This window comes from Salmo trutta, chromosome 14, assembly GCF_901001165.1.
Source record: "Salmo trutta chromosome 14, fSalTru1.1, whole genome shotgun sequence".
NCBI classification, from domain to species: Eukaryota; Metazoa; Chordata; class Actinopteri; order Salmoniformes; family Salmonidae; genus Salmo; species Salmo trutta.
Genome location: NC_042970.1, coordinates 73,325,497 through 73,396,222, shown reverse-complemented (window position 1 = coordinate 73,396,222; position 70,726 = coordinate 73,325,497). Strand labels below are relative to the sequence as shown.

Below are 70,726 nucleotides of genomic sequence, written 5' to 3'. Positions count from 1 at the left end.
GTGTACTCTCCACGTTACCTGTATAGGGCTAACTGTGTACTCACCACGTTACCTGTATAGGGCTAACTGTGTACTCACCACGTTACCTGTATAGGGCTACCTGTGTACTCACCACGTTACCTGTATAGGGCTAACTGTGTACTCACCACGTTACCTGTATAGGGCTAACTGTGTACTCACCACGTTACCTGTATAGGGCTACCTGTGTACTCACCACGTTACCTGTATAGGGCTACCTGTATACTCACCACGTTACCTGTATAGGGCTACCTGTATACTCACCACGTTACCTGTATAGGGCTAACTGTATACTCGCCACATTACCTGTATAGGGTTTCCTGTGTACTCGCCACGTTACCTGTATAGGGCTACCTGTGTACTCTCCACGTTACCTGTATAGGGCTAACTGTGTACTCACTACATTACTTGTATAGGGCTACCTGTGTACTCACCACATTACCTGTATAGGGCTACCTGTGTACTCACCACGTTACCTGTATAGGGCTACCTGTGTACTCACCACATTACCTGTATAGGGCTAACTGTATTACCTGTATAGGGCTAGATACTTACTAGATACTCTCGATGCTTGGTTCACACTATAGATACCATACTCACCACACTTTCTTTCTAGAGCTGTCTATACTCTCAACTCCTATCTGTGTTGTGTAGTACATGCAGTGTGTTTGTAGGAGGCCAGCCTCACCTCATAGTCTACAGAGTAGCTGTAAGAAGACTCTTATTCTGTAAGATGTTCTATACTCTCCATGTTGTCTGTCTAGGGTTGTGGCTGTTTGTTAGATCCTAGATTCAGATTATACACACACCTCTGACCTTAGTGGTTATAGTCTCTGCACCTCGTAGTGGTTATAGTCTCTGCACCTCGTAGTGGTTATAGTCTCTGCACCTCGTAGGGGTTATAGTCTCTGCACCTCGTAGGGGTTATAGTCTCTGCACCTCGTAGTGGTTATAGGCTCTACACCTCGTAGTGGTTATAGGCTCTACACCTCGTAGTGGTTATAGTCTCTACACCTCGTAGTGGTTATAGTCTCTGCACCTCGTAGGGGTTATAGTCTCTGCACCTCGTAGTGGTTATAGTCTCTGCACCTCGTAGTGGTTATAGTCTCTGCACCTCGTAGTGGTTATAGTCTCTGCACCTCGTAGGGGTTATAGTCTCTACACCTCGTAGTGGTTATAGTCTCTGCACCTCGTAGTGGTTATAGTCTGCACCTCGTAGTGGTTATAGTCTCTACACCTCGTAGTGGTTATAGTCTCTGCACCTCGTAGTGGTTATAGTCTCTGCACCTCGTAGTGGTTATAGTCTCTGCACCTCGTAGTGGTTATAGTCTCTACACCTCGTAGTGGTTATAGTCTCTGCACCTCGTAGTGGTTATAGTCTCTACACCTCGTAGTGGTTATAGTCTCTGCACCTCGTAGTGGTTATAGTCTCTACACCTCGTAGTGGTTATAGTCTCTGCACCTCGTAGTGGTTATAGTCTCTGCACCTCGTAGTGGTTATAGTCTCTACACCTCGTAGTGCTTATAGTCTCTGCACCTCGTAGTGGTTATAGTCTCTACACCTCGTAGTGGTTACAGTCTCTACACCTCGTAGTGCTTAAAGTCTCTGCACCTCGTAGTGGTTATAGTCTCTGCACCTCGTAGGGGTTATAGTCTCTGCACCTCGTAGTGCTTATAGTCTCTGCACCTCGTAGTGGTTATAGTCTCTACACCTCGTAGTGGTTACAGTCTCTACACCTCGTAGTGCTTATAGTCTCTGCACCTCGTAGTGCTTATAGTCTCTGCACCTCGTAGTGCTTATAGTCTCTACACCTCGTAGTGGTTATAGTCTCTGCACCTCGTAGGGGTTATAGTCTCTACACCTCGTAGTGCTTATAGTCTCTGCACCTCGTAGGGGTTATAGTCTCTGCACCTCGTAGGGGTTATAGTCTCTGCACCTCGTAGGGGTTATAGTCTCTGCACCTCGTAGTGGTTATAGTCTCTGCACCTCGTAGTGGTTATAGTCTCTACACCTCGTAGTGCTTATAGTCTCTGCACCTCGTAGGGGTTATAGTCTCTGCACCTCGTAGTGCTTATAGTCTCTGCACCTCGTAGGGGTTATAGTCTCTGCACCTCGTAGTGGTTATAGTCTCTGCACCTCGTAGTGCTTATAGTCTCTGCACCTCGTAGTGGTTATAGTCTCTGCACCTCGTAGTGGTTATAGTCTCTGCACCTCGTAGTGTATGTTCATGTATTGTAAGTGTCTGATAGCACTACCTTTTTATCAATGCGAGGTTAAAAGTGAACGGTTTGTTCTGGCTGAGATTGGAACCCAACACTAAGAACCTGTGTGTGTGTGTGTGTGTGTGTGTGTGTGTCAGGTTGCAGACAGAGAGTCAACGTTTAGCGGAGGAGGAGGAGAAACTGGAGCAGCCGATGGAAGATGGCCGAGCTGTGAGTGACACACACACTGTCTTATTATACTTGTGAGACCTTTTGGGGACCAACAATTGATTCACACTTTTCCCCTAAACTGTAAATCTAACCCCTAAACCTAAAAAATAATTTTTACAAGTGAGGACTAGCAAAATGTCCTCACTTGGTTTACTATTCTTGTGAGGACTTCTGGCACTAAAATGTGTACACCGACACAGAGAGAGAGAATTAGGATGGCTATGCTGTGAGTAACGCACACAAACACTCACTGATACACAAGCACACAGACCAATTGAATGGGCTAGTAGAATACATGCTGAACAAGTAGCCCCAATCATTACATACGATCTTCCCACCAGTCCTGACCGACGAGGCTCCTTTCAGAGAAATAATACACTTTTCCATAATAATACGTTAATGCAGCTTTGATGTAGCACCTCTCGTTCAGGAGCTTTAGAAAGACCAAGCCCTCCTTGCATCAACAATGTACCACTTAGACGTGTGTAATTGCTCCACCTCAAATGACCTTTTATTTTAGAACAAAGAACTCTCCTCTTCAAGTCTTTTGTTCTTTTGTTTGTATTTCTTCTCCTAACCTTGATTTTTCGAGGTTGTAGAGACAGGAATCACAAACCCAGCGTGTTATTTAGTCTCGTAGCCAAGGAGCAGACCGGAGAAGGTTGACTTGTATGATAGTGGGGCTTTCTGTGGCGTGGCAGAGAGACTACCCTCAACACTGGGCTCTTGTTATAAAGGGGGGGGTGCTCCCACCCTCTTTAAAGGTCGACCGAGTGATCTGACGTGGAAGCAGAAAGTAAACGGCATAGTGGGTCAATTTCCGTAACGACTAAGAGCGTTGAAGCGCGAGGCTCAACTTCTCTGCTGTTTCGGTGCCCTGGCTACCAGGCTGTAACTAAGCCAACGCCGTACACACGCGCAGATACTGTGTGAGAGGGAAGTCTTTGCATCTCACTCATCTCAATATCTGCGGTGCTGCTTGTGGCAATGTCATTTGACTGAGTCTACCTTTTTTAAAGTAGGCATATTTAGTATTGAGTAGTCACTGGTGGATGGTGGGCCCTGAAGTCTAATTAGCTCTCTCTTGTGGGTTGAAAATGCATGAATGACATTGCTCGTCTACCCTTTTATAATGGCGTTCCTCATCTAGGGTCACGGTTACAACTTGACACTGAAACTAATAAAAGAATGGTATGTGGTTGGAGTGTCTAACCCCGCCCCTGTCTGTCTCCTCCAATAGAATGCAGCGGCGGTGGTGGAGGCTACAGCAGGTAGGTGTCACCTGTCTCTGAATGAACGAACGTCTGTCTAGCTGTCACCACCTGTTACCGTTAGCAACCGATGGTGGCAGTCGTCCTTCCACTAGCTTGATATTACTGGATCCAATCAGTTGAATTGTTGAAAGATAAAATAGTAAGTCTTTGTTTCTGTTTGAGTTGATAATGAATGTGATGTGTGGTAAAAAAGACGTTGTAAATAACCCAGTAGATTTAAACAGAATCGAGACTGTTGAATGGTGGCTTAATATACACTGATTTAAAAAAAAAGTCTTATTTCCATCTATTCCCACAGAAGCAGTCCATGCAGTTATCTTGGAGAATGGACAGGAAGAAGTAGAGGCTGAATCCGGTAAGGGGTTAACAATGTTACCATCATCTCTCCTTCACTCTGAATCAACTGAAATGGCTTCTAGTCCCAGAAGACACTACAGACTGTACTGGCCTTTGATGGTATTTGTATTACAAAGGCAATATGTTGTATTCATACGTCAGTGGAAGTTCGTACATGCATACAGCATCTATGCATTTGAATGAGATGGAATACATATAAATTGATGCTGATGAAGAATCTCATGTGTTAAGTGAAGTTATCAGGGGAAAAGCATAGAAATAGAATTTCTAGAATGTGAAAATTCCTTTAGACCACTGCTGTTTGGCTGCACCATGATGGGTCTAGTAATTATATTTCTATGGGGCAAAGAGCACACAACACAAGCCAAGTCAGTGGAAATGTTCTGGTTGGTTGGATTCAGGGTCAAAGGGACTGGCAACATGCCTCTGGCTTGGTGCTGAAATGTCACTCCTATCAATTTGACCTTCTGTCATGAGTCCAGAACAGAACGGCGTTGATTCTGGAAGCTGCTCTCCCTTCTTCTTTTTGATTTCTAATATCACTCGTCCCATTGGCCGGCCTCTTTTCTTGTCTTTCTCCTTCACTCTTCATAACTTTCTACAAGTTTCTACAAATGTTCCACTCTCCTGCTTCTTCTGTGCTCACTATTCTAGCTGGACTTTCCAGAGCTTGGTAAGATTAATGTGCATCCTTGCCAAGGGTTTTGCTGATAGAAGACTGGGAAGATGATTGAAACATTTCCTAACTATGATCTGTCTGTCTTGTCACAGTTCTAGGAACAGTTGAGGCAGCACTATTGGAAAGAGCTGAGATCCTCACCAATGGGAGAGGAGAGGGGGAGGGGCAAGCTGCTACCCACGATGCATCCGAGGAGGGCGGACTGCCCAATGGCACCAACGGTCCAGTGACGGTCGTCCCTGAAGATGGGGCCATTACCATGACGTTCCTGGGGTTCGCGCAGGCGGAGCCAGGCGAGGCTCCGGTAATCGAGGAAGGAGGAGTGATCATGATGCGAGCGGAGCGAGTGATTATCACGGACGAGGGAGACGAGCTTGCAAATGACCTTTCCTCTCCGGGTCAGGAACAGGAAGTAGACTCGGCCGCGTCCGAATCTCCTGAGGAAGGAGGAATTGAGGAGGCGAAACCAGAGACAACTCCTGAAGAGTCCTCAGAAGTAGCAAAAGAGACTGAGGCAGACACAGTAACCGGAGGTTTAGGAGAAGGACAGATGGACACAGTAACCGGAGGTTTAGGAGAAGGACAGATGGACACAGTAACCGGAGGTTTAGGAGAAGGACAGATGGACACAGTAACCGGAGGTTTAGGAGAAGGACAGATGGACACAGTAACCGGAGGTTTAGGAGAAGGACAGATGGACACAGTAACCGGAGGTTTAGGAGAAGGACAGATGGACACAGTAACAGGAGAATTAGGAGAAGAACAGATGGAGGGTGTGGCAAACGGTGGTGGAGAGGAAGAGGCACAGCCAGTAGAGGAAGCTCCTGTGTCTGATCTGCAGGCCCCAGATGATGGCGTGGTGGCTGCCGTTCCCGTCTACTCTGAGACCTTACTCACCCCCAGGCCCGACGCAGAGGGAGAGGCTGCAGGCGAGTCGGCAGAGGGCGATGTGGAAGTGAAGACTGAAGTGGAAGTCAAGGGGGAAGAGGAGGCCTCGGTGGCCCCAGAATCAGCCATCCTCCCTGGGGGCCAATTCCTGGAGGTGTCCCTAGTGGAGCCCCAGACTGAGCCAGAGCAGGAGCCCCTGTTGTTCCCATCCAAGGCCCAGCCCCTGGCCCTGGGGGAGCAGGCTCCAGCCGCCCCAGAGACACTGACCGCTACCAGGGGAGAGGCGGAGGGAGGGGTCGGTGTGGCTCCCAAACGCAAGACCTGCCAGTGCTGCTCTGTCATGTGATCAATCATTTCGTTCGCTCTCTATCTCCCTACCAAATTCTCCAATGCTTTCTCTGTGTAATACTACAAGAGGGACTTGACTCTGCCTCTAACACTGTGAATGATGGGGGGTGGTAAGATGCTGTGTTATTACTGAAGTGCCTTGTGGATCTCCTTCCCTAAGAGTATAGTTACCCATCCAGAGGAACCTGGGTCTTGTTCAGTAGGGCGAAGTGCTTTGAAATGAAAAATAAAACCCAGTATTTTTCTTGTTGGACCAGGTCCAGGTAGGCCCTCCCTGTTCGAGTCAGTTTTTTTCCTTTTGATTCTAATGAACACAACCCTGTCAGCCTTGGCTGTGTTACTGTTGGCTGGTACTGAGAATGAAAGACCAGTCTTGATCCATTATGCTGTATCTGTGTATCCACCCTACTATTCACACAGAACCTGCTTTCAACTGAACTGGACTACATGTGCAGGGTGTGATGAGAGTTATTTTTTTTGGGGGGGGGGGGGTTTATGTGTGTTTTAGTGAATTATTTTACAAGGGAAATGCTTATCGAAGGTCCTTATCTTATTTTGTCCAAAGCAAGGCCTGATGATTGAATCATGACCAGTACAGTAGGGATGTATTAGAAAGGCCTGATGATTGAATCATGACCAGTACAGTAGGGATGTGTCAGAAAGGCCTGATGATTGAATCATGACCAGTACAGTAGGGATGTGTCAGAAAGGCCTGATGATTGAATCATGACCAGTACAGTTGGGATGTGTCAGAAAGGCCTGATGATTGAATCATGACCAGTACAGTAGGGATGTATCAGAAAGGCCTGATGATTGAATCATGACCAGTACAGTAGGGATGTGTCAGAAAGGCCTGGGGATTGAATCATGACCAGTACAGTAGGGATGTGTCAGAAAGGCCTGATGATTGAATCATGACCAGTACAGTAGGGATGTGTCAGAAAGGCCTGGGGATTGAATCATGACCAGTACAGTAGGGATGTGTCAGAAAGGCCTGGGGATTGAATCATGACCAGTACAGTAGGGATGTATTAGAAAGGCCTGATGATTGAATCATGACCAGTACAGTAGGGATGTATCAGAAAGGCCTGATGATTGAATCATGACCAGTACAGTAGGGATGTGTCAGAAAGGCCTGGGGATTGAATCATGACCAGTACAGTAGGGATGTGTCAGAAAGGCCTGATGATTGAATCATGACCAGTACAGTAGGGATGTGTCAGAAAGGCCTGATGATTGAATCATGACCAGTACAGTAGGGATGTGTCAGAAAGGCCTGATGATTGAATCATGACCAGTACAGTAGGGATGTGTCAGAAAGGCCTGGGGATTGAATCATGACCAGTACAGTAGGGATGTGTCAGAAAGGCCTGATGATTGAATCATGACCAGTACAGTAGGGATGTGACAGAAAGGCCTGATGATTGAATCATGACCAGTACAGTAGGGATGTGTCACAAATGAAACCCTAGTCCTTATAAAGTGCTCTACTGTTGACCAGGGTCTATGGTCTCTGGTTGAAAGTAGGTCACTGAGTGTACAAAACATTAGGAACACCTGCTCTTTCCATGACAGACTGACCAGGTGAAAGCTATGATCCCTTATTGATGTCACTTGTTAAATCCACTTGCACAATCCATGTGCATGTGTGCCATTGAGGGTCAATGGGCAATCAAAATATGGAAATGCCTTTGAACAGGGTTTGGTGCCAGGCGCACTGGTTTCAGTGTCAAGAACTGCAACGCTGCTGTGTTTTTCACACGCAACAGCTTTCTGTGTGGATTAAGAAAGGACCACCACTCAAAGGACATCCAACCAACTTGACACAACTGTGGGAAGCATTGGAGTCAACATGGGCCAGTATCCATGTGGAACGCTTTCAACACCTTGTAGTCCATGCCTGGAAGGAACTGGGGCTGTTCTGAGGGCAGAAAGGGGGTGTAAATTCAATATTAGGAAGGTGTTCCTCATGTTTTTTACACTGTGTATGTAAAGGGAATAGTGGGCCTTTTTGGGTGCACTTATGTCTCAACTTGATAGTCTACATACAGTTTGAGATCTTTATTCCATTGTCTTTCTATTTGTTGTATGTGTTAGCCTTCTTGCCTGCTTGAGTGTTATCAAGGTTTGTAACAGGTTTTCCAGAAATCAAAATTCCCAGGTTTTCCTGGTTGGAGGATTGTGGATCTCCTGCCTATTCCTTCCTGATTCAGGGAATCTTCCAACCAGGATTTCTGGAAAACCTCTGAATTTTTCGGGAAAGTGGCCAGGATTTTGCAACCTTACCGTCTTGAATCTTATTTTGGTCCATTATCAATTGTTAAAGGGAAAGTATGTTTTTATATCTAAATTCTATGCATTTTATTTTATCAGTGTATTTTCCATAGAATACGCACAGCGCTCTGGCATGTATAAAGGTATTTAGCCACCATGAAACCAAGCGGGAGTGGGGTTTATCTATAGAATGTATCTTTTTTTCAACAGGATACTTTTCAACCAATCAGTAATGGTTTAATGATTAAACTGACATTTGTGAAATATTATTTGATGTCCTGTCTAACCATTTGTCAACACTGGACAATGAAAAACTACCATGTTGCTCCATTCTAAAATAAAACGCACAGATTATTGAGTAACCTTTGACGTGAAGAGTCAAAACACACAACCGTGCGTCCCAAATGGCACCCCATTCCCTTCATAGTGCACTACCCTTGACCAGGGCCCTTGGGCACTACCATTTGACCAAGGCTCTTGGGCACTAGGGTGCCTTTTGGGACGCTGGCACTAACTTTTTCACACACGGGCTTTTGCCACACCAGTGCTCTGAACATAGCAAAGGTCAATTGTATTTTATAAACTGGGTGGTTCGTGCCCTGGATGCTGATTGTCTGATAGCTGTGGTATATCAGACCGTATACAACGGTATGACAAAACATTTATTTTTTCCCTTGGTAACCAGTTTATAATAACAATAAGACACGTCCGGGGTTTGTGGCATATGGCCAATATAACATGGCTAAGGCCTGTATCCAGGCACTCTGTGTTGACTCGTGCCTAAGAACAGACTTTAGCAGTGGTATATTGGCCAAATACCACACCCCTCTCGTGCCTACTTAAGTATACTATACCAAAGCTATTAATATACTGTTTGTCTGTAGAAAAAACTCTTACTAAGAAATGTAGTATTAATTGGGAGAATATAAAAATGGGGCAGCAGGTAGCCTAGTGGTTAAGAGCATTGGGGCAGTAACCAAAAGGTCACTGGTTAGAATGAGCACAACTATACGTGAGATGAGCATTAAAAAAAGCTTTTTTTATTTTGCAATCCTGGAATTTGCCATAGAAAAGGGTCATTTTCCTGGCACTCTACAACTACAACTTTCTGACATTTGAAGAACACTTTACCATAGCAGGACAGCAGAGCTATGACTGGACCCCTCTACCCCAGCACCAGTGTTCTATACACACAGACACATCAATGAAGTATAGACATACTGTTGATATAGATATATAACATAAATATAGTGATACATATTGTAGATATGATAGATATACTGTAGATAGACCCACAGTAGATAGATATGGGGAAACCTAGATACTGAAGCCATGTTCGCTCTATATGCCACAGCTCTCCTCTGCTTCTTGTCTTCGAGCCAATCAGCTCCTGCTGCTGCTCTAACCTATGAGGACCGCCTTAAGCCCATGGATCCACCACGACTAGACCAGCAGCTCTTGGGAAGATGGGATTTCGTCGCAGACGGTGTGAGCCACCTCTGGTATTACTCAACCATGTTTGCTCTCCAGGTAGCACCCTATTCCCTACATGGCACCCTCTTCCCTGTATCTAGAGGACTGCTTTTGACCGTGGTCTAAATTAAAGCTTTATATAGGGAATAGGCAGCCATTTTGGATTAAATTGCATGTGTACTTGGCAACATTTGACTTGTCATTCCCCATTTATTCATTGTAATTGTTTTTTTATTGTTTTTTTATATTGTGATTGTTTTTGTGGCTGCTGTATGAAAACTAATAATAACCACATCTCTTCTCTCACAGAGAAAACAGTCACCATGGAGTTTACATCTGCTACCAAAACCAGAACACCAACACCACCACAACCATCCACTACACTCAGGCTGACCGGCATGGCGGCTGGTGCAAGTACTGTATATACCCGACAGCATCTCCATCGTCAACGGCAACAGCACCTTCCAGTTAGACATGAGGGGCTTTTGGAGCATCACTGGGGTCTCCCTGGAGACCTGCCCAGAATGCCTGGTGATGAGGTGGGTAGCATGATTAACTACAGAACCCATAATGCTCTGTGTGATATAAACCTGTTTGGTCTTATTAAAGGTGTTCTTCAAGCTAACATAATGGTATTTCATCTCCTTTTCAATACAAGGTGAGCTCCGTAATAAGGGAGTCCACAAACCTGTACCTGCTGAGGAAGGTGGAGGGCGGGATGGGAGAGAGGTGGAGGAAGAGGAGATGGAGGAGTCCACGAACCTGTACCTGCTGAGGAAGGTGGAGGGCAGGACGGGAGAGAGGTGGAGGAAGAGGAGATGGAGGAGTTCAGGAACCTGTACCTGCTGAGGAAGGTGGAGGGCGGGATGGGAGAGAGGTGGAGGAAGAGGAGATGGAGTTCAGGAACCTGTACCTGCTGAGGAAGGTGGAGGGCGGGATGGGAGAGAGGTGGAGGAAGAGGAGATGGAGGAGTTCAGGAACCTGTACCTGCTGAGGAAGGTGGAGGGTGGGACGAGAGAGAGGTGGAGGAAGAGCAGATGGAGGAGTTCAGGAAACGTGGAGTGCCTGGGGCTTCCCGCCGCCAGTGCTGATGTAGCTTGGGAAATCCCTCTGTGATACCTATCGTCCCTGATTCCCTACCCTCTTAAGACCGGTAGAAGAAGAAGAAGATCCATCAATGTGATAAAAGTATAGATTCTGAGAGAGTGGGGGCAGTGAAAGAGAGATGTAGAGACACTTTTGCTGGTTTGTAATATAGCAGTTCTGTATGTACTGTTTGTCAATGTACTGTATGATTGTACTGAATTATTATCGTATCATTCTGTCTTCTTGGCTTCTTTAACAGATTTAATGACATTCATTGAGTTAATTAAAGTACACAAGCTTCAGTTAATTCACAGAGACAGTGGAATCCAGCAGGAATGTTCACAGCAAATTCTCCAGCATTGAATCAACTCTGAGTGTTCAATTTAACACTTTTCCAGAGTCTATAGGGTCCACACTATTCAGAGCTAAATTAAGACTTTGTTAAGAGCTGATGCCATTACACTTTCTCAGTGTTAAGGAATTAGCACCTGCAGTTTTACAGTAACTCGTTTTGGGTGTTGATTGTTTGAATCAGGTGTGCCAGTTTAGGGATAAAACATAAATGTGAGACGTCTGGGGGGCGAGGAGAGGGTTGGGAAACCACGTAGTAGAGAACGCTGTCGGCCATCACTTTTAGCCTATGCATCAGATTCATCTGCTGTGGTGTTATAAACCTAAATAATACCCCCCAAAATATTGTCACGTTTTAAGAATATTTAGGTTTTTAAAAATATTTGTATATTGTATATTTTGAAGTACAGTACCAGTCAAAAGTTTGGACACACCTACTCATTCAAGGGTTTTTCTTTATTTTTTACTGTTTTCTACATCGTAGAATAAAAGTGAAGACATCAACACTATGAAATAACATATATGGAATCATGTAGTAACCAAAAGTTGTTAAACAAATCAAAATATATTTTAGATTCTTTAAATGTAGCCACCCTTAGCCTTGATGACAGCTTTGCACACTCTTCTCTTGGAATTCTCTAAACCAGCTTCATGAAGTAGTCACCTGGAATGCATTTCAATTAACAGGTGTGCCTTGTTAATTAGTGAAATGTATTTTCTTCTTAATATGTTTGAGCCAATCAGTTGTGTTGTGACAAGGTAGGGGTGGTATACAGAAGATAGCCCTATTTGGTAAAATACCAAGTCCATATTATGGCAAGAACAGATCAAATAAGCAAAGAGAAACGACAGTCCATCATTTCTTTAAGACATGAAGGTCAGTCAATCCGGAAAATCGACCAACCCTAAACTATAGGGTTTTACAAGCCAAACTTTTCTTGTCAACAAAGGCATAATCTCTACGAACAATACAAAACCTGTTTTTATCCAGGGTGTTCCAATTTCCGGAATGGTTCTTTCCACAACTAAGTATTTGTATACATAAAAGTAAAAGTTAGAATTGTTAAATAAATGCCTAGTTGCAGGACGACGCTAAGCCACACCAGTGCTCTGAACATACAAAAGGTAAATTGCACTGTGTACTGTACCAGAGCAATTTTATTTTTCACCTTTATTTAACCAGGTAGGCTAGTTGAGAACAAGTTCTCATTTACAACTGCGACCTGGCCAAGATAAAGCAAAACAGAGTTACACATGGGATAAACAAAAGTACAGTCAATAACGCAATTGATACACTGTATGTCTGCAGAAAAACTAGGAGAATCCCAGAAGAATTAGGAGAACACTAGACGTAAATGAGACTTCCGTATTGTTTCATGTTTGACACTATGGAATAATGTCTCAGATAAAAACACGCCACTTTTCACCAGATAAGCACAGAACATAGATTAACAAAAAGTGTAGTTTTTATTTCGCAACCTTGGAATTGCCTTGGAAAAGTGCCAGTTTACTGGTACTCTGCAACTGTGGAACTTTCTGACATTGAAGAGCATTGTACCATAGCAGAGATATAAGACTGGACCCCTCTATCCCAGCACCAGTGTTCCATACACATCAATGACACACAGACATACAGTAGATAGATGCTGTAGATACAGTGATACATAGAAATATATAAGATAGATATAGTGATACATATTGTAGATACTATAGCTATAGATAGACCCACAGTAGATAGATATACTGGTGCATAGATATAGTGAGACCTAGACACAGAAGCCATGTTCGCTCTATGTGCCACGACTCTCCTGTACTTCCTGTCTTTTAGCCAATCAGCTCCTGCTGGTGCTCTAACCTGTGAGGACCTCCTTAAGCCCATGGATCCACCACGACTAGACCAGCAGCTCTTGAGGAAATGGGCCCTTGTCGCAGGAAGCCTGAGCCACCCTGCATCCCTGGAGTCTCTCAAGGTAGCACCCTATCCACTATGTGGCACCCTATTCCCTAGAGCCCTATGCGGACCCTGGTCCAAAGTTAAAACAAGGGATAGGCCTGGAGAAATGTAACCACTCTCAAATTCATAGACAGAGCTATGGATGCAAGGACTGACCATCCAATATATCACAATTGTAGTTTTAAGCATGTTTTGAGGCATTTACAATGTTTACAAAACATTGGATTAAAACAAGCTTATATTTTGGTTTCTGTATGGGGTTTGACAGTTGAGGCATTTCTAAGTTATATTCTTCAAGAATCAATGGGTGCATATCATAAATGTTTAAGTGCAAAAATGGATGTAACAACTGCAGATTGCCCCCTTTAAATTGCTTTTTAGCACACTTGTCAACTAGGCTACATTTCACCTGCCTTTCCACCATGGAGTTTTCACCCTCTACCCCCAACACCACCCAGAACTCCAACACCACCACAACCGTCCACTACACCCAGACTAACCGTTTCGGCAGCCGATGCGAGTATCTAACCTACAATATCTCACTCCTCAACGACAACAGCACCTTCCAGTTCGACGTGGGGGGCCGATTCAACCTCACTGGGGCCTTCTTGGAGACCTCCTGCCCAGACTGTCTGGTGATGAAGTGGGTCATTTATAGAATTGTACATTCGAGCCATTTAGCAGACACTCTTATCTAGAACAACTTACTATTAGGGGTATTCCAGTGTTTTTCAACTCTGGTCCAGGTGTGCCCCCATTTCTGTTGTAGGTCCACACAAACACACCTGATTCTACTAGTCAACTAATCATCAAGGCCTTGACAAGTTGAATCAGGTGTGGTTGCCCAGGGTTACAACAAGAATGTGTACGTTTGGGGGTAGATTAGGACCGGAGTTGAGAAACACCGAGTTGAGAAACACCGGTGTAGGCTATTCAACTAAGGTCAGGTAGTTAAAAACAACCACATACTGCATTACAATCATTACAAGTGAACCGTTCTTCAAAACACCCACTGGGCACAGAAGTCATTTCATTGAAATGACATGGAAACAACATTGATTCAACCAGTGTGTGCCCACTCTATCACCCTCAAACTCAACTCTGGACCTCTAATCAGGGACTGATTTAGACTTAGGGCACAATTAATGATCAAGTAGAACAGAAGAACCAGCAGGCTCTGGATGTCGTTGGGTAAGAGTTGAATACGCCTGTATCAGCTAAACCAGTGACAGGAAGAAAAACAAGCGCTGGTGTGAGTACCAGAAAGAAAAGTACAACAGTAAAGTCTAATTCTTTTTTAGGTGGGAGGTGATGTCCAGGAGGAGGGAATCCACGGACCTGTACCTGCTGAGGAAGGTGGAGGGCGGGAGAGAGGTGGAGGAAGAGGAGATGGAGGAGTTCAGGAAACAGGTGGAGTGTTTGGGGCTGCCTCCGCCAGAGGTGATGGAGCCGGGGAATGTCCTCTGTGGTTTCTCTCAGCACATCTGGAAAGACTGAGGAGAAGAAGAAGCTCGATCAGTGTGATCAGAGAGTGGGGGCCGTGAGACCGATGTAGAGACCCGTTTTCTGTCATCTGTTTTGGAATCCAACAATTCTGTGTTTTACTGTTTGTCGAAGACCTGTAGAATTTTGAAAAAAAGATGCACGGTTTGTCATGTTATTCTGTCTTTTTGGCTTCTTTAACAGATTTAATTACGTTCACAGAGAGATTTAATGTCCAAGAGCTTAAGCTAATTCACAGAGACGGTGGGATCCAGCAGGAATGTCGGGACGTCATTAGGACCGCTCCAAACTCTATGCACAATGGGAAGGAAAAGTCTTTTATAATTGGATTACTTTTGTATAATTTGGCATAACCTCATTTGTCCATGCATTAAAGTGCTCATACTGTTAATTCTCAGATTAAACTGGATGGAACAGTGAACAATTTGTCATTTGTGAGTGAGAGAGAGTGTTTCTGCAGATGTGGGCGTGCACAAGCAAGGGGGGGGGGGGGTCGGGAATGTGAGTGTGAGTACGGACAGGGACACGGACAGGGAGAGAATAACCTACTTTCAGAAACATTGTGTACTTGGTCTTACTTTAGGTTCTGATTAGACATGACGTACCTTTAGGATTGACGTTCCAAATTCCACAACAAGAAAAAGGTCACCTGTAGATCAGAAACGTTCCAGTCCGGTGGCGTCGTCACCGCCACAGACGATACCATATCAACAGGTAGGTGCCATAAACTTACTAGGTATTGAGGGGCTCCTTTAAAGTGATGTCACAGTGTGTTCCACTGTATGTAACCATTGTACTGGTACAGTGCAGTCCTCCTTGTTGTGGAGAAGGTTAGCTTTATCAGATTATAAATTCCTGTTACAAATCTCATTTGTACTATGCTGTTGGTTTAATGTCTTTATTCAATGTTTATTACATGGAAAACATATTTTACATACCACTAGTTGTCCATATAAAATAATTGCCACCCATAAAAGAAAATATGAAGTTTATATGCAATACCCCCGGTGGGCAATGTATATTTAATGATGATCACATTTCCTGAAGCTCCTTTGATAAAGTTTAGCCTCGTTGCTAATGAGGAGAAATATTAGCCTATTATATGATATCCCACTAATCTGCATCTTTCCCAACTCCCTGTTACCCCATGGCACATGGGAATATCCTGGGACAGTCCCATTGGAGGTTAGCTTTGTGCTCCCTGTAAAATACACTATATATACACAAAAGTATGTGGACACCCCTTTGAATTAGTGAATTCGGCTATTTCGGTCACACCCGTTGCTGATAGTTGTGTAAAATCGAGCACATGGCCATGCAATCTCCATAGACAAACAATGGCAGTAGAATGGCCTTACTGAAGAGCTCAGTGACATTAAAGATAGCACCGTCATAGGATTCCACCTTTCCAAGAAGTCAGATTGTCAAATTTCTGCCCTGCTAGAGCTGCCCCACATGAAGAGTAAACAACTGGGAACAACCAACTGGGAACATTTTGTCAGTCCCCACAAGGAAAAAGGCTATTTCGAGCCTTTTAGGGTTAAGGTAAGAATTAGTGTTAGGGTTAAGGTTAGGTTTTGGGGTTAAAGTTAGGGTTAACATTTGAGTCAGGGTTTAGGGAAAATTGGATTTTGAATGGGAATGAATTGTGTGTCCCCACAAGGTTAGTTAAACAAGACTGTCTGTCTGTGTGTGTGTTCCTAAATAGGGATTTAAAGAGCTTTCTTTCTCACAATAGTTCAATGTTTACTCCTCCCTACTGTGGCGAAACATCATTTTCATGTGTGTGTGTGTCCCTCCTCTTTCATAGCCCAAGGACCTGTTCTTTTCTCAAGTGGAGGAACACCCAGTTACATATCCATTTGAAATGTATTCACTGTTGGAATCAGTCAGGCTGCGTCCCAATGTACACTACCTTTGTGGTTGACTTGCACGTTTCCAATATTCATATATGTTGTAAAAAGTATGATCTACTTTGAAGATAGAAATGTAATGGTTAGAGGGGACAGCCTCGTCTGTCACAATATCATTTATCTGTAAAAAGGTGCATGTCCAATCTTGATATTCTAGCTCTATCCACAACATTTTCCCACCAATGAATAGCCTGCAGGGCAGGCCCCTATGGCCAGTTATAAACCAATCACCCCATGTCCTATCCCATGTTCCTCCATTCATAATGAAGGTGTCCAGGCTTGTCCGCTCTGACAGGGCATTGTTATGTGAATGTAATCATGTCCAGGTCAGGACATGGCATTGTTTTCTGAATGTAATGTGCAGTATGCCAGGCCAGGACCACTGCACACTGTCGTACTGTCCCAGATCTACTGTTCATCCCATCCGTTTATCCCCAGTCCTCTCTGTTCTGTCTCACATGCCTCTGCTAATGATTCCTTTCAGCGCATGCCAAAACCCAGGGTTGTGTGTGTGTGTGTGTGTGTGTGTGTGTGTTAACACACAGTACTGTGAATCACACTGTGAATGGTTTTAGCAGGGAGGGGAAGCAGGGGGGATGGATGCAGAATATTTTTTTCTGTCTGGTGCTAGAAACTGGGGACCTGAGTAACCAGGCAGAGAGAGAAGGGGGAGGCTAGAGATGGCTAGAGAGAACGTGTGACTGTGGGAGAGGAGGGGGATAAATGAGATGGCTAGAGAGAACGTGTGACTGTGGGAGAGGAGGGGGATAAATGAGATGGCTAGAGAGAAAGTGTGACTGAGAGAGAGAAAGTGTGACAGAGAGAAGGGGGATAAATGAGATGGCTAGAGAGAACGTGTGACTGTGGGAGAGGAGGGGGATAAATGAGATGGCTAGAGAGAAAGTGTGACTGAGAGAGAGAAAGTGTGACAGAGAGAAGGGGGATAAATGAGATGGCTAGAGAGAACGTGTGACTGTGGGAGAGGAGGGGGATAAATGAGATGGCTAGAGAGAACGTGTGACTGTGGGAGAGGAGGGGGATAAATGAGATGGCTAGAGAGAAAGTGTGACTGAGAGAGAGAAAGTGTGACAGAGAGAAGGGGGATAAATGAGATGGCTAGAGAGAACGTGTGACTGTGGGAGAGGAGGGGGATAAATGAGATGGCTAGAGAGAACGTGTGACTGTGGGAGAGGAGGGGGATAAATGAGATGGCTAGAGAGAAAGTGTGACAGAGAGAGAGAAAGTGTGACAGAGAGAAGGGGGATAAATGAGAGAGAGAAAGTGTGACTGTGAGAGAGAAGGGGGATAAATGAGATGCTAGAGAGAGTGTGACAGAGAGAAGGGGGATAAATGAGAGAGAGAAAGTGTGACTGTGAGAGAGAAGGGGGATAAATGAGATGCTAGAGAGAGTGTGACAGAGAGAAGGGGGATAAATGAGATGCTAGAGAGATAGTGTGACAGAGAGAAGGGGGATAAATGAGATGCTAGAGAGAGTGTGACAGAGAGAAGGGGGATAAATGAGATGCTAGAGAGATAGTGTGACAGAGAGAAGGGGGATAAATGAGATGCTAGAGAGAGTGTGACAGAGAGAAGGGGGATAAATGAGATGCTAGAGAGATGGGGGATAAATTAGATGCTAGAGAGATAGTGTGACAGAGGGAGAAAGGGGATAAATGAGATGCTAGAGAGATAGTGTTGATGAAAGTAAGGATGGGGAGAAAAAGATTCAACAGTGGTTTTGGGGCTTAAGTGATACATTGGAAAGTGAGACTGTTTTGGAGTGTAAATGAACCTATTAAAGTTATTTGAAAGGGAGAGAGGTGCCATGGGTGCCATGGCAATAATGAGGACAAAGTACAGACCCATTGTTCTGCTCACTCAGCTGGTGTACAACACTCGCATGCATGTGTGTGAGAGAGCACTGCTGAGCCTCTTGCTCTGAGGTGGTTAAGCACATTAAAGATTGACCCACTCAGCAGAAAACTTTCCAAGTTGCACTGCAGGGGTTGCCTGGCTACCCAACCATATTGCTCCAACCAAACGTCACGCCCATGAACGTCTCTTCTCCTCACTGAAGTATGTAGCGAACTATAAAGCAGCGGAAGAATTCAGTTTGAGTCGTCAGCCTACTGCAGAGGAGGAGAATCGTGTGTGTAGTAGTAGTAATTCTTACCTCATTGCCAAAGACTAACACAATGCAATACAATACCATAACCATTCTGCAATGAATTAACAACAACAATTGGTTAGCATTATGACAGGTGTATAAACCATTTAGCTTTACAACACAGAGTGAATGGTGTGTAAAACAGTAAGGAGTATGGGAATACAGTATGAATGACATAATACGACAATATTTTACATAATGCGTTTGTAGCCCAGAGGATAGAAAATGGATCTGAAAATTGGTCTGAAAATGGGTTTCCACGCCAGGTTTGTTTTTTGTTCAGCTCCGCTAATCGTTCCTTTTCCTCTCTGTCCTCTTTCTCCCAGACCGACCTGTTGAAGGCTGACTGTAACAAACTGTTCTAGTACAGACTGTAATTTCTTGTCAACAGAGCCAGCCAATTGGCAGTCTACTTGTCTCATCATGGCGACAATGGAGCCAGTGGCCAACCGACAGAGCTCAGCCGACTCATTGGACGAGTGGGCCAGCGAGGTTTGGGGGACGGAGGAGGGCGAAATGGACCCCATTCTGGCCCAGGACACTACCCCTCCTCCTCACCCGTTGGTCAAACAGGCACCCAGGGCAAAGTCAGAAGACCTGGGGTCGGAATCTCCAGATGTTCAAGAGCCTAAACCTCAAGTGTCTCCCTCAAGTGAGAACCTTATAGACTCAACAAACAAAATGGCAGAAGTGGTTCCTGAAATGGAGCAGGAGGCACTTTCTGGGGTAAATCAGGTGCCTAGTAGTAGAATCCAGGTGGGTGATAGTGAATTGGAACAAGACCTTAAAATGCTAGATGACAATCACTGTGAGAAGGAGGAAGACGCCGTTGCTTTTCGGTTGCCTCTTCCCTGCACTGACCAAGCCTCACCTGCAGAGGGCGCTCCAGAGACCCAGCCATATCCTTTGGAGGAGGAAGAAGAAGAAGAGGAGACCATTGACTGTATCAGCGATGGTAAGGTGGAGGTGATCTCTAACCCTGTAGAGGAGGAAATGTCATCATCTGACAGCCAGGGTAGCCAGGAGTGGCCCTCGAGATCTCACCTTGATGACGTTGTGGAGGAAGACAAAGAAGAAGAAGATGGTGCCAAGGAAGACAAAGTAAAGGAGTCTCAGTCTGTTGAGATGATGGAAAATGGCGTTGTGCGGTTGGAGTTGAATACAGAGTGTCCAGCTTGTAGTGAACTTGAGCAGGGGCTGTCAGAGACGGTGTGTGCAACAGAGCAGGCTTCTGTAGAAGGGGGTCCTGTTGAAACTAGCAGTAGCACCCCAGCAGTGCAGGTAGCTGACAAGCAAGAGGTTAGTGAGTGCCCAATCAGTAGTGACAGAGAGAAGACAATGTCAGACAATAACAACCATGGTACTATGAAGGCTGCTGAAACTAGCACTACCACCCACTCTCCACTAAAAAGAGAGAGTTCCGATGACATATTCTCTGAGTCCCCAGAAAACCCTGAATCAGCTTTTGCCGGTGATGGAGAGGAGAGCCAGAGTGTTGACTCCAAGCCTTTAGACATCAGCTCAGCCCGGAGGCAGTGGGTTAAGCTGGACAGTACCAGAAGCAAACCCCCTCAGCCTGAGCAATCCACCTCCTCTAGATCCTCCTCTTGTAGCCACCTGGCAGACCTGGCTCAGCCCCCGGGTGTAGTTACACCAGATAAACAGCAGGGGGAGCAGTTGTTACGAAATGTCACTGCTGCCCTGACGCATCATAGTAACCAGGAAGTGGCAGCACAACAGGTGTTCAAGGGAGCAACTCTGGCTCCGCCCCTGGCGACGGTCGCCAAGGAGCCAGCTAATCAGGTCAAGGCAGATCTCCTTGGCTCTGGCTGTGTTGTAGTGAAAGAGCAAGTGGGTGGAGAGAGAGAGGAGGGAAAGAGGGAGGGAGACAACAGGCAAACAGGTGGAGAGAGAGGGCAGAGAGCGAGTGGACTTGGTGCAGCGGGCGAGGCAGACAGGAAGAAAAAAGTGAAACGGAGCGAAGAAAAGAGGACAAACCCTGGGTTGTTGATGTCGAGAGACAGTCACAGCAAAGCTTCCAAGATGAAGTTGGGAGGGGACTTGTTCGATGACAGCCAGAGTGACAGCGGCGTATCTGCTGACTTCTCCCCTGGTAGTACCGTGGAGCTCCAAACCACCACCTCCACCTCCACCCTCACCTCGCCCCCGGCCGACGAGACCCCCATCGAGAGGGAGATCCGTCGGGCAGTGCAGCGTGAGCAGTCCCTCAGGAGATCCAGGGGCCTCTACAACAAGCCGCCCACCCAGGAATATGTGGACATCCCCCTAAGGAAGTCAGTCTTGACTGAGACCCTGGCTTCCAAATTGGACAAGAGCCAGGGGTCGAAGGACCGTCAATTTGCAGGAAAGAAGATGCAGAAGGAGATCAGTGTAGAGACCCAGAGGGAACAGGTCCTGGTTCAACTAGGGAAAGTTAGAGGTTCCTATGACAAGGGGACAGTACGCCAGCTCAAGGAAAGGAAGAAGTTATTCGAAGCTTTCCAGGAGCCTAAGGAGACATCCTCGATGATATTGTCCCAGAGCAAGGCACCCTCCTGGGCTTCGGCGAGTGACCTCTCCACCCTGGAGATCCAGGGGAACGACTCTTCATCTGTGTCCTTTGTCGGAGGCTCGTTCGGGGAGAGAAGACGTAGTAGCCTGGAGCTGATGTCCCAGAACCAGAGCCCCTCTGGAACACCTAAAGGCATCACCTACACCCCTCATGGGGCCCCTGTCCCCCAGGGCCCCACTCTCTCCGAGAGCACCGGGGGCCAGATCATCATCCTGGATAACCACCACCACCTGGTTCTCCCCGCTCCGGCCCACGTCCACCACGTCTCCAAGCCCCTCAGGCACTCCCACAGTACGGGCACGCTCACCGAGACACAGGGCCTCACCGTGGTCGACTCCGCTTCTATATACTCCTCAACCAGTGCACTCAGCGGAGAAGAGAGAAGGGGTTTTTGGAGGGATGAGGATGGAGGGAGGATGGATCAGGAGGAGGAGGAGGAGGAAGAGGAGGTTCCAAAGGAGAACCCCTTCTTCAAGCTGCGCTCCTCATCGGTGTCTCAGGACAAGGTGGAGCAGGATATCCGGGAAGCCAGGGAGAGAGAGAAGGAACTGCGGAGGCAGAGGAGCAGTCTGTACGGGGGAGGAGGAGGAGGAGGAGGGGGGAGGCCAGCCAGTAGGGAGGTACAGAGTCCCACTTCTCCTCCTCCTCCACCTCTACTTTTACAGAACGGACTGGTGACCCCTGAACTATCTGTTACCCCCTCATCGCGGACAGCCTCTGCAACACCAACAGGTTAGTGAATAGTTTGTGTGTGTGTGTGTGTGTGTGTGTGTGTGTGTGTGTGTGTGTGTGTGTGTGTGTGTGTGTGTGTGTGTGTGTGTGTGTGTGTGTGTGTGTGTCAGGAGAGATGATGAAAAGACAATGTAATAGTCCAGTGAGGATATTATTTCATCTCCCATTGGGTCAGGTATTGCTACATCATCAAACATCTAATACAACATTCTCACTGTCATCAGTAGTTCTGCTCCAGAGATCCCAGTCTTTGTGTGCATCCCAAATTGTACCCTATTCCCTAAATAGTGCACTACTGTTGACCAGGGCTCTGGTCAAATGTAGTGCACTAAATAGGGAATAGGGTGCCAAAGTAGTGCACGGAATAGGGTGGGTGCCGTTTGGTAAGCAACCCTTGCCAACAGGCTGAATGATATGCTACTGGGTAACTGACAAAACTAAAGTTGGGATCTTCTGTACAATTAACTGCCGGATCAAAAGTGAGTGAAAATATATGAAAGTGAAAATCACTGACTCATGTCTTGACCCTTCATTGTGTCAGCAAAACACAAAGTGCTTTAGAAAATATTTTCCAAGATGAATTGTAGAACCCAGCCTAGAATATATGCTTGTGAGGCAACTTTGGATTCTGGGAGTTAGTAGACACTAAGGGATGTTTAACATGAACATAACTAATACATTCTAATGGTTATACATTTCAGGGTGTAAATCACCCTTGGAAATCATTCAAAGTGCTTAGTGATGTGACCAGTATGAAAAATACTTTTCAAATAAAGCTGTTATCACAGTAATAATGAGTAGCAGTATTATTACGATGTGCTATGCCAAGACAAGCTGGGCGTGTTGTGTATGTTGTCAGTGGCAGGCCCACAGAAGCTGCCAGACAGACAGGGACAGGCCTGGCTCATCTGGGTACAGTACTGAATAGTACTGAATAGAGGGACGTTAGGGTGTGCTAATACAACAAGTACTCTGACTCCGTGTCTGAGAAATGATAGTTTTATTATAGATCATTATGTAACTATAATTTCCTCTCTTCCTCCCACTCTCTCCAGCGAGACAGTCTCTTGGGAAGCTGGGCGTGTGGCCTCCACCACAGACAGATGAGTATCCGGATAGCCAATCAGAGGTATGTTATATCCTTCCCTCACCAAACATAATCTATATAGGCCCAGGAGTTTTCCTGAGTAGGTAAAACGTCGGGGCTTAATCATACGCTTTGACGAGCGCTCTTAGTTTATATCATGTGCACCGGAAGAAACACTCGGGGCTCAAAGTTTATTTCCTGGTTAAGACAAGATCAGTAAAACCACCTGGCCCTAACAGACGGTCGTCACTAGTTATCACAGCCACAAAGTCGTAAACACTGCCTATTTCTTCTTAAAATTATATTTTAAACCTAACCCCAACCTTATCCCGAACTTTAACCACACTGCTAACCTTATCCCTAACTTTCACCACACTGCTAACCTTATCCCGAACTTTAACCACACTGCTAACCTTATCCCTAACTTTAACCACACTGCTAACCTTATCCCTAACTTTCACCACACTGCTAACCTTATCCCGAACTTTAACCACACTGCTAACCTTATCCCTAACTTTCACCACACTGCTAACCTTATCCCGAACTTTAACCACACTGCTAACCTTATCCCTAACTTTAACCACACTGCTAACCTTATCCCTAACTTTCACCACACTGCTAACCTTATCCCGAACTTTAACCACACTGCTAACCTTATCCCTAACTTTAACCACACTGCTAACCTTATCCCTAACTTTAACCACACTGCTAACCTTATCCCTAACTTTAACCACACTGCTAACCTTATCCCTAACTTTAAATTAAGAAAAAAGAATCCTTTTATTTTCCTGATTTTTTTACGATATTACCCAATTTTGACTTTGTGGCTGTGCTATCTACAATCTTAGAAAAGAGGGTTCCAAAAGAATTCTTCAGCTGTCCCCAAAGGAGAACCCTTTTGGGTTCCATGTAGAACCCTTTGTGAAACCAAAAAGCATTCTACCAGGAACCAAAAAAGGTTCTTTAAACGGTTCTCCTATTGGGACAGCTGAAGAACCCTTTTAGGGTCTAGATATCACCTTTTTTTCTAAGAGTTTAGTGGAAACCATAACATAGCTAAACAACCATGTTCTCTCCATACTTCATACACCAGGACACTATCTCTACATTAAACAACCATGTTCTCTCCATACTTCATACACCAGGACACTATCTCTACATTAAACAACCATGTTCTCTCCATACTTCATACACCAGGACACTATCTCTACATTAAACAACCATGTTCTCTCCATACTTCATACACCAGGACACTATCTCTACATTAAACAACCATGTTCTCTCCATACTTCATACACCAGGACACTATCTCTACATTAAACAACCATGTTCTCTCCATACTTCATACACCAGGACACCATCTCTACATTAAACAACCATGTTCTCTCCATACTTCATACACCAGGACACTATCTCTACATTAGACTCAACATTTAACCCAGTATGGTTCCATATATACTGTAGCACCAGATCACGTGTAGGTTTTCCATTGGTGGCATTTCCTCAGTGAATTCAGCCCTCAGAGCTAATAACACCACATCTGATCGTAAGGAGCTTCCTTAATCAATCGAGATGAGAGGGAGAAGGGGAAGGAGAGGGAGAGAGAGAGCAGTGGATTAGAAATATGAATAAAGTTTGGGTACGGAAAGAGCGAGTGAGAGAGAGAGAGAGAGAGAGAGAGCAAATGAGAGACAGAACGAAAGTGGAGAGAAAGAGAGAGTCCCTCCTGAGTTCCTCCACGGTTGCTCTCTTGGGTTACACATCTCTCTGAAGCTGAAGTGACTACAAGATTAGCATCGGCTGACTGCAACTTTATAAATCTGACATAATTGTAAACCAGTCTGACAGCATGAAGTACTGTTCCCTAGCCTGAGCCCCATGCAGTCCCTTTAGCCTGGTCCCAGATCAGTTTATGCTGACAATGATCAAAGGGGTTCAATTGGCAAGAAAGCACAAAGGGATCTGGGACCAGGCTACAGTCACTCTGCCTGCTACATTATCTACAGTGTATATCTACACAGACTACTGATAAGAAAGGTTCAATAATAACGGATGGAGGGAGAAGATAGCGATGGTTGTCAGCTTAGAGCAGAGCTCTGAAAACAGCATAACGTGGTTATGGATTACGGTCTAATACAGTGGGGGAAAAAGTATTTGATCCCCTGCTGATTTTGTACGTTTGTCCACTGACAAAGAAATGATCAGTCTATAATTTTAATGGAAGGTTTATTTGAACAGTGAGAGACAGAATAACAACAAAAAAATCCAGAAAAACGCATGTCAAAAATGTCTGTTATAAATCTCCTATATTCTTTCTCTTTCTCGATGTCCCGTTGTTTTTTTTCTCTTTTTACTTTCTACTCTCTTTCGCTTTGTCTGCTTCTCTCATATTTCTCTCTTCTTATTGTCTCTTTTTACTCTCTCTCACACACACACTTGTCTCCCTCCCTCTCTCTCTTTCTACTCACTCTCTTTTTCGCCTTCTCTTCTTTCTAGGGCCTCCAGAGCCCGCGGACCCCCAGACAGAAGACTCCTCTCCTGCAGCGCTGGGAGTCCGGCCAGGTCATGAACGGCCATGGATGGGAGGAGGAGGACTAAGACAGGCCTTGTGTCAGTTTGTCCTTTTAGAGCATCATGAACACGATTGCATAGACAGGGGTGGGGGGACTGACCCTAGATCAGTACTCCTACTATGAGACGGTTTATGAAAACAGGCCCTGATCTACTGCTGAAAGCTCAGGGGAAGGACGAGAAGAAACCAGATCATTGGAATGAAGAATTAGAAACAGACAACCAGGGAAGTACAATATCTGAAAATGCACTGGAGAAACAGAGGTTTTGGGAGTTGGAACTCTGGACTGTTGGAACCATTTGAATGTCATATCAGAACTTTGGAACTGAACTGTAAATTGGAGCTTTGGAATGTAGTGGGAGAGATTGGAACCAATGGATGGTCATTAGATGTTTTTACCAGAAGATACTGGCCGAATCTCTACAGTACGATTTTTGTGAGGGTTGAAGAAAGTTGAAATGGGTTACGTTGTGTTGTGTTGTTTCTGAAGCACATGACTCAGCATGGATTTATATGTATATGTATATAATGCGCATTTTGTGACAAATCTATTTTGGGAGAATATTTCCTTCCCCATAGTTTCTATTTACTATAGATAAGCCGTTTCTACAGTATGTAAGTTGACATTATGATATAATTATGTGTATTTAATAAGTGATTAACAAATGTAATCTACATTCAGTCAGCTACCCCAAATCAAGTCAGTCAACATAGTAAATACGGCAAAATCTAATGTATGATACCATTCTAACATAATCACTCATCAGAGATAGTGTTTTTATGCAAGATGATTTTTGACACATACAGTATCTCTCTGATTTCCATAAAGTAGTCAAGAGGAACAAATACATACATCTAAACCCAATGTCTTTCTGCTTTCATGTTTGTGTCTGATTGCTACTAAAACACACCTTCAAGGAAGAGGGATTAGGTGCACACACAGTAGTAGTGATGTGAGGAGCTGTTGAATCAGCAGGGTGGATCATCCATTGTCACAGGATAACTCGTGAGCCTTGCCCAGTTTTTACTGCCTTTGGGCTGGGCTGACACAGGCATAGGGTGTCCAAATGTCATACACTCAATCAATGAATGACAGCATAGTGACAATGACATCAATGGTGTGACTTAGTAGAGTTTTGTTTCAAGTTAATACGCCTAACATGTACCTTGCCCTTTTTGGGTGGTTGTGTCGAACAATGATTGAGCTAAACGCCCGCTGGAAGTTGCGACTGGCAAACTTGAAGGTTGGGAAAGTTCTGTGCAACTTCCAGTGTGCGTTTACTGTGAACACTGAGGCTGTACCTGCTTTAAATTACAGTTTTAATAGTGGCTAAGTAGGCTAATGTGGCTATTTGATCGTAATGTAGGCCTACCAGAGTGGCCTACCATCAAAAACAATGGAGAAAATCAAATGTTATTTGTCACATGCGCTGAATACAACAGGTACAGTGAAATTCACCATACTTACAAGCCCTTAACCAACAATGCTTTAAGAAGTTTTAAGAAAAATAAGTGTTAAGTAAAAAAATAGATAGTAGAAAATAAAAGTAACAAATAATTAAATAGCAGCAGTAAAATAACAATAGCGAGGCTATATACAGGGTGTACCAGTATAGAGTCAATGTGCGGGGGCGGTTAGTCGAGGTAATTGAGGTAATATGTACATGTAGGTAGAGTTAATGTGACTATGCATAGATAATAAACAGAGAGTAGCAGCAGTGTAAAAGAGGGGTCTGGGTAGCCCTTTGATTACCTGTTCAGGAGTCTTATGGCTTGGGGGTAGAAGCCTTTTGGACCTAGACTTGGCACTCCGGTACCGCTTGCTGTGCAGTAGTAGAGAGAACAGTCTATGACTAGGGTGGCTGGAGTCTTTGACAGTTTTTAGGGCCTTCCTCTGACACCGCCTGGTATAGAGGTCCTGGATGGCAGGAAGCTTGGCCCCAGTGATGTACTGGGTCGCACGCACTACCCTCTGTAGTGCCTTGCGGTCGGAGGCCAAGCGGTTGCCATACCAGGCAGTGATGCAACCAGTCAGAATGCTCTCGATGGTGCAGCTGTAGAACCTTTTGAAGATCTGAGGACCCATACCAAATCTTTTGAGTCTCCTGAGGTGGAATAGGCTTTGTCGTACCCTCTTTACGTGAATGGACCATGATAACAATAGCGAGGCTATATACAGGGTGTACCAAGGAACTTTGGTGATGTGGACACCAAGGAACTTGAAGCTCTCAACCTGCTCCACTACAGCCCCGTCGATGAGAATGGGGGCGTGCTCGGTCCTCCTTTTCCTGTAGTTCACAATAACCTCCTTTGTCTTGATCACGTTGAGGCAGAGGTTGTTGTCCTGGCACCACATGGCCAGGTCTCTGACCTCCTCCCTACAGGCTGTCTCATCGTTGTTGGTGATCAGGCCTACCACTGTTGTGTCATCGGCAAACTTGATGATGGTGTTGGAGTCGTGCATCCCATAACATTTTAACATGAAAATAGCTGTTCTATCATTCAGCCAAAGTGCAACACTGCCCCTTTAAGACAAAAAACCTCTTTACCTGACTCGCTTTTCAAAGACTTCTAGAAATGTACACATTTTGTGCTCTTGTACAAAGCAATCACTCCCCTAATTCTGTATAGAAATTTGATTTCATAACAAGTGCATCTACTCAGGACCACAGCTGTAAACACAGTCCAGTTCAAAGTAAATGGCACAGATCAGTATATGGTAATGGCCTATTTGCATATAGGCCTACTGCAACTCCAATTGGTTATGCCGCACCGTTCTGCGTAGTGTATAGGCTGAGTCATGCGTAATAGAATCCTACTCCAATGCGTTCTGCATAGTTTGTTTTGTTTCGGTATGTTGCATTGAAAGTGGCTAATATTGCATTGATTTGATCACAGTTGCCACAGTAAAGAAAAACACTCATAGTGTTAACAAACAGGGAAAACTCTAGAAAGAGAAGTTCAGACCCCTTGACTTTTTCCTCATTTTGTTACGTTACAGCCTTATTCTAAAATAGATTGAATTTCACTTGTCCATCTACACACAATCCCCCATAATGAAAAAGCAAATACTCGTTTTTAGAAATGGCAGTGATTACAGCCACAAGTCTTCTTGGATATGACGGTACAAGCTTGCACACCTGGATTTGGGGAGTTTCTCCCATTATTCTTTGCAGATCCTCTCAAGCTCTGTCATGTTGGATGGGGAGCATCACTGCACAGCTATTTTCAGGTCTCTCCAGAGATGTTTGATCGGGTTCAAGTCCGGGCTCTGGCTGGGCCACTCAAGGACATTCAGAGACTTCTGCGTTCTCTTGGTTGTGTGCTTAGGGTTGTTGTCCTGTTGGAAGGTGAACCTTCGCCCCAGTTTGAGGTCCTGAGCTTTCTGGAGCAGGTTCATCAAGGATCTCTCTGTACTTTGCTCCGTTCATCTTTCCCTCGATCCTGACTAGTCTCCCATTTCCTGCCGCTAAAACACATCCCCACAGCCTGATGCTGCCACCACCATGCTTCACTGTAGGGATGGTGCCAGGTTTCCTCCAGACGTGATGCATGGCATTCAGGCCAAAGATTTCAATCTTGGTTTCATCAGACCAGATAATCTTGTTTCTCATGGCCTGAGAGTCCTTTAGGTGCCATTTGGCAAACTCCAAGTGGGCTGTCATGTACCTTTTACTGAGGAGTGGCTTCCATCTGGCCACTCTACCATAAAGGCCTGATTGGTGGAGTGCTGCAGAGAGGGTTGTCCTTCTGGAAGGTTCTCCCATCTCCACAGAGGAACTTTGGAGCTCGGTCAGAGTGACCATCGGGTTCTTGGTCACCTCCCTGACCAAGGTCCTTCTCCCCCGATTGCTCAGTTTGGCCGGGCGGCCAGCTCTAGGAAGAGCCTGGGTGGTTCCAAACTTCTTCCATTTAAGAATAATGGAGGCCACTGTGTTCTTGTGGATCTTCAATGCTGCAGAAATGTTTTGGTACCCTTCCCCAGATCTGTGCCTCGACACAATCCTGTCTTGGAGCTCTGCGGACAATTCCTTCGACCTCATGGCTTGGTTTTTGCTCTGACATGAAATGTCAACTGTGGGACCTTTTATAGACAGGTGTGTCTTTCTAAATCATGTCCAATCAATTTAATTTACCACAGGTGGACTCCAATCAAGTTGTAGAAACATCTCAAGGATGATCAATCAAAACAGGATGCACCTGAGTTCAATTTCGAGTCTCATAGCAAATGGTCTGAATACTTATGTTAACAAGGCATTTCTGATTTTATTTGTAATACATTTGCAAACATTTCTAGAAACCTGTTTTCACTTTGTCATTATACGGTATTGTGTGTAGATTGACGAGGACTTTTTACTTATTTAATCCATTTTAGAATAAGGCTGTAATGTAACAAAATGTGGAAAAAGAGAAGGGGACTGAATACTTCCCGAATGCACTGTACTTCTTCTGTGCTCTGTGCCGTAGAGTTGTGCCTCAAGGATACATATTAGGTCCCCTGTTGTTTGTCTGTAGTTCAACTAAATTGTGAGACATATTGAGACAGCTGATGTGCATTTTTATGCGGATGACACCTTTCCTTATTGAAGTGACAGCAGTTTGACTTTAGCTTTTGAAAAAGCTCAAACCATTTTTAACATCATTCAACAGTATCTGTTCGATTTGAAGCTTGTTCTGAATTCCTCTAAAACATGTATGGTATTTTCCAATAATAAACACTGAAAACCATGTAATTAATACCTTGGAACCATACAAATATCTGGGAGTTTGGGTGGATGAGAATTTGAGCTTCACCACTCATGTAGAGAACCTTGTCAGGAAACTCAAGCTGCGTTTTGGGTTTTACTACCGACACAAAGCTTGTTTTTCCTTTGCTGCCAGAAAGGAGTTGATTCGTTGTACTTTTCTCTCTGTTTTGGACTATTTTGATACTATTTATGAGCAAGCTTCACACTCTACACTGAAGGCCCTTGACTCTGTGTCATGCAGCCCTTCGTTTTGTCACTAATCAGAGACGTATAACTCACCATCATGATCTCTAGTGTTCTTATTCAGAATACCATTTTAAGAAAACTGCCATTTTATCCATCCTCTCTTCCAGCTCGAAATGAGAACACGTACAAGCTCAGATCTCAATCTTGCGTTATGCTAAGAGTCCCGAAAATTAGAACCAAGCATGGAAAAAGATTGTTTCATTACACTTCCCCCTGATCTTGGAATTCCCTCCAAGCTAATCTAAAACTACAGGACCTGGTGTCCCTGGAGGACTTCAAAGGACAAATAGATGAACAGGTTATTGAGACATGTAGCTGTTTCTAGCTGTCACTAGTTTGCGTTTCCTTATGTAAGGAAGAATGTTGTTTCACTTCACACACACACACCCATCCACTGTTTATTTGCTGTTTTAGTTGTGCTGTTGCCAGTGTCTTCGGTCTGTTTTGTCTTACAGTGATTTATTTTCTTTTTTTTATCCCCCGTCCCCACAGGAGGCCTTTTACCTCCTCCCAGGCCATTATTGCAAAGAAGAATTGGTTCTTAATTGACTAGCATGGTTAAATGTAGGTTAAATAAAATAAATAAAATCACTCTCACTGAACCATACACTGAACCATACAGGTGAGATCATAAGACCTGAAGATCATGCTTTTAGTGACCTCCCCAATCTCTCCTTTTAATAATTCAACAGTTCCAGTCAGACAGGACGCAGCCCATTGGTGCTGGCAAACATTATGGGCTGTCTGTCATTGGTGCTGCCATAGCGACGCTGGCTGGCAGTGTGCAAAATTAGTAAAATGACACGCACACAATTATCCAGCAAGATCATCTGTATAACAACTCATTCATAATACACACATTTTATCTGAGTAATATTGTACGATGCCAAGTTACATGGAACGTCGACCAAACTGTTGATAGAAAACATCAAAATCATATTTCACCTGACAGAACTTCAATATCAACAATAAATCAAACACACCTCACTACATACTTGTGATGACACCTGGGCAATACCACCATATGAAGTGATAAAGTATAGAATTTAACATTTCTCTGAGTCTGTACTAAAAGTGCTCTATCTTTAAAAACCTGACCGCTGACAATGAAATGCACAATATTGGGGCCCAATGAATGGACTGATGGACAAAATACTACAAGATCTATCTGAACTATACCTTCAATAATCATTTCTGGAAACGCAAATCTCCAACCAAAGCAGCTTTATACAAGCCTGAATTTTACCTTGACAAATCATTCATCCTACAGTGTGAATGCATTACTGTAGCATTGTGGTGTGAAGGTGTTGAGTGGATAAGTAGGCCTGTTGTAATGGGTCTTTGTGGCAAGGACAGAATAATCAGGTGTGTGTGTGTGTGTGCGTGCGTGCGTGCGTGCGTAACCCAACATGCCAGTAAACACAGTGTGCCTTCTTCACTGAGATGGGATAGGTGGGCAATAGTTCAGTTTTCATCTCCCATTCATTTACAAGGAGCCATGTAAAACCTTATTTCCCTATTGTATGCATGACCTCCTAGGACTGGGTGGGGCATTGTCATCATACAGTAGCCTACAATAGGTATGCTGACAAACACCATACAGATACCAGGTGTACGATGGCAGTAATAGTCCCTACTCACAGGCATGTGTGTGTGTGTGTGTGTGTGTTTGTGTGTGTGTGTGTGTGTGTGTGTGTGTTCTAGATGAATGGGAGTTTTGCATGCCCTGTGTGGGTGTGTGCTCTGCTCTTTTGATACCTGGCAGAACAGTGAAATGAATGAAATACTTCAGTTAGTAAAACACGCAGAGCTACTGAACATCTTATGGTTGAAGAGGGAGGGTCGTACTCTTAGAGCTACTGAACATCTTATGGTTGAAGAGGAAGGGTTGTACTCTTAGAGCTACTGAATATCTTATGGTTGAAGAGGGAGGGTCGTACTCTTAGAGCTACTGAATATCTTATGGTTGAAGAGGAAGGGTTGTACTCTTAGAGCTACTGAATATCTTATGGTTGAAGAGGGAGGGTCGTACTCTTAGAGCTACTGAATATCGTATGGTTGAAGAGGGAGGGTCGTACTCTTAGAGCCACTGAATATCTTATGGTTGAAGAGGAAGGGTTGTACTCTTAGAGCTACTGAACATCTTATGGTTGAAGAGGAAGGGTCGTACTCTTAGAGCTACTGAATATCTTATGGTTGAAGAGGGAGGGTCGTACTCTTAGAGCTACTGAACATCTTAATCTTATGGTTGAAGAGGGAGGGTCGTACTCTTAGAGCTACTGAATATATTATGGTTGAAGAGGGAGGGTCGTACTCTTAGAGCTACTGAACATCTTATGGTTGAAGAGGGAGGGTCGTACTCTTAGAGCTACTGAACATCTTATGGTTGAAGAGGGAGGGTCGTACTATTTTCACACTACTGAGCCGAGCTGTATTGAGGTGGCCTGGTTATTCATCCACCATAGTGGCTGGAACTGTGCTATAAAGGACCATGTGAAAATCCCGGTATTGACAGGGTTAGCACGATGCGTGAAAAAAGCTTGACCCTAAATAAATGCCATGTATCTTTCAGGAATGTGATGATCGATGCTCAGCAAGGGTGTAGTGGTTCTACTGTACAATCTCTATTTCCAGACACCTTTAAAACAATATTTCTGCTTCCTTCCGGGCAATAAGCCAATGGTTATTGCTGAAACAACATCCTTCATCCTGACCTGAGGGATTGTAGATTTGTGCTCAACAATCACATCACTTATTCAATCCATCATAGGTCGTTACAAGTGGCACCCTATTCCCTATATGTAGTGCACTACTTTTGACCAGGCCCCATAGGGTGACGTGTTGGTCACAGCCAGGTGTCACTATATAGTAGGTAATATACTTACAGTGAAGTATTACAGTAAAGAAATAAGGTGCTCAGGTCATCCATTAACTCATATTCATGTGGAGTGTTTTGAATACAGAGCAGCCTTTGGTTTAAACAGTGGCGCTGGATTAGTGGGTACCCTATTCCCTATACAGTGCACTACTTTTGACCAAAGCCCTATGGGTCCTGGTCAAAAGTAGTGCACTATGTCAAGAATAGGGTACCATTTGGGACACAGACATCATCAGCACCTCTTATCTCCTGAAGTCTTATCTCACGGCCACCTGTAACTCACTGGTCCGGCTAGCAGCGATCCCATGTAACCCTGTCCAATTTATACAACTAGGAGTCATACAGAGTATCCTTTCTGACCAATTTTCACCGGTACAATGATGCTACTATTACTTGTGTGATTTATAGTCTGTAATAGAAACTCATAAACAAGTACCAGTGATGTATCACCATAATATTTCTCTCCTCTCTCTACCTTTAGTAACGCGTTGTGTTATCGCTCAGTATCGGGCTAGCAGTGTGTCTCGTTGACTTCCTCCACCTTTAGGACATCTAAGCAACAACCACACATCTGATAATAATACATCACAATATGTGGTTTCCTCTCATGTATTTATTGTGAACACATTGTTCCAGAGGTCTAGCGTTTGCTGTAACCTGGCCCTCTATAAGTTTTTCCACTGACAATAACTGTGGGTGAGACATTAAATTGGGGAGGTGAAGCTGAACTGATGCATGTTCAATCATTTCCAACTGACAGATTGTGAAAGAGAAGCTATCGCTGTAGAAGTACTACCTCTTCACGGAGAGTGCCCTCTAGTGTCTCTTTCAAGGATCTTCAATGTAAAAAAAAATTGTTGGGAAAATGAATACTCTTGATTAGAGGGAAAGTTCACACATTTTTACATGTGGCCTTATTTTCACTCTTTTCTGAAAGTAAGTCTACATGCATCACACTCAAACACAAATGACCTATGAAGCAGCTAGATTAGAATTACCCCACAGCTTTTATTATAAAATAGATTTTATGTACATGAAACAACTTATGAAATTCAATAAGATTCAGTGAAAGTGACCTAATGCAAACTTGTGAAACGCGACACATGTTAGAGGAAATGTGGACTTCTCTGTTCCTGTAATCACGGCTAGGTTTTCGGGCCAAAAATGTAAACAGAGAGAACATGTTTTCCATAGATAGATAGAGAGAGAGAGTTGTGATGTATGATTAGATGTGTGGTTGTTGCTTAGATGTCCCAAAGGTGGAGGAAGAGAGGGATAGAGAGGGATAGAGAGGGAAAGGGTTCAGGGAGAGAGAGAAGAGGGGGATAGAGAGGGATAGAGAGGGAAAGGGTTCAGGGAGAGAGAGAAGAGAGGGATAGAGAGGGATAGAGAGGGAAAGGGTTCAGGGAGAGAGAGAAGAGAGGGATAGAGAGGGATAGAGAGGGAAAGGGTTCAGGGAGAGAGAGAAGAGGGGGATAGAGAGGGATAGAGAGGGAAAGGGTTCAGGGAGAGAGAGAAGAGAGGGAAAGAGAGAGAAGAGAAGGATGGAGAGGGAAAGAGAGAGAAGAAGGATGGAGAGGGAAAGAAAAGGTGACAGAGAGAACGAGAGATCAGAAAGAAGAACAGGGAGCATGAAGAGAAGTACTGTATAGAGATGAGAAAGGTCAGGGAGAGAGAACGAGTGAGAATAGAGGGAACGAGGGAGGGGTGAAGGAGGTCAGGAGGATGGTGTGTTGCCAAACGTAGAGAGAGTTCTCCATGGAGGGGACCTGCTGAAGGCTGTCTCTGCTGCTCTGTCGTCGTTACCCCATTCCTGCACACACACACATGCGGTTTCATTATTACAGCACATTTAAGGCACATTTTCAAACTTCCTTTTTCTTTTGAAGCAACACATGCAGAAACAAATGCGGTTTCATTACGTAAAATCCAAACACTTCCTTTTGAACTCTTTTAGGATCCAAAGACAGTCCGTTTCCCCTGATGGATTATAGCTTCACATGAAGTCATGACGACAGCATTGTGGTGACTCTGTCCACGGTAACCCATATACTAGCACCTTGTCTGGGGAGAGGGTTTAGCTTAATAAGTCCACCTCATCAAGCTAATTAAGGAGATGAGTACAGCTAACGAGGAGGAGGGCCCATGCAGGCCGGCCCAGGTCACAGAGGAGCAGTAATGAGAAGTTCTCAAAGCGTGCTTGTGTTCAGTAGGGAGGCAGACAGAGACCACAGAGCCCCAGGACAGCAACACAATTAGACCCAACCAAAACATGAGAAAACAAAAAGATCATTACTTGACCCATTGGAAAGAATCAACAACAAAAACAGAGCAAACTAGGATACTATTTGGCCCTAAACAGAGAGTACACAGTGGCAGAATAGCTGACCACTGTGACTGACCCAAACTTAAGGAAAGCTTTGACTACATACAGACTCAGTGAGCATAGACTTGCTATTGAGAAAGGCCGTCGTAGGCAGACCTGGCTCTCAAGAGAAGACAGGCTACGTGCACACTGCTGTTGTGACAAGAAAAGGGTGAAGAACAAACACCATTCTGAAAACAAACATATTGATGTTTCATTATTTTCCCTTTTGTACTTTAACTATTTGCACATTGTTACAACACTGTATATAGACATAATATGACATTTGAAATGTATTTATTCTTTTGGAACTTCTGTGAGTGTAATGTTTACTGTTAATTTTACTGTAGAAAATTAAATAAAAAACAATTATGAAATCTTTTTATGTTGCATGTTGGAATTCCAAAATGGGGATATGTGGAGAAATCACCTTTGCAAACCTCTACAGCAATATAACAAAGAGCCCTGAACAAAAAGATATATACAAGAAAAATATAAAATACTTGAATCAGCAGTCAAAGACTATCAGAATCCTGTGGATACCCCAACTACAGAAGAAGAATTATTGGAAAAACGATATAGTCTCCAACCCAAAAAGGCCTGTGGAGCTGATGGTATTTTAAATGAAATGATCAAATTTACAGATCACAAATTCAAATTGGCTATACTCAAACTCTTCAATATTATCCTCACTGCAGGCATTTCCCCCTATTTTTGGAACCAAGGATTGATCAGACCAATCTATAAAAATGGAGACAAATTTGACCCAAATAATTACAGAGGAATTTGCATTAACAGCAACTTGGGGACAATTCTCTGCAGTATCATAAATAGTACACTATGTCATTTCCTTGATGAGCACAACATCCTGAGCAGAAGCCAGATTAAAAAAAATATATGTACAACAGACCACATTTACACCTTCCACACTCTAATTCACCAACAAATAAACCAAAACAAAGGCACAATCTACTCGTGTTTTGTCGACTTCAAGAAAGCATTTGATTCAATTTGACACGCAAGTATTTTTTTATTATAAACTAATAGAAAGTGGTATTGGAGGGAAAACAGTGTTATCAAATCAATGTTCACTAAAAAGAAATATGCGGTTTGCAACAGGGACATGGAGTGAAACAGGGCTGCTCAATAAGTCCAACACTATTTAACATCTACATTAATGAATTGGCAAAAACATTAGAAGAATCTGCAGCAACTGGTTTCACCGTACACAACACCGAAATCAAGTGTCTACTGTACGCAAATGACCTGGTGCTGCTGTCTCCCACTAAGGAGGGGTTACAGCAGCACCTGGATCATCTGCACAGGTTCTGTCAGACCTGTGCTCTGACAGTTAACCTAAAAAACCTCAATATAATGATTCTATTTGGACACAGTTAGAACACACCAAAAACGACATGTATCTAGGACTAAATATCAGCAACACAGGTAGCTTTCACATGGCTGTAAACGAGCTGAGACAAAGCTAGAAGAGCATTCTATTCCATTAAAAGGAACATTAAAATCTAAATTCTAATTAGAATCTGGCTCAAAATTTTCCAATCAGTTATAGAACCAAAATTGCTCTATATGGCAGCAGAGAATGGGATCTGCTCTCTAATAATGATTTTACTAAATGCGACAAACATCTCATCGAAATACTGCATGCAGAGTTTTGCAAGACTGTATTGCAAGTGCAAAGACAAACTCAGAATTGGGCCAATACCCCCTCCTTATTCGAATAGAAAAAAGAGCCATCAAATTTTACAACCATCTAAAAACAAGTGACCCCAAAACATTCCATCACAAAGCCCTACAATGTCAAGACATGAAACAAGGGAAGAGTCCCCTCAGCCAGCTGGTTCTGAGGCTCAGTTCACTAACCCAAACCAACTCCATAGAGCCTCAAGACAGCACTCAGAAAATCTGGCCCAACCAAATCATCACAAAGCAAAAATAAAAATATATCACCTATTGGAAAGACACCACAAGAAAATCAAAGTAAACTTCAATACTATTTGGCTCTAAACGGACAGTACATGGTGTCAGACTATCTGACCACTGTGACTGATAAAAAAACTGAGGGAAACACTGACTAGGTACAGACTCAGGGAGCACACAACCTGAGGGTCAGCCAGTGAAAAGTGCAATGTAATGTCAATAATATTTTCCATTTTGTTTTGCCTTTCATACCATGCCATGTGGCTTCTCAGTCAGGTTGAGACTGGTCTACTAACATTTCTTTAATGTATTATTATTCTCATTAATATTGTTGTTGTCGTTGCTGTTAATGGTAGTCCCATTTCCACTACTAATATTGTTATTGCTGTTGGTCCCTCCATTTTTTATATATGTATATTTTGACAATGTAAGTCATTTCATTTTCCATGTCAATAACGTGAGAGAGAGAGAGAGAGAGAGAGAGATGTGATGTGATGTGATGTGATGTGATGTGATGTATTATTATCAGATGTGTGGTTGTTGCTTAGGTGTCCAAAAGGTGGAGGAAGTCAATGAGAGTAGGTTTACCTTTTAGATAAATAACAAAGTAAATTCAGTTGAATTGTAGAGAGAGACCTTACCTGAGAGGTAATGCTGACACGTTTGAGGGTAAGGTCTGGAAAACAATAACACACAAACAAATAGAATAATGTAAAAAAGGATGTCAGTGATGATGACTACATGAAAGCATCATGAGACATAAAATCACTGAATCACTCTATTTACTTAAAAACACTCACCAAGAACATGGTCCCTGGAATTAAGCTTGGCCCATAGAAGAGCCCCCTCTCTAGATACAAGAGATGAATACTACTATAAATACTATTTTAAAGGGAGAAATACTATTAGAAAACTATTCTAAAGGGAGAAATGCTATTAGAAAAAGGATTCTAAAGGGAGAAATACTAATATAAATACTATTTTAAAGGGAGAAATACCAATATAAATACTATTTTAAAGGGAGAAATACTATTAGAAATACTATTCTAAAACATCTCATGCTCTATGATATTACTGTACTTCCCCGAAAGTTAGAGACTCATAGATAGAGGATCCAACACCCACCTTTTACGCTTTTCTTCCACTATTACCTTAACTGGACAATGAGAAGAGAAATGAGAGAAGAGAATTAGAAAGTGAAAAAGGTGTAATGAACAGAGTCAGTGATGTCATATTTTGAATGGTAAAGGACATTTCTTTAAAGGTTTACTAGCCTGGTCCCAGATCAGTTTGTGCTGTCCTGCCAACTCCTATTAAGGTAAACCGCTCCCGGTTGACAAGAGAGCACAAACTGTTCTGGGAACAGACTATAGGTTAACAGGTGTAACGTTACCTTTCCTCTGCACTGCCACACCCACGCCCACCAGTACAATGAAGAACAGAACCACAACAGAAAGACATCCCAACACCAGAGGCCAGTCCACACCAGTCAGCCCTACCAGAAAGCAAATATCACCTGTCAATCAACGAACCCTCATATACATACTTATCTTAGTTTGAGCCAGTTTGCTACAGCAGGAAAATAATCCTGCAGCAACAGGAAATGTTGTTGTAATTTCCAGATTATAATTATTTAAAATGTTTGTAGAAGTTAAAAAACATTTCGTAATGAAAAATCTGTAGAAATTACAAACTTCAGAAACCTTTACCTCAAATGGATTACAAGTTTGAAATGTCCTGCAACAGGGTGATCAAATAAAGGTCCACCTCTGTAGTGTAGCCTACATATAAAATGCCCAGCACCAGGCCCACTCTGTGTCTAATATCAATACCAAACATCAGGCCCACACTGTGTCTAATATCAATACCAAACATCAGGCCCACACTGTGTCTAACATCAATACCAAACATCAGGCCCACACTGTCTAACATCAGGCCCACACTGTGTCTAATATCAATACCAAACATCAGGCCCACTCTGTGTCTAACATCAATACCAAACATCAGGCCCACACTGTGTCTAATATCAATACCAAACATCAGGCCCACTCTGTGTCGAACATCAATACCAAACATCAGGCCCACACTGTGTCTAATATCAATACCAAACATCAGGCCCAAACTGTGTCTAATATCAATAGCAAACATCAGGCCCACACTGTGTCTAACATCAATACCATACATCAGGCCCACTCTGTGTCTAATATCAATACCAAACATCAGGCCCACACTGTGTCTAACATCAGTACCCAGTCAGAGGGTGATTTGTTGACTGTAGTGGTTCAGTGAGTTACCTGGTGAGGAGGGAGGGGAGATGGTGGTATTTTCTGGAAGAGAATGACAGACATTATTATAGGTGAAAAATAATTCAAGGCTGCCTCTTGAGTGGTATGAGTTGACGCACACAGGCTCAGACAGACACAGACATCAGAGAGATGCAGACCTATGACTCTAGGCACAACCAGCAGTGGACTTCTCTCTGAGTGGCTCCACTCTGCTCCCAGCAGGGAACTGTATTGGCACTGGTACTGGTCCGACAACGGGCCGTCCTGGGATGAAAGACCAAAAAGGGCACGATGCCGGGTAGCGGGGGCACTACGGGTGGCATCAGGGAAGGTACTTCCCAGGCGGTATAGAGAGAAGCGGGCACCAGGGAAGGCAGGTGAGCCAGTACACACCAAGGCCCACTCCCCAGCCTGGCTCTGGAGAGAGAGAGTGGGCACCGGCAACAGCTCTGGGATGGCAGGCCCACCAGAGAAAAGATGGAGAGAGAGTATGGGTATCATATTTTTCTCACACACAATTCTAACCTTAACCATTGGGAATACAATACATAACTGACATTAAATCAGTGTCGAGCTGAAATTTCACCCCTCAACCAGATCTCTCACCTGTGACCGTGACAAGAACTGGATGACTGGCGGTTGAATTAGCCGGTCCCTGACGAGGCACTGTAACCTGGTAGAGGCAGGTGTAGGACCCCCCCTCGCCTCCCCTCACGGGCCCCAGGTGGAAGGCCCCGGTCTGGGCTGTGGAGTGGGACACCAGGGAGGCCTGGGGGTGGACCATGGAGCTCCCCATGGAGTGCCCAGTCGCTTTAGCTGTCCTCAGCAGTAGGAAGGCCTCTGGTTTCGGGCTCTGCTGGGAGTGAGGAGGAGGGGGGGAGCAGTGGAAGGATAACGTCTGGCCGCGCTTCACCTGACCACCTGGGGGATCAACTGAGAGGAGGGGTGGGAGGAGAGAGGGGGGAGGAGGAGGAGGAGCTCTAGGAGAGGCTACACCTAGAGAGAGAGAGAGAGAGAGAGAGAGAGAGAGAGAGAGAGAGAGACGGAGAGAGAGCAAGATTTATGCTGCATTAGTTTATGTGTCGGAGGGCTAGGGTCAGTCTGTTATATCTGGAGTATTTCTCCTGTCTTATCCGGTATCCTGTGTGAATTTAAGTATGCTCTTTCTAATTCTCTTTTTTTTTCTCTCTCTCTCTCTCTCTCTCTCTCTCTCTCTCTCTCTCTCTCTCTCTTTCGCAGGGGGACCTGAGCCCTAGGACCACGCCTCAGGACTACCTGGCCTGATGACTCCTTGCTGTACCCAGTCCACCTGGTCGTGCTGCTGCTCTAGTTTCAACTGTTCTGCCTGCGGCTATGGAACCCTGACCTGTTCACCGGACATGTTACCTTGTCCCAGACTTGCTGTTTTCAACTCTCTAGAGACAGCAGGAGCAGTAGAGATACTCTGAATGATCAGTTATGAAAAGCCAACTGACATTTACTCCTGAGGTGCTGACCTGTTGCCCCCTCTACAACCACTATGATTATTATTATTTGACCCTGCTGGTCATCTATGAACATTTGAACATCTTGGCCATATTCTGTTATAATCTCCACCCGGTACAGCCAGAAGAGGACTGGCCACCCCTCATAGCCTGGTTCCTCTCTAGGTTTCATCCTAGGTTCTGGCCTTTCTAGGGAGTTTTTCCTAACCACTGTGCCTCTACATCTGCATCGCATGCTGTTTGGGTTTTAGGCTGGGTTTCTGTACAGCACTTTGTGACATCAGCTGATGTAAATACATTTGATTTGATTTGAAATTTGATTTGCTATAAAGGGGTTGTAATGGTGAAGTCTTCCTACTATAAGAAAAGTAAAGAAGGGAGCTTCCTTTCAACTCCAAGGAGATGAATTCAAGAGCTTGTTACTTTCGTAATAAACTTTATCAAACCAAATGCATAGTAGTCTATAGGCATTATGTACTGAAACTATACATTTAGACGTTGGATATTTAGCAGAAGCTGTAAATCCGGTCTCTGAGGAAATGTGAGAACTGCCATTTAAGTTTACCCTCTGTTGTCATTCACACATCCTGCCTTAACTGTCAAGCTTGATTTTTGTGGTTTCTATATAACCCGCAGGGTGTAACAGTACGATACACACATTCAAGCACACACACCTATGGCAGTTTTGCCAGTGGTGGTGGAGAAGCGGATAGGAGTGTTTATTGACTTCCACCACAAGTGGCTTTAAACCTAGCATAAACCTCAGAACCGTTTCTCACTTTGAAATAGCATTTACTGTTACTGTCACGCCCTGACCTTAGAGAGACATTTTATTTTCCTCTAGTTTGGTTAGGTCAGGGTGTGACATGGGGTGGGCATTCTATGTTTTCTATTTCTTTGTGTTTTGGCCGAGTATGGTTCCTAATCAGAGGCAGCTGTCTATCGTTGTCTCTTGTTGGGAATCATACTTAGGCAGCCTTTTCCCCACCTGTGTTTGTGGGTAATTATTATTTCTGTGAGTGTTTTGTGTGCGCCACAGTTGTGTCACGTTTCTTTCTGTTTACCTGTTTATTGTTTTGTTTGGTTTTCTTCAAATAAAGAATGTGGCATTACCGGCACGCTGCGCCTTGGCTTATCTATGACAGGGAGTTTGAGGACAGTGAACGTGACAGAATTACCCACCACAAGAAGGCCAAGCAGCATGCGCTTACTGGGAAGACGAGCTGAACCGGGGAGAATCAACAATGACGGAAACACGAGAGGCAGCCCCCAAAAAATGTTTTGGGGGGGGCACACGGGGAGATTGGCTAAGTCAGGGTGGAGACCTGAGCCAACTCCCTGTGCTTACCGTGGGGAGCGAGTGACTGAGCAAGCACCGTGTTATGCGGTGATGCGCACTGTGTCGCCAGTGCGCATTCACAGCCCGGTGCGCTCTGTGCCCACGCCCCGCATTTGCCAGGCTAGAGTTAGCATTCAGCCAGGAAAGGTGGTGCCAGCTCAGTGCTCCTGGTCTACAGTGCGCCTCCTCGGTCCAGGATATCCTGTGCCAGCTTTACGCACTGTGTCGCCAGTGCGCCTTCACGGCCCAGTTCGTCCTGTGCCAGCACCCCGCACTTGCCGGGCTAAACTGAGCATCCAGCCAGGACGGGTTGTGCCAGCCATACGCTCCAGACCTTCAGTGCGCCTCCATGGCCCAGTATATCCTGCACCAGTTCTACGCACTGTGTCACCAGTGCGCCTTCACAGACCAGTTCGTCCTGTGCCAGCGCCCCGCACTTGCCAGGCTAAAGTAAGCATCCAGCCAGGACGGGTTGTGCCAGCCCTAAGCTCCAGACCTCCAGTGCGCCTCCACGGCCCAGGATACCCTGTGCCTGCTCTGCGCACCCGGTCTCCAGTGCGTCTCCCCAGTCCGGTGAGACCGATTCCAGCTCCACATAAGAAGCCTCCAGTGATGATCCATGGTCCGAAGCCTCCAGTGATGATCCATGGTCCGAAGCCTCCAGTGATGATCCATGGTTCGAAGCCTCCAGTGATGATCCATGACATGAAGCCTCCAGTGAGGATCCATGGCCGGAGCCTGTAGTGATGATCCATGGCACAAAACCTCCAGTGATAATCCATGGCCCGGAGCCTCCAGTGATAATCCATGGCACGAAGCCTCCAGTGATGATCCATGGCCCGGAGCTTGTAGGGATGATCCATGGCACGAAGCCTCCAGTGATAATCCATGGCCCGGAGCCTCCAGTGATAATCCATGGCCCGGATCCTCCATTGATGATCCATGGCACGGAGCCTGCAACGACGTCCCCCGGTCCGGAGCCTGCAACGACGTCCCCCGGTCCGGAGCCTGCAACGACGTCCCCCGGTCCGGAGCCTCCAGCAACGTCCCCCGGGCCGGAGCCTCCAGCGACGGTCCCCAGTCCGGAGCCTCCAGCAACGGTCCCCGGTCCGGAGCCTCCAGTGACGGTCCGGAGCCTCCAGTGACGGTCCGCAGTCCGGAGTCTTCAGCGACGGTCCGCAGTCCAGAGTCTTCAGCGATGGTCCGCAGTCCAGAGTCTTCAGCGACGGTCTACAGTCCAGAGTCTCCGGCGGCGGTCTGCAGTCCAGAGTCTCCGGCGGCGGTCTGCAGTCCAGAGTCTCTGGCGGCGGTCTGCAGTCCAGACTCCCGGCGGCGGTCTGCAATCCAGAGCCTCCGGCGATGATCCACGGTCCGGTTCCTCCTCCGACGATCCACGGTCCGGTTATACAAAAGCGGAGGGATCAGCGGGCGGAGCAGGGGCCAAGCCCTGAACCGGAGCCGCCACCATGGGTAGATGCCCGCCGGACCCTCCCCTATAGGTTCAGGTTTGTGGCCGGGAGTCCGCACCTTTGGGGGGGGGGGGTACTGTCACGCCCTGACCTTAGAGAGACGTTTTATTTTCCTCTAGTTTGGTTAGGTCAGGGTGTGACATGTTTTCTATGTTTTCTATTTGTTTGTGTTTTGGCCAGTATGGTTCCTAATCAGAGGCACCTGTCTATCGTTGTCTCTGATTGGGAATCATACTTAGGCAGCCTTAGCCCCAGCTGTGTTTGTGGGTAATTATTATTTCTGTGAGTGTTTTGTGTGCGCCACAGTTGTGTCACGTTTCTTTCTGTTTACCTGTTTATTGTTTTGTTTACCTGTTTATTGGTTTTCTTCAAATAAAGAATGTGGAATTAGTTTGAGGACAGTGAACGTGACAGTTACAATAAATGGCAGAAAAAGATTTCTGTGACTTTGATTATCATCATTATTTGTAGTGATCATGGTGCTTGCCGTAGTTTCTGTCCCAGATCCACGGCTCCACCGTACTCAACTACCTGATCCAAAATCATCAATCATAAATATAAAACTCACTATAAAACTGTAAAACTCACCTTGTTGTTTCAGAGTCAGATAGTGGCTGTATGGGCTATACATCCCCTGGCTGTTCTGATACAGGCAGCAGTATAGAACCTCCCGGGCTGAATCCTCCTTCACTGTAACTCTGAACTGGGCCTCCTGTCTCTCACTGGGGAAAGTCATGTTGTCCACCAGCTTTTTAACCCGGTGGAGTCTGAACAGGGTCCCTCCAGGGCCCTCAGGGGCCCGACAGACCAGGACCACAGCCCCCAGGACGGTGTTGCCTACAGAGGAGGCCTGGGTAAGGGAGGGTGTTGGGAGGGGGACCGAGTGGAGGTCTGAGGATACTGTATCTGGGGAGGAGCAGTCAAGTGTGAGACCCACTAATAGTAAACACTGTATTCCACTAAACAGATATAGGACACAGGAGGCTGCTGAGGGGAGAACGGCTCATAATGGAATGGCATCAAACACCTGGAAACGATGTATTTGATGTATTTGATACCATTCGACTAATTCCGCTGCGATCATTACCCTGAGCCCGTCCTCCCCAATTAAGGTGCCACCAACCTCCTGTGATCTAGAATCACAATACCCCATCCAAATAGACTACTTAAATTGTCAGGAAATAAAGATGACAGAACTGATGCCAAGCATCATTGAAATATCTCTGTAACTGACATGGCTCAACTACTTTACCCTGAAATCTACAACATAAGTATGAGTAAATTCATATTCAAAGTACTTACCCCAAAGTTGTAGATAACAGATAAGCAGAACAAATATCCAAAGTGAGAGATGGTATCGACAGACAAGCATCTTTGAAGGAGCAAGCAGTCTCTCTTCTGTGTGGATGTGGAAGCATCTGCTCTAGGTGGAGGCAAACAGGATCTGCTGTGTGTGTGTATGTGTGTGTGTGTGTGTGTGTGTGTGTGTGCGTGCGTGCGTGCGCGTGCGTGTGTGTGTGAAAAGTATGACAATGTCTTAAAATAGGACTGAGGGGAAGTACAACATACAAGCACACTTCCTTTTAAGGGGTTTGTTAATGGGATGTGAGATCATATAATAATAAACCAAGACCACAGAATGTCCCTGGTGTGTGGTACCATGCATATTGTACACAGAGCATGAGACATACACTGAGTGTACAAAACATTAAGAACACCTGCTCTTACTGTGTATGTGACCAACTGGCCAGGTGAATCCAGGTGAAAGCTATGATCCCTTATTGATGTCAATTGTTAAATCCACTTCAATCAGTGTAGATGAAGAGGAGGAGACAGGTTAAAGAGGATTTTTAAGCCTTGAGACGATTGAGACAAAAGACAAAAGATTTATGGGCCTTTGAACAGGGTATGGTAGTAAATGCCAGGCACACCAGTTTGTGTCAAGAACTGCAACGCTGCTGGGTTTTTCACACTCAACAGTTTCCCGTGTGTATCAAGAATGGTCCACCACCCAAAGGACATCCAGCCAACTTGACAAAACTGTGGGAAGCATTGGAGTAAACATGGGCCAGCATCCCTGTGGAACGCTTTCGACACCTTGTGGAGTTCATGTCCCGACGAATTGAGGCTGTTCTCTTTATGTAGTCTTCACAAGTTCATTAATCATATGGGTAAATAGGCTACATGCAGAGCAGACACAATAAAGTAGTGTAATCAATCTGGAGATGCCTTGCAGTACAACACTGACATCTAGTGGATGAGAAGTTGCACTGCCGTCCTGCCATAGATCATATAGAACTTTTATGGACAAGAACAGGGACAGTTCTGAAGCATAATAAAATCAAACTTGAACGCTATTTAAAGTCAAATCAATTGTGCTTTTAACATCATATTTCAATGGAATTCATTTATTTAGTGATATTTAATGTATTTTTTTGACATTTATTAAACAAAGGTATATATCTATTAGCTCTGGTCCATGGCAAGAGTGTGGGTTCCTCTACTAATCTCTACTAGTGAAGGACTGCGCCCTGGACCAGAGCTAGATATTGACTTCAAAGTGGTGATTGTGCGTTTGCTGTGTAAACACGTGCAATAATAGAGGTGTCCACAGTGGAGATGTCATAATACCCATAAAACCTAACGGTCAAACAGGGAAATGGTTCCAATCGGTTTTCCACCCTTCATTTATCTCGATAGGGGATTTTAGAAACACTTAAAATAAGTGGAGGACTCCAAATATGCAGAACAAATCGAGGAGTCCAAATATGCAGAACAAATCGAGGACTCCAAATATGAGGAACACGTATTGATGCACTACTCGCTAATGTCCAGTCCCTAGTTAACAAAGTCGACGAAATCAGGGCAGGAGTTGCTTTCCAAAGAGATATCCGGGATTGTAACATACTCTGTTTCACGGAAACATGGCTAGCTTGGGACATGCTGTCGGAGTCAGTACAGCCAACGGGATTTTCAGTGCATCGCGCTGACAGGAATAAACATCTCTCTGGTAAGAAGAAGGGATGGGTGCATGTTCCATGATTAACGACTCATGGTGTAATTGTAACAACATACAGGAACTCAAGTCCTTTTGTTCACCTGACCTAGAATTACTCACGATCAAATGCCGACCGTATTATCTCCCAAGAGAACTCCCCTCGGTTATTGTCACAGCCGTGTATATCCCATCGCAAGCAGATACCAAGATGGCCATTAAGGAACTTCACTGGACTTTATGCAAACTGGAAACCATATATCCTGAGGCTGCATTTATTGTAGCTGGGGATTTTAACAAAGCTGATTTGAGAACAAAGCTACCTAAATTCTATCAGCATATCGATTGCAGTACACGAGCGAGGAACATGCTCGACCATTGCTACTCTAACTTCTGCGATGCATACAAGGCCCTCCACCGCCCTCCTTTTGGCAAATCTGACCATGACTCTATCTTGTTGCTCCCCTCCTATATGCAGAATCTAAAACAGGAAGCGTTGTGCTTAGGTCTATCCAATGCTGGTCTGACCAATTGGGTTCCACGCTTCAAGATTACTTCGATCACGTGGACTGGGACATGTTCTGGGTAGCCTCAGAGAACAACATTGACGTATACGCTGACTCGGTGAACGAGTTTATAAGGAACTGTATAGGAGATGTTGTACCCACTGTGACTACTAAAACCTTCCCTAACCAGAAACTGTGGATTGATGGCAGCATTCGAGCACAACTGAAAGCACGTACCACCACATTTAACCATGGCAAGGTGGCTGGGAATATGGTTGTATACGAACAGTGTAGTTTTATTTATTTTATTTATTTATTTATTTCACCTTTATTTAACCAGGTAGGCAAGTTGAGAACAAGTTCTCATTTACAATTGCGACCTGGCCAAGATAAAGCAAAGCAGTTCGACAACATAGAAAAACACCGAGTTACACATGGAGTAAAACAACATACAATCAATGATGCAGTAGAAAAAAAATAAGACTATATACAATGTGAGCCAATGATGTGAGATAAGGGAGGTAAAGGCAAAAAATGCCATGGTGGCAAAGTAAATAAAGCATGGCAAGAAAAACACTGGAATGGTAGATTTGTAGTTTGAAGAAAGTTAAAAGTTAAAATATAAATAATATGGTGCAAAGGAGCAAAATAAAATAAATAAATACAGTAGGGGAAGAGGTAGTAGTTTGGGCTAAATTAAAGATGGGCTATGTACAGGTGCAGAGATCTGTGAGCTGCTCTGACAGCTGGTGCTTAAAGCTAGTGAGGGAGATAAGTGTTTCCAGTTTCAGAGATTTTTGTAGTTCGTTCCAGTCATTGGCAGCTGAGAACTGGAAGGAGAGACGACCAAAGGAGGAGTTGGCTTTAGGGGTGACCAGAGAGATATACCTGCTGGAGCGCGTGCTACAGGTGGGTGCTGCTATGGTGACCAGTGAGCCGAGATAAGGGGGGACTTTACCTAGCAGGGTCTTGTAGATGACCTGGAGCCAATGTGTTTGGCGACGATTATGAAGTGAAGGCCAGCCAACGAGAGCATACAGGTCACAGTGGTGGGTTGTATATGGGGCTTTGGTGACAAAACGGATGGCACTGTGATAGACTGCATCCAGCTTGTTGAGTAGGGTATTGGAGGCTATTTTGTAAATGACATCGCCGAAGTCGAGGATTGGTAGGATGGTCAGTTTTACGAGGGTATGTTTGGCAGCATGAGTGAAGGATGCTTTGTTGCGAAATAGGAAGCCAATTCTAGATTTCACTTTGGATTGGAGATGATTGATGTGAGTCTGGAAGGAGAGTTTACAGTCTAACCAGACACCTAGGTATTTGTAGTTGTCCACAAATTCTAAGTTAGAACCGTCCAGAGAAGTTATGCTGGATGGGCGGGCAGGTGCAGGCAGCGATCGGTTGAAGAGCATGCATTTAGTTTTACTTGTGTTTAGGAGCAGTTGGAGACCACGGAAGGAGAGTTGAATGGCATTGAAGCTCGTCTGGAGGGTTGTTAACACAGTGTCCAAAGAAGGGCCAGAAGTATACAGAATGGTGTCGTCTGCGTAGAGGTGGATCAGAGATTCACCAGCAGCAAGAGCGACATCATTTATGTATACAGAGAAAAGAGTTGGCCCAAGAATTGAACCCTGTGGTACCCCCATAGAGACTGCCAGAGGTCCAGACAGTAGGCCCTCCGATTTGACACACTGAACTCTGTCAGAGAAGTAGTTGGTGAACCAGGCGACGCAATCGTTTGAGAAACCAAGGCTACTAAGTCTGCCGATGAGGATATGGTGATTAACAGAGTCAAAAGCTTTGGCCAGGTCAATGAATACGGCAGCACAGTATTGTTTAGTTAGTTAGTTATTCCCTCCATAAGCCAATCAAACAGGCAAAACGTCTGTACAGAGACAAAGTGGAGTTGTGATTCAACGTCTCAGACACGAGACATATGTAGCAGGGTCTACTGACATTCACGGATTACAAAAAGAAAACCAGCCCCGTTGCGGACATTGATGTCTTGCTTCCAGACAAATTAAACAATTTCTTTGCGCGCTTTGAGGACAATACAGTGCCACCGACGCGGCCCGTTACCAAAGACTGTGGCCTCTCCTTCTCCATGGCCAACGTGAGTAAACCATTTAAACATGTTAACCCTCGCAAGGCTGCCGGACCAGACGGCATCCCTAGCTGCGTCCTCAGAGCATGCGCAGACCAGCTGGCTGGTGTGTTTACAGACATATTCAATCAATCCCTATCCCAGTCTGCTGTCCCCACATGCTTCAAGATGGCCACCATTGTTCCTGTTCCCAAGAAAGCAAAGGTAACTGAACTAAATGACTGTCGCCCCATAGCACTCACTTCTGTCATCATGAAGTGCTTTGAGAAACTAGTCAAGGATCATATCACCTCCACCTTACCTGTCACCCTAGACCCACTTCAATTTGCCTACAGCCCCAATAGGTCCACAGACGATGCAATCGCCGTCACACTGCACACTGCCCTACCCCATCTGGACAAGAGGAATACCTATGTAAGAATGCTGTTCATTGACTACAGCTCATCATTCAACACCATAGTACCCTCCAAACTCATCATTAAGCTTTAGTCCCTGGGTCTTGACCCCGCCCTGTGCAACTGGTTCCTGGCGGGCTGCCCCCAGGTGGTGAAGGTAGGAAACAACATCTCCACTCCGCTGATCCTCAACACTGGGGGCAGCGCCTCTTCAACCACAGGAGGCTGAAAAAAATTGGCTTGTCACCGAAAACCTTCACTAACTTTTACAGTTGCACAATCGAGAGCATTCTGTTGGGCTGTATCACCGCCAACTGCAACTGCACCACCCACAACCGCAGGGCTCTCCAGAGGGTGGTGCGGTCTGCACAACACATCAAGGGGCTAAACGACCTGCCCTCCAGGACACCTACAGCACCCGATGTCACAGGAAGGCCAAAAAGATCATCAAGGACAATAACCACCCGAGCCACTGCCTGTTCACCCCGCTTCCATCCAGAAGACGAGGTCAGTACAGGTGCATCAAAGCTGGGACAGAGACATTGAAAACCAACTTCTATCTTATGGCCATCGTATTGTTAAACACCCATCACTAGCACAGAGAGGCGGCTGCCTACCTACAGACTTGAAATCATTGGCCACTTTAATAAATGGAACAGTAGTCACTTTAAGAATGTTTACATATCTCGCATTACTTATCTCATATGTATATACTGTGTACTGTATCCTACACTATCTATACTATGCTATATATTTCATCGTAGCCGCTCTGTCAATGCTCATCCATATATTTTATATTTATATATTTTTATCCCATTCCTTTACTAGATTGTTGTGTATTAGGTTTTGTTGTGGAATTGTTAGATATTACCTGTTAGATACTGCTGCACTGTCGGATCTAGAAGCATAAGCATTTCGCTACACTCGCAATAACATCTGCTAACCATGTGTATGTGACCAATACAATTTGATTTGATTTGATTTTAAACACAGCCCTTATATTAAGTGTTTCTAAAATCTCCTATGGGAAAAATGAATGGTGGAAAAACAATTTCCTTGTTGAGCGCTAGGTTTTATGGGTATTATGACTCATACTGTGGTACTCTATGCCAATACTTATTGATTTTGAAAATAGATTGTTGAATCTAACAGTATGGATTTTACCATCTTATCGATAACCTAAAGCTCGCTCTTGCTTGCCGCTTTCTTGATAATTTGCACAACACAAAATTATTGAAAGCACAGTATTTTTCCTGGCATTTGTGGATGCTCTTCTCATCTAAATAATTTGCTACATTTTGTTAATTTAATAATTTGTTGCTCTCCTGCGATGTAATATTTATCATCCAAATGGATGATAAAGTCATCACGGAAACCTTTCCTTCCGTAAAGGACTCCAAATATAATATCAGACACTATTTCATTAGGGGGGGAAAAATATTGACCGATCTTTATTGACTTGGTCACTAATTGGCAACAATTAGAGTTCATGTGTCTCCAGGAGCTGGGTGGAGTGCCTACTCACATCACCATCAGACACATTAAAGACTGGATGATGGAAAAGTCCAGGACAGTCTTCCTGGAAGAGGGAGTCAGACTTGCAGTGTAATCTGATAGAGCTAAATGGTATGTGTATGTGTTAACTTGTCAGAATGGGTGTCAACATTGATGAGTTTAGAAACTGTTTGGTGACAGTGAAGAGAACAAATTTAAGTTTTAAAGTTCATTTATAACAACTTTCCTGCAATTCTACACATTTTGCCATGGGGGGAGTCAAATGTTTGCCGTTTTTAATGTGATAACTGATGATCAATGGGTTGGTAATTTGACCATGCTTACTACAAGTTTAGATAGCTGGCCGCTAGACTAACTTACCAATCTAAAACAAAAAAATCTGACATCGAGTGACTGCTGTCATAACTCTCCTGTGATGATCTGAAGGATCAGGTTAGAGTGGGTCCGCTCTACAATGTGCTCTGTCTCGTAGAGGGGGAGAGCGGGAAGTCGGCTGTTTTATGGTGGTCGTAAAATACGCTGCCTATATGCTCTGTGGTGTTCGAGTTTGGAATGTAAACTATGGAACACAGAGAGACACTTGGACATCAAAAGTTTGAATAATTAAACAATATTTGTATTTTTGGGAATGTGGGAATGGTCCGTGGGTATTTAAAGAACAATCCTGTCAAAGTTGTTTTATTTTGTGACATCAGAAAGCAGTAGCACAAGATAACGGTATCTCTGGAAGTGTACATTCCTCAGTTATTAGTTTTCAATCTGAATGTTGTATAAAATGAATGAGTAAATATAAAACTATTTGTGAAAAGATGTAATATGATGTTAGCCTTCTAAATGAGAAAATTGTTCTTCATATAAATGTTTTAACCAAGTCAGTGGCCACGCCCACGTGACCAGACATCACATTAGGAGTCCTGGAACCGCCCCTTCTTCCACAGAGTATAAAACCCACCTCCGACTGTCACGCCCTGACCATAGAGAGCCCTTTTATTTCTCTATTTTGTTTAGGTCAGGGTGTGATTTGGGTGGGCATTCTAGATTTTGTAGTTCTATGTTCCATTCTATGTTTTCTATTTCTTTGTTGTTTGGCGAGTATGGTTCCTAATCAGAGGCAGCTGTCTATCGTTGTCTCTGATTGGGAATCATACTTAGGCAGCCCTTTTTCCCACTTTCAGTTGTGGGATCTTGTTTTTTTGTACAGCTCAGTTAGCCTGCAAAACGTGAGGTTTGTTTTCCGTTGTTTATTGTTTTGTTTTAGTGTTCTGAGTTAAATAAAGATAATCATGAGCACTTACCACGCTGCACCTTGGTCTACTCCTCACTACGATGAGCGTCACAGAAGATCCCACCACAATAAGACCAAGCAGCGTGGAATGGACCAGTGGACTTGGAGGAGATACTGGACGGGAAGGGACCCTGGAGGCAGGCTGGGGTGTATCGCCGTCCTAAAGAGGAGATTGAGGCAGCAAAAGCGGAGTGGCGATATTACGAGGCACTATACCAACCACTAGGGAGGGGGGGGCACACGGGGAGATTGGCAGAGTCAGACCTGAGCCAACTCCCCGTGCTTACTGTGGGGAGAGTAGGACTGGTCAGGCATCGGGTTATGCGGTAATGTGCACGGTGTCTCCAGTGCGCAGCCACAGCCTGGTGCGCTCTGTGCAAGCTCCCCGCAGTGGCCGTGCTAGAGTTGGCATTCAGCCAGGATGGATTGTGCTGGCTCAGCGTTCCTGGTCTCCGGTGCATCTCTTCGGCCCAGGTTATCCTGCGCCAGCTCTACGCACGGTACCCCCAGTTCGCCAGCACAAACCAGTGAGGCCTGTTCCAACGCCCCGTGCTTGCCGGGCTACGGGGAAGATCCAGCCAGGACGGGTTGTGCCAGCCATACGCTCCAGACCTCCAGTGCGCCTCCACGGCCCAGTATATCCTGCGGTAGTTCTACGCACTGTGTCGCCAGTGCGCCTCCACGGCCCAGTATATCCTGCGGTAGTTCTACGCACTGTCGCCAGTGCGCCTGCACAGCCCAGTTCGTCCTGTGCCAGCGCCCCGCCCTTGCCGGACTAAAGTAAGCATCCAGCCAGGACGGGTTGTGCCAGCCCCACGCATCAGGCCTCCAGTGCGCCTCCCCAGTCCGGAGCCTCCAGCGACGTTCCCCAGTCCGGAGCCTCCAGCGACGTTCCCTAGTCCGGTGAGAAGTGTTCCGGCTCCACGTAAGAAGCCTCCAGTGATGATCCATGGTCCGAAGCCTCCAGTGATGATCCATGGCACGAAGCCTCCAGTGATGATCCATGACCTGGAGCCTGTAGTGATGATCCATGGCACGAAGCCTCCAGTGATAATCCATGGCCCGGAGCTTCCAGTGATAATCCATGGCAAGAAGCCTGTAGGGATGATCCATGTCCTGGAGCCTGTAGGGATGATCCATGGCATGAAGCCTCCAGTGGTAATCCATGGCCTGGAGCCTCCAGTGATGATCCATGGCACAAAGCCTGCAGCGATGATCCATGGCATGGAGCCTGCAGCGACGGTCCCCAGTCCGGAACCTCCTGAGACGGTCCACAGTCCGGAACCTCCTGAGACGGCCCACAGGCTGGAACCTCCTGAGACGGCCCACAGTCCGGAACCTCCTGAGACGGCCCACAGTCCGGAACCTCCTGAGACGGCCCGCAGTCCGGAACCTCCTGAGACGGCCCTCAGTCCGGAACCTCCTGAGACGGCCCGCAGTCCGGAACCTCCTGAGACGGCCCACAGTCCGGAACCTCCTGAGACGGCCCGCAGTCCGGAACCTCCTGAGATGGCCCGCAGTCAGGAACCTCCTGAGACGGCCCGCAGTCAGGAACCTCCAGCGACGGTCCGCAGTCAGGAACCTCCAGCGACGGTCTGCAGTCCAGAGTCTTCAGCGGCGGTCTGCAGTCCAGAGCCTCCAGCGGCGGTCTGCAGCCAAGAGCCTCCAGCGGTGGTCTGCAGCCCAGAACCTCCAGCGGCGGTCTGTACCCCAGAGCCTCCAGCGGCGGTCTGCAGCCCAGAGCCTCCAGCGGCGGCCTGCAGCCCAGAGCCTCCAGCAGCGGCCTGCAGCATAGAGCCTCCGGCGATGATCCACGGTCCGGTGGTACAAAAGCAGATGGATCAGTGGGCGGAGCGGGGGCTATGCCCCGAACCGGAGCCGCCACCATGGGTAGATGCCTACCCGGACCCTCCGGAGTCCGCACCTTGGGGGGGGGGGGGGGGTACTGTCACACCCTGACCATAGAGAGCCCTTTTATTTCTCTATTTTGGTTAGGTCAGGGTGTGATTTGAGTGCATTCTAGATTTTGTAGTTCTATGTTCCATTCTATGTTTTCTATTTCTTTGTTGTTTGAGGAGTATGGTTCCTAATCAGAGGCAGCTGTCTATCATTGTCTCTGATTGGGAATCATACTTAGGCAGCCCTTTTTCCCACTTTCAGTTGTGGGATCTTGTTTTTTTGTACAGCTCAGTTAGCCTGCAGAACGTGACGTTCGTTTTCCGTTGTTTATTGTTTTGTTTTAGTGTTCTGAGTTAAATAAAAAATAATCATGAGCACTTACCACGCTGCACCTTGGTCTACTCCTCATTACGACGAGCGTCACACCGACAAAATTTACATTAGATCAGAAAACATGAAGTGGTGGCTACATGTTGAAATGGTTGGCAACTGTGCCAAAGAACAAGACCAGAGAACGTGGAGATCATTCCCACGTTGAAATGGTGAAGAAATCTACAAACGAAATAACAATTATTCAGACTACAGCTGTTTAAATACTTTAGTCAGGGAAACGCATCCGATCTAAGAACATTTCCGAATGGTAGTCTGAATTATCCATTCTAACAACATACGACTTTGATCTCCATGACTATCCAGCAGACGGACCGGCAATCGCAGAGAGGGACAACAAAGGCAGACACTTGTAAATATGTAAATTGAAATTTATTTTTGAATGAGCAGTTGTTCATGTTCAAAGTATTAGCAATTTCTATGAGTGTAGTAATCCTCCATGAGTTTCCCGCTTTTGAGCGGTCCCCACCCCCTTTCCTTTGTCTACCAAGCCGTCGTATCGGTTTCGTCCGCTAGGGACTTTTTCTTTGTATCATGTTGAAACCAATGTGTGACTATTTGTGTGTGTGTTTATGTAATTCTGTGATTTATTTTAAGTTAGTTAGTAAATAAATAATTGATCCAATTTGTATGTCGCCGATTCATGATTCTATGCTAGGGTTCGTGCAGATATCCAAGGGTTTGCGACGTTCAGTAATGAGACTAATGAGGTAAAATTCATTAATAAGCGACTGTTTTGATAAATTATGAAAATATCTGAAGAGTTATATTCAGGAAATTGAAACTCTATAAACAACATGTTCCCATGGTGCCTCAACTTCCTAGTTAATTAAAGTTACATGATTAGTTTAATTGTGTAATTAAATTACACATAGAGAATTGATTTGATATTATACAGTCTTCACATTTAATGATAGTCAACGACACGACACTGCTGATGCACAACCAAATTTCGAAATTGCACCTTATGCACCTATTATTCTAACTCTCAACAGTAAGTTGAGACCCTGACTGTATATAAATATATACAGTACCAATCAAAGGTTTGGACACACCTACTCATTCAAGGGTTTTTCTTTATTTTTACTATTTTCTACATTGTAGAATTTTAGTGAAGACATCAAAACTATGAAATAACACATATGGAATCATATAGTAACCAAAAAAGTGATTCTTCAAAGTAGCCAACATTTGTCTTGATGACAGCTTTGCACACTCTTGGCATTCTCTCAACCAGCTTCATGAAGTAGTCACCTGGAATGCTGAAACTGGCTCTCATGAGAACCGCCACAGGAAAGGAAGACCCAGAGTTACCTCTGCTGCAAAGGATAAATTAATTTGCGTTAACTGCACCTCAGATTGCAGCCCAAATAAATTCTTCACTGAGTTCAAGTAACATACACTGAGTTCAAGTAACATACACATCTCAACATCAACTGTTCATAGGAGACTATTGTGAATCAGGCTTTCATGGTCGATTTTCTGCAAAGAAACCACCACTAAAGGACACCAATAATTAGAAGAGACTTGCTTGGGCCAAGAAACACGAGCAATGGACATTAGACCGGTGGAAATCTGTCCTTTTGTCTGATGAGTCCAAATTTGAGATGTTTGGTTCCAACCGCCATGTATTTGTGAGATGCTGAGTAGGTGAACGGATGATCTACGCATCTGTGGTTCCCACCATGAAGCATGGAGGAGGAGGTGTGATGGTTTGGGGGTGCTTTGCTGGTGACAATGTCAGTGATTTATTTAGAATTCAAGGCACACAACCAGCATGGATACCACAGCATTCTGCAGCGATACGCCATCCCATTGGGTTTACGCTTAGTGAGACTATCATTTGTTTTTCAACAGGACAATGACCCAAAACACACCTCACAGGCTGTGTAAGGGCTATTTGACCAAGAAGGAGGAGAGTGATGGAGTGCTGCATCAGATGACCTGGCCTCCACAATCACCCGACCTCAACCCAATTGAGATGGTTTGGGATGAGTTGGACCGCAGAGTGATGGAAAAGCAGCCAACAAGTGCTCAGTATATGTAGGAACTCCTTCAAGACTGTTGGAAAAGCACTCCTCATGAAGCTGGTTGAGATAATGCCAAGAGTGTGCAGAGCTGTAATCAAGGGAAAGGACGACTACTTTGAAATATATAATATTAAAGGTATTTTGATTTGTTTAACACTTTCTTGGTTACTACATGATTCCATATGTGTTATTTCATAGTTTTGATGTCTTCACTACTATTCTACAATGTAGAAAATAGTAAAAATAAAGAAAAACATTTGAATGTGTACTGTAAGTTTGTCCAAACTTTTGACGTGTACTGTATATGTTTTTATTTTGTAAGCCGTAAAACCTGATCAGAACCCGGACAATGTCGCCATGGAGAAAGAGCTGTTCTCTGAGCCCCTGCCAGAGTCATTGACCACAGCCTATTGTCTGCAGTTCGGCCCCAGTGTAAAATTCATGAGGATCTACAAGAGGGCGTTTGGCCAAGACCACCAAGTGGCCAAGCACAAGCTCTATTGGAGGTCAACAAAGCTCTTTGTGGACTTTGATGCCACCTATAACATTGAAAACATAAATGCCCTCAACGGCTGCATGGAGGTATATTTGAACCTCTACCCGGAGGTGAAGCCTTTGGAGGAGGAAGATCTTCAAGAGGTAGAGCCTCTGGGGAAGGAGTCTCTATAGGTGAAGGCTCTGGAGGTGGAGAAGGAGGTGGTGGAGTAGGTAGTTGAGGGGGAGGTGGAGAAGGAGGTGGTGGAGAAGGTAGTTGATGTGGAGGAGGTTGAGAAGTAGGTGGAGAAGGACGAGGTTGAGAAGTAGGTGGAGAAGGACGAGGTTGAGAAGTAGGTGGAGAAGGACGTGGAGGTGGAAAAGGATGTGGAGGAGGTTGAGAAGTAGGTGGAGGTGGAAAAGGATGTGGAGGAGGTTGAGAAGTAGGTGGAGAAGGAGGTGGAGGTTGAGATCAGGTTTTTCAGAGGAGTTTGGACATTTCGGACCAGCTCTTCCAACCTTCCCAAGGATGACTGAGCCCCACCTGAGCTATCTGCATCTCACACACACACACACACAGCAAAACATTAGATATATTTGCATAAAGCAATACTTGCAATGAAAAAAAATTGAATTGCTTGGAAAATATGAACATTGTGTCCTTGAGCTTTTTTACATTAATATAATCTGATTATTATTACAATTCATGTGTACCAATACAGTACATTGAATTTTATTACACCAATGATAGCACCAATTCATGATAATGATGATGCCATAATATAAACAGTATTTGTAAAAAGTGGCCATATGGCATTCATAACAAACTGAAGTGTAGCTCCTTTCTAACACAAGGTTTTTCCCAAGTAACACTCCTCTGTAGACGTAAAGTGAAAGATTGTAAAAAAAAGAGTGAGAGAGTCTTTATCTGTGTATGGAGCAGTCAGCAGGGACAGGCAGTAGTCAGCAGCACCATTATCTGTTGTCAAACAGGGGCCTCTCTTGGCCCCCATGCACACTGATAAACACAGCCTAGCACATAATCACCTACTAGACACACAGGTCTTCTCAGAACCACATGTCCCAGAGGTGTGTGTACTGCTCAATGTGTGTGTAGCAGTTTTAGTAGTGGGGGAGGGGAGTTTGAGTTGGTTCATGAAGCTGAATGAAGAGGCGATTGCCAGTATGGTATTCTGCTTGCACTGTACGCCATAACATGTCTGAGAAACAACAATTCTAATACACTTGAAATTACATTTTCAGTTGTTTTGCGCAAAACAAAGTGCATAACATTCATTAGCTAGAATTACATCTGTTTATTGTTCTTTTTCAATTCTCTTTCTTTTTGGAATTGTTTTGCTGGCCATAGATTTCTGCTCAGGATCCAAAAACAGGGAGGGGTAGCGAGGGGGGAGATAGCTTAACTGTTCATTCACTCTTTCTCCTGGTTAAGAGGAGAGGACTGGAGTAAGAAAAGGAGTAGGCATAGAACACACACACACACACTTACGTCCCACCCCCCAACAGTCATCAGAAGATACATGAACAGAGAAGATTTGAAGTCACGTTCACAACTGAGAGAGAAAGAGGGGGGGATACGGTAGACGGGTAGAATGGAGAGACGACAACTGTAAAAAGAAAGTAGGCTACTTGGCATGTGGAATTGGATAAGAGACAGGTGTAACTGTTTTCAGGATGACTGGTTACTTACAATTTGAAATAGTCTAACCATTGTGAGATGGTCATGTAAAAGAAAATACAAACCTCACATTATTGTCACCACTGTAACCTGTGTAAAGTTGACGTCTAACTCGAACTGATCAGATGGCTGGGACACAAGCTGCTGTGCTGCCATCCTTCAGCTCCTTCTCAAACTTTGTTCACTCTAATGACAATATGAAGGTACGTATTCCACCTGTTACTTTTATTTGGTTTCTACATTTTGCTGAAACAATAAAAAGGGTTGTCACTTGTATAACTTTGTTTTAAGCGGGTGAGTCTTGGGGCTAATAGCAGAGTGTCTAAATGCCATCAACTTTTCTTTGAACAAAATGTTTTGACTCGCAATGAAGAGGCCCTGTGAGCACAGCCTCATATCCCCAACACATTTAATACAATACGTTTATTTAAGATCTGTTCAAATATCAAATGGATTTTATTTTAAAAGTTATTACAAAACTAGGATTTAATTATAAAATTGTTATTTTAATTTGTTAGTGGGTGTTGTTTGGTTATTTCCATATTTATGTGAAGTTAGTAAGAGAGACTCGATATGAACTGATGTTTTTGTATTGTCACACAAGGTGTGGAAATTTGAGGATGGCGCTCTCAGTCTGGACTCTCAAACCAAGAGGACGTCACCTGGCAACACCAGTGACCAGCAGCCAGTTCTTCCTCACCTGGACGATGAAAGTGAAACCTCATGGGACATGGAGTTCTTGTTGTCTGACTGGAGCAGCCCATCACCTGAGCTGAACCCCTCTCTGGACTACAACACTCAGCATCTTCCTCAACCGGACCAAACTGGACTCTACCATGATGGAGGAGGGGTGTTGACGGACCAAATAAGTCCAGACAGGCTTCATATGGGCAGCAGTAGCCTGATGGTTGAGCTGCTCACCCCCTTGGAGACCATTGGTTCAGGCATACCAGAACTTTACAACCAACAGGTTCGGTCATCATCATCATTATCATCATTCCCCATTCAACCAAACGTGGACCAGTATGGTTTCAACCCCGGAAGCAACCAGGAGAGACATGGCAGAGATAGAGCCACTGCTGTCCTCACTAAGGCCAAATCATGGGACTTTGGAATGGGACACTATTACCCCCAACAACACACTTCCATGGTGACGTTTCAAGATGGCAGATTCCTCCAAGCCCCTGTCTCCATGACAACCTCTATGACCTCTGAATCTCGACCCCACCACTACAGCTTCCTCCAAAACTACCCCCACCACCTGGGTCTGTACCTCAACCAGAGAGACTACAACCTCCACGGCCACCACCACCAACAAGCCTCCTCCAACCACTTCCCCTACTCCCAGCACCAGCAGCCCCACCTAGCTATCACCTCCTCAAGGGTTCCCCCTGGAGGCTTGGAGGGGAAGAACGGCTGCAGGACTGTGGTGAAGAAGAGAGCTGCTACACACAGCTGTGAATACTCAGGTTGTAGTAAGAGCTATACCAAGAGCTCCCACCTCAAGGCTCACCTCCGCACGCACACAGGTAAGAATACATCAATTAGAATACATTACACAGGTAAGAATATATAAATGTATATAAATATAAATAAATATATATATATAAATATATTACACAGGTGAGATTAGAACACATTACACAGGTAAGAATACAGATATTACATTACACAGGTAATAATACAGATATTAGAATACATTACACAGGTAATAATACAGAGATTAGAAAACATTACACAGGTAAAAATACAGAGATTAGAATACATTACACAGGTAAGAATACAGAGATTACATTACACAGGTAATAATACAGATATTAGAATACATTACACAGATAAGAATACAGAGATTAGAATACATTACACAGATAAGAATACAGAGACTAGAATACATTACACAGATAAGAATACAGAGATTAGAATACATTACACAGGTAAAAATACAGAGACTAGAATACATTACACAGGTAAAAATACAGAGACTAGAATACATTACACAGGTAAGAATACAGAGATTAGAATGCATTACACAGATATTGAGGCATTAATGCATATTCTAGGGATTAGAATACATTACGGCTAATAGGCAGAACTGCATGATGGACAACTTCATATGGATGAATAATGATTCATGGTTTTTAGTAGTAATGGCTATTGAATAGAAAACGTCAACCTGATCCTTGGGACGTCCCAACTCTGACGTCAACCCATTGAAGTTGTTAAAACAGTTAAGGAAAGGGTTAGGGTTAGGTAAGGGTTAAGGTTGGGTTAGGGTTAGGTTAAGGATAGGGGTTAGGGGTTAGTGTAGGGGTTAGGGTATGGATGTCCCAAGGATCTTTGATTGCATTAACCCTATTGAATAGGATACAACTTACACTATGAATTCTCAACACATTTTATCAACAAATGCAGAGGGACTACAATTGCTACGGAGTGTTTAAAACAAGTCACTTCTGAGCCAACTGATTTTGACACTGGTTGCTTTTGTGTGCTATTAATTCCATAGGGGAGAAACCATACCACTGTACGTGGGAGGGCTGTGGGTGGAAGTTTGCCCGTTCGGACGAGTTGACCCGTCACTACCGTAAACACACGGGTCAGAAACCCTACGCGTGTCTGCAGTGTCAGAGAGCCTTCTCCCGCTCAGACCACCTGGCCCTGCACATGAAGAGACACACATGATGAGAGGAGTGGAGGATGGGTATGACTGGGGCTGTGTGAGATCCTACACACTAATATGTGTGTACCTGTATACACACACTCTCCACTGTCATTCTGGTTCTCATTCTCTCTCTCTCTCTCTCTCTCTCTCTCTCTCTCTCTCTCATTGTCTCCTATCTCTCTTTCTCTCTCTCGCTCACTAATCTAATCAACACACGCGGTGCACACGCAACTACTGGGCAGAGTAGTGTTATCATGGATGAAGAGGAGACGTGACTACTCAAAGATATACAGTGGACACACACACGTTGTCCACACACTATAAACAGCTAAAGTAACGAAGAACCTTACAGTTACAGACTGACTTAACACTAAAAATAAACATTTACATTTTAGTCATTTAGGAGACGCTCTTATCCAGAGCAACTTCCAGGTAGAGTTAGGTGGGACAACCACATATCACAGGCATAGAAACTACTCTTTTCCTCAATAAAGTAGTTATCAGCAAAGTCAGAGCTAGAAAGGCGGGGGTGGAGTCAGGAGCAAGTGTTGGTTCAGGACTTTTAGATTTTTTTAATGTTTCTTTGGGGTGGGGGGGCTCGAGGTGAGGAGGGGGATTATTTAAAGTACTCTTTGAAGAGGTAGGGTTTCAGATGGTTTCTGAAGATGGGCAGGACTCTGATGTCCTAGCTTCAGGGGGAAGATGGTTCCACCATTGGGGTGCCAGGACAGAGAAGAGCTTTGACTGGGCTGAGCGGGAGCTGCCCTCCCGTAGGGGTGGGAGAGCCAAGAGACCTGAGGTGGCAGAACGGAGTACTCGGGTTGGGGTGTAGGGTTTGAGCATAGCCTGAAGGTAGGGAGGGGCAGTTCCTCTTGCTGCTCTTCCAGTGGAATGCATTCTGGAAAGTAGGTTAGATAGAACATTAGCACCCAAAATGTATACAATGTTCAAAGAGTAATACAGGCTGTGTCACTGGGGAGTGTCATTCTGGCTGAAACATTGTACAAGGAACTTCATACAAATATGGGTTGTTTCCAATATCCAACACTATATTTATCGATCTTAATATTTCCTGTAAATTATCTAAAGATTTTTTTTAAATTAAGGCTAAGATGTTTCTTGAATTAAGGTTGAGATTTGGTTAAGATATCAACTTTTCATGTGGTAAAAGTTGCTAATGTCTTAATTTCACGGAGACAGATCACCTCAACTGAACCACATTGAACATACACCAAGCAGATCAATTTTGTATCATTTCCAATTGAATAAATGTATTTCTTTGCAAGGCTTTTCATATTAATATAATTCATAACTTCATACTTTTTATATCACTTTGGTAATTGAGTGCTTTAAACTTTTCTCAAAAGTTTTATTTGTATAATTTGCAAATTTTAATACATTTATTTGACTCTTTGTTTGTTTCTAACTTCTAAGTTATCTGCAGTAAAATGCAAGTTCATTTAATAAATGTGTACACTTACGAGTGAAGCGCAAATGTATAATTTAACCACTAGGTGTCTCTGTTCTATAGGGATATTATGAAGTGATAATTTTTTTACCTTTTTAGTCATTTAACGGACACTCTTATCCAGAGCAACTTAGTTCATGCGTTCATCTTAAGGTAGGTAAGACAACTACATATCACAGTCATAGTAAGTCAAACTGTTCCACAATATCAGCAAAGTCAGAGATAGTAACAAAAGATAAGTGTAAGTGTTAGCGAAAGAACGTATACACTGAGTGGACAAAACATTAGGAACAGCCTCAATTCGTCGGGGCATGCACTCTACAGGGTGTTGAAAACGTTTCACAGTGACGCTGGCCCAAGTTGACTCCGATGCTTCCCACAGTTGTGTCCAGTTGGCTGGATGCCCTTTGTGTGTTGGATCATTCTTAACACACACACATCAAATATTTTTTTTTTTTTTGTATTATTTAGTATTTTTTTACGAGCCCTTAACCAACAATGCAGTTCAAGAAATAGAGTTAAGAAAATATTTACAAAATAAACTAAAGTAAAAATGTAATAAAAGTAACACAATAAAATAAAAGGTTAGTCATGGTAATTTGTACATGTAGGTAGGGGTAAAGTGATTATGCATAGATAATAAACAGCCAGTAGCAGCAGTGTAAAAACAAAGGGGGGGTTCAATGTAAATAGTCCAGGTGGCCATTTGATCAATTGTTTAGCAGTCTCATGGCTTGGGGGTAGAAGCTGTTTAGGAGCCTTTTGGACCTAGTCTTGGCGCTCCGGTACCGTGGGGTAGCAGAGAGAGCAGTTCATGACTTTAGTGACTGGAGTCTTTCACAATTTTTGGGGCCTTCCTCTGACACTGTTTAGTAATAGGTCCTGGATGGCAGGAAGCTTGGCCCCAGTGATGTACTGGGCCGTACGCACTACCCTCTGTAGCGCCTTACGGTCGGATGCCGAGCAGTTGCCATACCAGGCGGTGATGCAACCGGTCAGGATGCTCTCGACATTGCAGCTGTAGAACTTTTTGAGGATCTGGGGACCCATGCCAAATCTTTTCAGTCTCCTGAGGGGGAAAAGGTGTTGTCGTGCCCTCTTCACGACTGTCTTGGTGTGTTTGGACTGTTCATTTCTAAATATCTGTCAGGGATTTCGTCATCGTCAGACGATATGGCGAAATCATCGTCGGAAAAGGAAGACCAAAATGCAGCAGGACTGTGTTTGTTCATTTTGAACATTTATTAACTCAAAATGAATACCAAAAACAACAAAACAAACTCACGATATACTGACAGTCTTCTCAGGCTCATACATGCTAGACAAAGAACAATCTCCCACAAATGACAAACACAAACAGACCCTAATATATGGGACTCTCAATCAAAGGCAAATAGACCACACCTGCCTTCAATTGAGAGTCCCCACCCCAATTAACTAAACATAGAACCAGACTACCTAGACTAAACATAGAATTACATGAATCTCAAACAGTGCCCAAAAACCCCGGAATACTTAAATCAAATGCCCTTACTACAAAAACACCACCCCGAACCACATAAACCAAATACCCTCTGCCACGTCCTGACCAAATTACAATGACAATTAACCCTTATACTGGCCAGGACGTGACAGTACCCCCCCCTAAAGGTGCTAACCCCGGAAGCACCTAAAGAAAAACAAAACCCCAAACAACAAAAAAATCCCCCTAAACTAAAGGGAGGGAAGGGAGGGTGGCTGCCGTCACCGACGGCACTTGTGCTACACCCCCCCTCCCCAACCCACCTATGCAGGTGGTGGTTCAGGCTCCGGCCTATTGTCCTCCAGAGTGCCGACCCCGATCAGCCTCGGACCGTAGGCAGACTCCCCTTGCTCTGGATCATGGGCAGACCTCCTCCTCTCCACCCTATATGCAGACTCATTAATTGAACAGTTAATCATTTTAAGTTCTGGATTGTCAGGCTTACTCGGTTCAGGGTTGCTGCTCGACTCCCTTGGTTCTTCGTAATCGGCAGACTCTGGGCCAATGGGCCACTCTGGCCGATCCTGGTTAATAGATCAGTCTGGCAGCTCCGGGCAGTCTGGCCACTCTGGCAGCTCCGGGCAGTCTGGCCACTCTGGCAGCTCCGGGCAGTCTGGCCACTCTGGCAGCTCCGGGCAGTCTGGCCACTCTGGCAGCTCCGGGCAGTCTGGCCACTCTGGCAGCTCCGGGCAGTCTGGCCACTCTGGCGGCTCCTGACTAGTGGGCGGCTCTGGCGGCTCCTGACTAGCGGGCGGCTCTGGCGGCTCCTGACTGGCGGGCGGCTCTGGCGGCTCCTGACTGGCGGGCGGCTCTGGCGACTCCTGACTGGCGGGCGGCTCTGGCGACTCCTGACTGACGGGCGGCTCTGGCGACTCCTGACTGACGGGCGGCTCTGGCGACTCCTGACTGACGGGCGGCTCTGGCGACTCCTGACTGACGGGCGGCTCTGGCGACTCCTGACTGACGGGCGGCTCTGGCGACTCCTGACTGACGGGCGGCTCTGGCGACTCCTGACTGACGGGCGGCTCTGGCGACTCCTGACTGACGGGCGGCTCTGGCGACTCCTGACTGACGGGCGGCTCTGGCGACTCCTGACTGACGGGCGGCTCTGGCGACTCCTGACTGACGGGCGGCTCTGGCGACTCCTGACTGACGGGCGGCTCTGGCGACTCCTGACTGACGGGCGGCTCTGGCGACTCCTGACTGACGGGCGGCTCTGGCGACTCCTGACTGACGGGCGGCTCTGGCGACTCCTGACTGACGGGCGGCTCTGGCGACTCCTGACTGACGGGCGGCTCTGGCGACTCTTGACTGACGGGCAGCTCTGGCGACTCTTGACTGACGGGCAGCTCTGGCGACTCTTGACTGACGGGCAGCTCTGGCGACTCTTGACTGACGGGCAGCTCTGGCGACTCTTGACTGACGGGCAGCTCTGGCGACTCTTGACTGACGGGCAGCTCTAGCGACGTCGGACTGGGATGACGCACTTGAAGCCTGGTGCGTGGTGCTGGTACTGGACGTACCAGACTGGGAACACACACCTCCAGGCTAGTGCGGGGAGCGGGAACAGGACGAGTTGGACTGGGCTTACGCACTTCTGGGTCCGCACGAGAGACAGGAACTGGAAACACCGGGCTATGGAGGCGCACAGGCGGTCTTGATCTTACCTCCTGCACAACCCGTCCTGGCTGGATGGAACTAGTAGCCCTGTACAAGCGGGGTGCTTGTACAGGGCGGACTGGGCTGTGCAGGGGCCTGATGGTAGCCGTGCGTAGAGCGGGAGTTGGGTAGCCTGGTCCTAGGAGGCGTACCGGCGACCAGATGCGCTGCGCAGGCATCCTCCTACCAGGCTGGATGCCCACTCTAGCACGGCACCTGCGAGGGGCTGGAATAACTCGCACCGGACTGTGCGTGCGTATGGGCGAGATTGTGCGCTCTTCAGCGAAACATGGCGCCCTCCACCTCATACGCTCCTCCATATAACCACGGGTAGCTGGCTTCTGGCTCTTCCTTGGCCTAGCCAAACTACCCATGTGCCCCCCCAAAAAAAATTCTTGGGGGTGCCTCTCGTGCTTTAACGCCAGTCGTGTTCCTCGGAAACATTCCCGGTCCTTACCAGCCTTTCTCCATGGGCCCTCTCCGGCCATAACTTGCTCCCATGTCCATCTCTCCCGTTTGTCCAATTCAAAATCCCTCTGCTCCTTCCTCTGCTGCTTGGTCCTGGTTTGGTGGGAGATTCTGTCAGGGATTTCGTCGTCGTCAGACAATATGGCGAAATCATCGTCGGAAAAGGAGGACCAAAATGCAGCAGGACTGTGTTTGTTCATTTTGAACATTTATTAACTCAAAATGAATACCAAAAACAACAAAACAAACTCACGATATACTGACAGTCTTCTCAGGCTCATACATGCTAGACAAAGAACAATCTCCCACAAATGACAAACACAAACAGACCCTAATATATGGGACTCTCAATCAAAGGCAAATAGACCACACCTGCCTTCAATTGAGAGTCCCCACCCCAATTAACTAAACATAGAACCAGACTACCTAGACTAAACATAGAATTACATGAATCTCAAACAGTGCCCAAAAACCCCGGAATACTTAAATCAAATTCCCTTACTACAAAAACACCACCCCGAACCACATAAACCAAATACCCTCTGCCACGTCCTGACCAAATTACAATGACAATTAACCCTTATACTGGCCAGGACGTGACAATATCAGAGTAAGAACTCGACGTACACTATGAAAGCTTAAACCAAGTTTATTCACCCCAAAGGATCGAACACCTGGACAGACAAAAGACATATTCACACAAGCACTGATATTTAACTCTTTCACCTATTTTGAGTCTCCTCCTACACATCTGAACAGCCAATGCATCTCTGTTGCTAGGCAAAACCTTAGTAATATCTGTTCTTCCTCACTTCATCTGACCTGATCTCTGCCCCAAAATGCTCACTGCTCCCCAACTCACGGCTGTCATGTTGACTCATACCAGACTGTGTCTCTTTTCCTCCCATAGGCTGACATAATTTAAATGTTATACATTACCCTCTCTCCCTCAGTGACATGAATAAGTATATTTCATATTCTCAGAACCCAACAGGACCATGATTGTTTGTTGGTGATGTGGACACCAAGGAACGTGAAACTCTCGACTAGCTCCACTACAGCCCCATCGATGTGAATGGGGCGTGTTCGGCCCTCCTTTTCTTGTAGTCCACGATCAGCTCCTTTGTCTTGCTCACATTGAGGGAGAGGTTGTTGTCCTGGCACCACACTACCAGGTCTCTGACCAGGTCTCTCCCTATAGGCTGTCTCATCATTGTCGGTGATGAGGCCTACCACTGTTGTGTGGTCAGAAAACTTAATGATGGTGTTGGAGTTGTGCTTGGCCACGCAGTCGTGAGTGAACTGGATGTACAGGAGGGGACTAAGTACGCACCCCTGAGGGGCCCCCATGTTGAGGATCAGCGTGGCAGATATGCTGTTGCCTACCCTTACCACCTGGGGGCGGCCCGTCAGGAAGTCCAGGATCCAGTTGCAGAGGGAGGTGTTTAGTCCCAGGGTCCTTAACTTAGTGATGAGCTTTGTGGGCATTATGGTGTTGAACACTGAGCTGTAGTCAATGAACAGCATTCTAACATACCGTTGAAGTCTGAAGTTTACATACACCTTAGCCAAATACATTTAAACTCAGTTTTTCACAATTCCTGTCTTAGGTCAGTTAAAATAACTACTTTATTTTCAGAATGTGAAATGTCAGAATAATATTAGAGAGAATGATTTACTTCAGCTTTTATTTCTTTCATCACATTCCCAGTGTGTAAGAAGTTTACATACACTCAATTAGTATTTGGTAGCATTGCCTTTAAATTGTTTCACTTGGGTCAAACGTTTCAGGTAGCTTTCCACAAGCTTCCCATAATAAGTTGGGGGAATTTTGACCCATTCCTCTTGACAGAGCTGGTGTAATGGAGTCAGGTTTGTAGGCCTCCTTGTTCGCACACGCTTTTTCAGTTCTGCCCCCAAATGTTCTATAGGATTGAGGTCAGAGCTTTGTGATGGCCACTCCAATACCTTGACTTTGTTGTCCTTAAGCCATTTTGCCACAACTTTGGAAGTGTGCTTGGGGTAATTTTTCATTTGGAAGACCCATTTGCAACCAAGCTTTAACTTCCTGACTGATGTCTTGAGATGTTGCTTCAATATATCCACATCATTTTCGTTCCTCATGATGCCATATATTTTGTGAAGTGCACCAGTCCCTCCTGCAGCAAAGCACCCCCACAATATGATGCTGCCACCCCTGTGCTTCACGGTTGGTATGATGTTCTTCGGCTTGCAAGCCTCCCCCTTTTTCCTCCAAACATAACAAAGGTCTTCATGGCCTAACAGTTCTATTTTTGTTTCATCAGACCAGAGGACATTTCTCCAAAAAGTATGATCTTTGTCCCCATGTGCAGTTGCAAACCGTAGTCTGGCTTTTTTATGGTAGTTTTGGAGCAGTGGCTTCTTCCTTGCTGAGTGGCCTTTCAGGTTATGTCGATATAGGACTCGTTTTACTGTGGATATAGATACTTTTGTACCTGTTTCCTCCAGCATCTTCACAAGGTCCTTTGCTGTTGTTCTGGGATTGATTTGCACTTTTCGCACCAAAGTACGTTCATCTCTAGGAGACAGAACGTGTCTCCTTCCTGAGTGGTATGACGGCTGCGTGGTCCCATGGTGTTTATACTTGCATACTATTGTTTGTACAGATGAACGTGGTACCTTCAGGCATTTGGAAATTGCTCCCAAGGATGAACCAGACTTGTGGAGGTCTACCATTTTTTTCTGAGGTCTTGGCTGATATCTTTTGATTTTCCCATGATGTCAAGCAAAGAGGCACTGAGTTTGAAGGTAGGCCTTGAAATACATCCACAGGTACACCTCCAATTGACTCAAATTATGTCAATTAGCCTATCAGAAGCTTCTAAAGCCATGACATCATTTTCAGGAATTTTCCAAGCTGTTTAAAGGCACAGTCAACTTAGTGTATGTAAACTTCTGACCCACTGGAATTGTGATACAGTGAATTATAAGTGAAATAATCTGTCTGTAAACAATTTTTGGGAAAACTTCGTGTCATGCACAAAGTAGATGTCCTAACCGACTTGCCAAAATTATAGTTTGTTAACAAGAAATTTGTGGAGTGGTTGAAAAACAAGTTTAATTGACTCCAACCTAAGTGTATGTATACTTACAACTTCAACTGTAGGTGTTCCTTTTGTCCAGTTGGGAAAGGGCAGTGTGGAGTGTGTGGATCTGTGGATCTGTTGGGGTGGTATG

The 70,726-nt window shown here is 45.0% G+C and overlaps 4 protein-coding genes and 1 long non-coding RNA gene across 9 annotated transcripts in view; 4 read left to right on the top strand and 1 right to left on the bottom strand.

Moving 5' to 3' along the window:
* Positions 1-8,540, top strand: part of palm3 (paralemmin 3) — a 32,715-nt gene extending 24,175 nt beyond the window's left edge. For 2 of the 3 annotated variants that reach the window (XM_029689551.1, XM_029689550.1), the window contains exons 5-8: positions 2,379-2,451; positions 3,692-3,722; positions 4,024-4,080; positions 4,854-8,540. In XM_029689551.1, coding sequence (XP_029545411.1) covers positions 2,379-2,451; positions 3,692-3,722; positions 4,024-4,080; positions 4,854-5,995 — 1,303 coding nt within the window. In that variant the 3' untranslated portion in view covers positions 5,996-8,540. The remainder of the gene's footprint in view (positions 1-2,378; positions 2,452-3,691; positions 3,723-4,023; positions 4,081-4,853) is intronic. The other variant, XM_029689552.1, reaches the window with a different exon arrangement.
* A 1,209-nt stretch (positions 8,541-9,749) lies between these two features.
* On the top strand, positions 9,750-11,063 carry LOC115207143 (uncharacterized). The gene is made up of 3 exons (XR_003880932.1): positions 9,750-9,801; positions 10,054-10,283; positions 10,403-11,063. It is a non-coding gene; the product is annotated as an uncharacterized LOC115207143 (long non-coding RNA).
* A 4,117-nt stretch (positions 11,064-15,180) lies between these two features.
* LOC115147346 (uncharacterized) lies at positions 15,181-26,546 on the top strand. Of its 2 annotated transcripts, none has more exons than XM_029689548.1 (4): positions 15,181-15,352; positions 19,110-22,022; positions 23,078-23,151; positions 25,606-26,546. In XM_029689548.1, the coding sequence occupies exons 2-4, from the start codon at positions 19,142-19,144 to the stop codon at positions 25,705-25,707; spliced, it is 3,057 nt and encodes a 1,018-aa protein (XP_029545408.1). In that variant the 5' UTR covers positions 15,181-15,352; positions 19,110-19,141; the 3' UTR covers positions 25,708-26,546. The 2 variants fall into 2 exon arrangements, with proteins under 2 accessions (XP_029545408.1, XP_029545407.1); XM_029689547.1 differs by having other exon boundaries at positions 19,045-22,022.
* An 8,460-nt stretch (positions 26,547-35,006) lies between these two features.
* LOC115147344 (uncharacterized) lies at positions 35,007-45,877 on the bottom strand. Of its 2 annotated transcripts, XM_029689545.1 has the most exons (10): positions 45,736-45,876; positions 45,022-45,339; positions 40,748-41,137; positions 40,300-40,590; positions 40,151-40,183; positions 39,250-39,351; positions 38,982-39,012; positions 38,657-38,706; positions 38,498-38,532; positions 35,007-35,366 (listed from the first exon to the last, which is right to left on the bottom strand). In XM_029689545.1, the coding sequence occupies exons 1-10, from the start codon at positions 45,803-45,805 to the stop codon at positions 35,271-35,273; spliced, it is 1,416 nt and encodes a 471-aa protein (XP_029545405.1). In that variant the 5' UTR covers positions 45,806-45,876; the 3' UTR covers positions 35,007-35,270. The 2 variants fall into 2 exon arrangements, with proteins under 2 accessions (XP_029545405.1, XP_029545406.1); XM_029689546.1 differs by lacking the exon at positions 38,657-38,706 and having other exon boundaries at positions 35,008-35,366; positions 45,736-45,877.
* Positions 45,878-59,562: 13,685 nt separating this feature from the next.
* LOC115147343 (Krueppel-like factor 1) lies at positions 59,563-64,101 on the top strand. Its single transcript, XM_029689544.1, has 3 exons — positions 59,563-59,931; positions 60,333-61,257; positions 62,235-64,101. The coding sequence occupies exons 1-3, from the start codon at positions 59,854-59,856 to the stop codon at positions 62,408-62,410; spliced, it is 1,179 nt and encodes a 392-aa protein (XP_029545404.1). The 5' UTR covers positions 59,563-59,853; the 3' UTR covers positions 62,411-64,101.
* The last annotated feature ends 6,625 nt before the right edge of the window (positions 64,102-70,726 follow it).

What these genes read in the sequence shown, in the direction of transcription:
- LOC115147346 (XM_029689548.1), top strand. Translation starts at nt 19,142, where the DNA reads ATGGCGACAATGGAGCCAGTGGCCAACCGACAGAGCTCAGCCGACTCA. An exon ending in AGCCTCTGCAACACCAACAG is followed by an intron (nt 22,023 to 23,077) that starts GTTAGTGAATAG and finishes CACTCTCTCCAG; the next exon opens with CGAGACAGTCTCTTGGGAAG. An exon ending in ATCCGGATAGCCAATCAGAG is followed by an intron (nt 23,152 to 25,605) that starts GTATGTTATATC and finishes TCTTCTTTCTAG; the next exon opens with GGCCTCCAGAGCCCGCGGAC.
- LOC115147344 (XM_029689545.1), bottom strand. Translation starts at nt 45,805, where the DNA reads ATGCTTGTCTGTCGATACCATCTCTCACTTTGGATATTTGTTCTGCTT. An exon ending in CTCCCCTCCCTCCTCACCAG is followed by an intron (nt 39,352 to 40,150) that starts GTAACTCACTGA and finishes GCTTTCTGGTAG; the next exon opens with GGCTGACTGGTGTGGACTGG. An exon ending in GTGTCAGCATTACCTCTCAG is followed by an intron (nt 35,367 to 38,497) that starts GTAAGGTCTCTC and finishes GTGTGTGTGCAG; the next exon opens with GAATGGGGTAACGACGACAG.
- LOC115147343 (XM_029689544.1), top strand. Translation starts at nt 59,854, where the DNA reads ATGGCTGGGACACAAGCTGCTGTGCTGCCATCCTTCAGCTCCTTCTCA. An exon ending in ACTCTAATGACAATATGAAG is followed by an intron (nt 59,932 to 60,332) that starts GTACGTATTCCA and finishes TTGTCACACAAG; the next exon opens with GTGTGGAAATTTGAGGATGG. An exon ending in TCACCTCCGCACGCACACAG is followed by an intron (nt 61,258 to 62,234) that starts GTAAGAATACAT and finishes TTAATTCCATAG; the next exon opens with GGGAGAAACCATACCACTGT.